Source organism: Bos javanicus, chromosome 29 (genome assembly GCF_032452875.1).
Source record: "Bos javanicus breed banteng chromosome 29, ARS-OSU_banteng_1.0, whole genome shotgun sequence".
In the NCBI taxonomy this organism is placed as follows: Eukaryota; Metazoa; Chordata; class Mammalia; order Artiodactyla; family Bovidae; genus Bos; species Bos javanicus.
The window spans coordinates 38,720,294-38,792,382 of NC_083896.1; the positions used below are offsets into that span (position 1 = coordinate 38,720,294).

Consider the following 72,089-nt stretch of genomic DNA (forward strand, 5'->3'; position numbering starts at 1 on the left):
GGGGTAAATGTCCTATAGATATCAATTAGGTCTAACTGGTATATTGTATCACTTAAAGTTTGTGTTTCGTTGTTATTTACCTGTTTAGTTGATCTATCCATAGGTGTGAGTGGGATATTAACGTTTCCCACAATTCTTGTGTTATTGTTAATTTCTCTCTCTCTCTCTCTCTCTTTCTCTCTCTCTCTCTCTATATATATATATACATACATATAAATTTTGGCTGCACTAAGACTTCATTGCTGCTCAGAACTTCTCTATTTGCAGCGAACTGGGGCTACTCTGTAATTTCAGTACACTGGCTTTTCAATCCTGTGTTTCTCTTGATGCAGATCACAGGCTCTAGGGCACTCAGTCTCAGTAGTTGTGGCCCGCCGGTTTTGTTGCCCTGGGGCATTTGAAATCTTCCCAAGCCATGTCTCAAATGCGTATCTTAAGCACTGGATCAAAAGGGAAAACACTCTGGAAGGAATTTGAAATTCATCACTTTTACATGAAACTGGCACCATGGCCTATTTTTAAGGAGACCAATAGAGGATTGTCCGCTACTTCAAGTAACCTCCTGAGACCAGGACTGATTTAGGTTCCCCTCCCAAGTGTTCCTACAGCATCTTGAAGCTGTCCCCACCATGTCGCTTTGTTCTTGCTTGAGTTTATGAAACCCACAGTAGACCACAGCTTCCAGAGGGCAGGCTGTCACTTGAGTCACTTGGAAGTATATGTCAGTAGATCTTGTCTCATTATACAAGACTCTAATGTCAAGACAAGGCTAACACAAAGATCACTTATTCTATTATGAGTGTTAGGTTACAGGTTCAACTACTGTAATCGAACCTTAAATAACATTGTCTTAGATACAATACAATTTCAATTCTCTTTCATATAATATTAGTGTAGGTCTCTCCACAGAAATGGGGACCTGCTTCTTTCTTCTTACATCTTCCACCTTTGCTACTTACCTCTGGTCTAACATGGCTGCTCCAGCTCCTGTCATTACATCTGCATTCCAGCTAGTGGGAAAGAAAATAATACTTCAATTTGGAAGTGACATATCACCTCTACTCAAATTCCACTGGCCGAAGTATCTTCCATGGTCGTGGAAAACCTGGGGGTGGTGGGTCCACAGAAGGGCAGGGGAATTTGATCCTACTACAGAACATACATGATGAGTAACAGGGGCCACCACCCTTCATTCATGTCCCTCTAATGAATTCTTCTTTGGTTCTCCCCAGACAGCTTTCAGCCTGTTTTGGTCTGCAGATATAGATGTGGATGAGGTTATAAGAGAGGAAATGGCCAAGGCTGTAAAAATATGGAGAAAACAAGAAAGGAAAGAAGATAAGAAAGTATAAAAATGCAAAATCTATAGCAAAGTATGATTATAATCATAATTTTTCAGTTATAAAATTTAGATATACCTGTGGTTGATGAATCAATTTATAAGATAAAAAATAAGAGAAATGTAAAATATAAATATATTCACTAAACCCAAGAAAATAATAAGCCTATATCATATTAAACACATGGTATTATCAGGATTAGTTTGGATGTACATTGCAAAAAACTAAAACAACCATAACTTTAGCAAGATAAACTTGATTTTTCTCTCCCACTGAAACAAAGCTGGAGGCGAGCCAGTGAGAGATTGGGTGGTATCTATCTCCAACGTTACATGATTATCCAACACAACTGCAGGAGTTCCAGCCATCACAACTAAAATCCAGGGAGCAGTTAGGAAGAAGGTAAGGAAGGGAAGAGACTCATCTCTCAGCTAAACCAGCTCTTTTAAAGCAGTTTTCCAAGAAATCCCTCTTACAGGTCTGCTTGCATCTCAGTCACCAGTCATGACCAAGAGCACGGAAGGGTAGGAAATGCAGTCCTGTAGCTACTGGGCTCATGGCTATATAACACACTATTTTCAGTTTTCAAAAATAAGCAGAGAATAGACCATTTTGTAGGCATCCAGCAGTGTCTGCCTTAAATAACAAACCTTTTCTGTATATATTAGTCTGAACAGCTGGGCACAATGTGGGAGCCAGGAGGAAGGAGCTTCAATGAGAGACAGCTGGATGGATCTGAACTGTGCTCAGAAAAAAAAAAAAAAAAGACAGACTGGTCAGTAGAGATCTTCTTAGGACTAAAATGAGGATTATACATACCACATGGCTCAATTTGGTTTGAAAATTGCTTTTCCAACTCAGGTCCCAAATATCTCTCAATTCTTCAGTTTCTAAATACCTTGTTTTTGTTACCTCACATTCTGACCTACCTGTCTCACCTTCCCTACTTCTGTTCACATCACTTCTCCACCTAGTCCACCAGCATTACAATCTCCAGTACTGAGGAGTTAGCAACACTTTATAGAAGTATGTAGAAACACAATGACTATTTATACTTTAATATTAGTTTCTCCTAATCAAGGTCTTTTGAAGGACTGATATGGCTAGAATTATAGAGATCTCACATTTGAGGCCTTTTAAAAAACATTTCTTCTTACATTTGTCTGTTGGTGGTGATGCAGTCTCATAGTTGTACATCTTAGCAAGTATTTTACCTTGTTTTTGATATGTATTTTTCTTCGGTATAAAATTCTGAGTCAATTATATTTCTCTCAGCATTTTAAGATGTGGTGCCAGTGTCTTCTGGCTAACATTGTTTCATATGCCTAATCTGCTGTCATTCCCATTTTTTTGTTCTATTGTGTCTGTTTTTCCTCCTGGTTACATTTCTTTGGTTGATTGTTTTAAACAATGAATTATCATGTACCTTTGAACAGTTGTCCTATTTCTTGTCCTTGAATTAATTGAACTTCTGTGTTGATGAGTTTAAAGCTTTCATCACATCTGGAAAATTTTCAGCCAGTAATTATGAAATTCTTTTCTCTATTCTCCTTCTTTCATTTCCTGTGGGATTCCATTCTCATATATTTCAGTGTTATTAAAGTTGTTTCAAATTTCTGTGATGCACAATTAAAAATTTTTCCCACAGTCTTTTCATTCCTATTTTCCATGTCTCTATTTAACACACTCAATATTCTTCAGCTTCATGACTATAAAGATTATTATTCCAGGAAGCATTTTAATGTCCTCCCCTGCTAATTATGTAATGTATATTTTAACTGTGTTTTTACTAATTGATTTTCCCTCATTATGCATATTTCCTTGCTTCCTTACACATTAGAAATTTTTTTCTTTTTAAATTTATGTATTTATCCTAAGTAGAGGATAATTACTTTACAATATTTGGATTGATTTAGGACAAATATTTTCACAATTCATATGGAAACTTTAAATTGGATATTGGATTAGAAAGATGGTAATGATTATCCTGTATGCGAGACAGCAAAGGAAACACAGATGTAAGGATACGTCAATTTTTACCCTTTGGATGCTGGATATTCTTAATTTTTATAAATTATTCCTGGCACCCTTTGCAAACACTTTTAATTTATTGGAAACAATTGTATTTTTTGAAGGCTTGCTGTTCAGGTTTTTTAGCTGATATAACACCAGCCTTTAGACCAGGTTTACTATTCCCCATTAGTAAGGCAATATTGTCTTCAGGGCCATACTGATGTCATGGGAATTATGAGTAATTTCCATGATGGTGGGTGTGGATACCAATAGACTTGGTGCAATTTGAGACTCAAGGATTGTTCCTTATAATCCTGACCAGTACTATCAACTCTCTGCTGAAAACTGGAAGGGTATCATCTGTACACTCACACAGTTCTCTGTGTGTAGCTCTCTCCTGTGAACTCTAACTATCTAGAGTCTCAAATCTCTCTTCTTGATGAGACCATTTGTCTCTGCCTAGATAGCCCTTCCATGTAAGTGTTGGAAACTATTTCTAGAGTTGGGGCAATTGTAGAACTCACCTTGCTTGCTCCCCGCCTCTGGAATCCATTCTCTGCTGCCTGACATTTGATGTAAAAAACTGCTCTTTTATTTATCTCCTCTACTTTCAAGTTGTTTGAGACAGGAGGATAAATGTGTCATTTACTCCTTTATGTCGACCAAAATGGAGGTTCCCCTGCAATCAGAACTCACGGAATGCCTTGTGAATGCTAGGCAGTGACTTCTGTGCATGGGTGCAGACTAACTAGGGATATGTGTTGGGGCTTTGGGGAGCCCCATACTGCTGGAGAAACATGACAATTACAACTAGCATTTGCTATGGGGTATGTTCAGTTCAGTCGCTCAGTCATGTCCGACTCTTTGCAACCTCATGGACTGCAGCACGCCAGGCTTCTCTGTCCTTCACCAACTCCTGGATCTTGCTCAAACTCATGTCATCGAGTCAGTGATGCCATCCAACTATCTCATCTTCTGTCATCCTCTTCTCCTCCTGCCTTCAATCTTTCCTAGTAATAGGGTCTTTTCTAATCAGTAAGTTCTTCACATCAGTTGGCCAAATTATTGGAGTTTCAGCTTCAGCATCAATCCTTCCAATGAATATTAATGATTGATTTCCTTTAGCATGGATTGTTGGATCTCTTTGTAGTCCAAGGGATTCACAAGAGTCTTGTCCAAAACCACAGTTCAAAACCTTCAATTCTTCATTACTCACCATTCTTTATGCTCCAAATGTGCCATCCATACATGAAAACTGGAAATATCATAGCTTTGCCTGTACTGAACTTTTTCAGGAAAGTAATGTCTCTGCTTTTAAAAATGCTGCTAGACTTGTCATAGCTTTTCTTCAAACAACCAAGCATCTTTTAATTTCATGGGTGCAGTCATCATCTGCAGTGGTTTTGGAGCCCCCCAGAATAAGGTATCTCACTATTTCCATTGTTTCCCCACCTATTTGCCATGAAGTGATGGGACGAAATGCCATGATCTTCATTTTCTGAATGTGGAGTTTAAGCCAGATGTTTCACTCTCCTTTTTCATTTTCATCACGAGGCTCTTTAGTTTCTCTTCAAGTTCTGCCATAAGACTGGTGACTTCTGCATATCTGAGGTTATTGATATTTCTACCAGCAAACGTGATTCCAGCTTGTGCTTTATCCAGTCGGGCATTTCACATGATGTACACAGCATATAATTTAAATAAGCAGGGTGACAATATACAGCCTTTACATACTCCTTTCCTGATTTGGAACCAGTCTGTTGTTGCATGTTCAGTTCTGAATGTTGCTTTTTGACCTGCATACAGATTTCTCAGAAGGCAGGTAAGATGGTCTGGTATTCCAGTCTCCATAAGTTTTCTACAGTTTGTTGTGATCCACACAGTCAAAGGCTTTTGCATGGTCAATAAAGCAGAAGTAGGTATATCCATCCAATGGAGGATGTCAATTTGATGTCTTGTTCTTCTGCCTTTCCTAAATCCAGCTTGAACATGTGGAAATTCACAGTTCATGTATTGTTGAAGACTTGATTGGAGAAATTACTTTTGTAGCATGTGAGATGAGTGCAACTGTGTGGTAGTTGAACATTCTTTGAAATCGCCTTTCTTTGGAATTGCAAAGAAATCGACCTTTCCAGTCCTGTGGCCACTGCTGAGTTTTCCAAATTTGCTAGCCTATTAAGTGCAGCATTTTAACATCATCATGTTTTAGGATTTGAAATAGCTCAACTGCAATTCCATCACCTCCACTAGCTTTACTCGTAGTGATGCTTCTTAAAGCCCTCTTGACTTCACATTTCAGAATGTCCAGCTCTAAGGAAGTGATCACACCATCATGGTTATCTGGGTCATTAATATCCTTTTTGTATAGTTCTTCTAATATTCTTTCAACTTCTTCTTAATACATTCTGCTTCTCTTAAGTCCATGCCATTTCTGTCTTTTATTTGGCCCATCTTTGCATGAAATGATCCTTCCATACCTCTAATTTTGTTGAGCAGATCTCTGGTTTTTCCCATTCTATTTTTTCCTCTATATCTTTGCATTGATCACTTAGCAAGGCTTTTTAAAAATCTCTTCTTGCTATCTTTGGAAATCTGCATTCAGATTGGTATGTGTTTCTTTTCTCTTTTGCCTTTTGTGTCTCTTCTTTTTTAAGTTATTTTTAAGGTATCTTCAGACAACCATTTTGCCTTTTTGCATTTCATTTTCTTGGGGATGGTCTTGATTAGGTATGTACAGATCAAAAAAAGAAGATAACTGCATCTAGTTCCATTATTTTATGGCAGATATTTGGAGAAACAATGAAAGCAGCAACAGACTTTATTTCCCTGGGCTCCAAAATCACAGTAGATAGTGACTACAGCTGTGGAAAAAAAAAAAAAAAGACACTTGGTCCTTGGAGGAAAAGCTATGAAAAACCTTGACAGTATACTAAAAAGCAGAGACATTACTTTACCAGCAAAGGTCTGTATAGTCAAAGCTATGGTTTTTCCAGAAGACTTGAGCAGATGTGAGAGTTGGACCATAAAGAAAGCTGAGTTCCAAAGAATTGATGCTTTTGAACTGTGTGTTGGACAAGACTCTTGAGAGTCCCTTGGACTGCAAGGAGATCCAACCAGTCCATCCTAAAGGAAATCAGTCCTGAATATTCATTGGAAGGACTGATGCTGAAGCTGAACCTCCATCACTTTGGCCAATTGATGGGTAGAAATGACTCATTATAAAAGACCCCATTGCTGGGAAAGATTAAAGGCAGGAGACAAAGTTGAAGACAGAAGACAAAATTTTTGGGTGGCATCATCAAATTGATGAACATGAGTTTGAACAAGCTCTGGGAGTTGGTGATAGACAGGGAAACCTGGCAAGCTGCACCCCATGATATAGCAAAGAGTTGGACTTGACTGAGAGATTGTTCTGAACTGATGTACAGAGGACAATCAGGGAGCAGACAGAATTCTTTAAAGAAGGAGGAAAGAACAGTTTCTGGATAGCTGAAAATTTTAGGTCAGCAGGCCATTTCAAGCTGGAGAAGCTCTAGGGAAGAAATTCTATGCCAGGTGGAGAGAATGGTAAGAGAAAGGCAGGGTGGCAGTGCTGGGATTTCCCAGATGACTAGATCCCACTTCTATTAAACTTTATCAATGGTCAATATTGTTAGGTGATTAGAAACATGAGTTTTGTTTTTAAGAGCAATATTCAGTGGAAGGACTGATGATGAAGATGAAGCTCCAACACTTAGGCCAATGATGTCAAGACCAAGCTCTTTGGAAGAGACCTTGATGCTGGGAAAGATTTTGGACAGAATGAGAGGAAATAAAAGGATGAGATTGTGAGATGGCATCACCTACTCAAAGGACATGAATTTGAGGAAACTACATGAAATAGTGAAAGACAGGGAAGCCTGTTTTGTTGCTGAACATGTAATCACAAAGAGTCATACATGACTTAGCAACTGAATGATACCAATGAGGACACAGGGTCCAGTGAAGGCTCTAGTCTTGGTTGGAGTAGAGAAAGCCTTAGTTGGACGGGGAGGCTTCCCATCCTGTGGTGCAGGTCCTTGAATCCAAGGCAAGGAGCACAAGATTTTGAATGTGTTACCAAGTATTGTTTTCTAAAAAACAACATTTTTTTATGCAGGAAAGAGAGCTTTGACTGAGTTTGTTCTCTAGATTTTACTGAGGGATGTTGAAGGGATCTGGAGTGGGATAAGTCTGAAAAAACCAGGTGACCAGCTGCTGAAGGACGAAGCTTGTGGTAGACATTCTGCACTAGGTGGAAAACTAATCCAGAAAAAGTGTCCCTTCTGGCATGTACATGCCAATCTATCCCATTGTTTCAGCAGATCACTTCCATGTTGTTTTGGGGCAAGCAAGAAATGGATGGGTGGTTTGCTTTTGTAAATTCCTTTGAGTAGTTAGATGACTAAATGTTTGGTTACTTCATTGCATGGTTTGAATCATGCTTGGGAAAGAAAACTAGATCAAATCCACACATATTTGGTGGTTAAACAGCAAGCATAGGAAGGTTTCTAAGGCAACTGTACACAATTTAAACATGAAGGGCCAAATGGTGACAGTTTCATTTAACAGGCTGAGATTGGACTCTACAGGTTGCCATAGTTGTTGCTATGACAAGTAGCCATAACAGCTACTTCTTGCTATGCTGGAGATGTGGGAAATTGAAAAGAGATGAAAAGCCTTAGAACTCTCCTTGCAGTGTGATTTCAGGCTAGAAGTAGTTGACAGGGAAAGGCTGACTGGTAAGGTTGGGAAGGGAGCAATCTGAGCCTGTAATCATTAGCTCTTTTGGGGGCCCAGACAACAGAAGCTTCGGCACAGTCAGAGTTCTAGGTCAGGGTTCAGAGATAGATGTCATTTGGCTTGAATCAGTATTTAGCCTTGGGGATGGTAGCCATAACCTCTAAACAGAAGATTTCCTTCTCCCCAGGTGACAGAATAATTCATATTTGTTCCAGACTTAGGAACCCAGTAGGCCATCTCAGGGCCACCTGTTCTTAGTGGGCACACATGCATCTAGAGGTGGAATTATCATCATTGTGCCCATTGACCAGATGAGAATACTGAGGTTAATGTACTTGATCAAAGTCACACAGCTAAGCACATGAAAAGCCACAAACCCAGGGTAACAGTTCTCATATTGTGTGTTTTTGCTCCACATCCAGTGGGAGTGGTGGGTGGTGATCTGGTAACAATGCTTAGGCAGAAGCAAGCAGTATTCAGGCTTAAATTGAAGTAAGTAAGGAAAAGCAGTAGAACATTCAGCTATGACCTAAATCAAATCCCTGATGATTTGATAGTGGAGATGAAAAATAGATTCAAGGGATTAGGTCTGGAAGCCGGAAAAAACATGGATGGAGGTTTGTAACATTGTACGAGGAGTGGTCACCAAAATCATCCCCAAGAAAAACAAATGTGAGAAGGAAAAGGGGTTGCCTGAGGAGGCCTTAAAAACAGCTGAAAAAAAAGAGACGTGAAAGGCAAAGGAGAAAGGGAAAGATATACCCAATGGAATAGCAAGGGGATATAAGAAAGTCTTCATAAGTGAACACTGAAAGAATTAGAGGAAAATAATAGAATTGTAAAGTGTATAGATCACTTCAGGAAAATTGGAGCTACCAGAGGAACACTTCATGCAAAGATGGGCACAATAAAGGACAGAAAAGTCAAAGACCTAACAGAAGGAGATGAGATTAAGAAGACATGGCAAGAATGCACAGAAGAACTGTACAAAAATGGTCATAAAGACCTGGATAGTGATGATGCTTGGGTCACTCATGTAAAACTTGATATAGTAGAGTATGAAGTCAAGTGGGCCTTAGGAAGCATCACTACAAACAATGATAGGAAAGGTGATGGAATTCCAGCTGAGCTACTTAAAAATCCTGAAGAATGAGGCTGTAAAAGTGCTGCATTCAATATGTCATCAAATTTGGAAAACTCATCAGTGGCCACAGTGCTGGCAAAGGGCAGTTTTAATTCCAATCCAAAAGAAAGGCAAATCTAAAGAATGTTCAACCTATCATGCAATTGCGCTCATCTCACTTGCTAGCAAGGTAATGCTCAAAATCCTTCAAGCTAAGCTTCAACACTACATACACTGAAAACTTCCAGATGTACAAACTGGTTTGAGGAACCAGAGATCAAATTGCCAACATCCATTGGATCATAGAAAAAGCAAGGGAATCCCAGAAAACATTTTCATCTGCTTCACTGACTATGATAAAGCCTTTCACTGTGTGGACCACAACAAACTGTGGAAAATTCTTAAGGAAATGTGAGTACCAGATCACCTTACATGTCTCCTGAAAAGTCTGTATGCAGCTCAAAATGCGGCACTTAGAATCAGACACAAAACACCTGAAAGATTTACAAGGGGGAAAGAAGCATGACAAGGTGTACATTCTCACTCTGGTTATTTAATTTCTATATAGGAGAAATCATTCTATATGCTGGAATGCATAAATCCCAAGCTGAAATAAAGATTGCTGGGAGAAATATCAACATCGACAGATATGAAGATGACATTGCCCTAATAGCAGAAAGCAAAGAATAACTAAAGAGCCTCTTGGTGAGGAGAGGAGATGCAAAAACTGGCTTAAAACTCAAAGTTCAAACAACTATTCACAAAAATATACTCAACATTCATGGCATCCGATCCCACCACATCATGGCATATAAATAAGGGAAAAGTGGAAACAGTGTCAGATTTTATTTTCTTGGACTCCAAAACCACTATGGACCTTGACAGCAGCCACAAAATTAAGACACTTGCTCCTTGGAAAGAAGAAAGGCTATGTAAAACCTGCACTGTGTATTAAAAAGCAGAGACTCACTTTGCTACAGAGGTCTCTAGTGTCAAAACTATGATTTTTCCAGTAATCATGCACAGATGTGCAATCTGGACCATAAGAAAGGGTGAATGCCAAAGAATTGAGGATTTGAACTGTGGTGCTTGAGAAGATTCTTGAGAGTCCCTTATCCAACAAGAAGATCAAACCAGTCAATATGAAAGGAAATCAACCTCTGACACCTGCTGTCTCAGCTGAGGCATCTACTGAGGGCCTCCAGGTGGAAAGAACAGATGCTTCCACTTCAAAAGTGCCTAACCATGGCAGCTCCAAGCAAATAGTTTGTAGCTCCACCCCTGGAGGAAGGTCAGAAAGGCTGAAGGCTCTGTGTGACCTGAGTCCCCCGATACATGTGTTGCATTCTCCCCAGCAGCATTGGAGGCAAGAAAGGGGCATTCTGGACCCTGGAGTGGGGGGGGATGGCTCAGGGGTCCACTGTGGCCACCAATTGCCAAGTGAGACTATAAAGGCAGAGCAGGCGTATGTGGCAGAGAGCTGGTGACTGGGGTGTGGGAACAAGAGGGAACCAGCTCTGCATGAAGTACCTTACCTAAACTCCCCTGGAGGTGAAGCACAGTGATAAGATCATCTGAGATGGGATAAAGAGAGTCTGTTTCATTATCCCTTATAATTCCTCCGAATGAGGAGGTGGTGGAGTTGGTGGGTCATCACAAACTCTTCCATGGCCTAGACCATCTGCCAGTCGCTATCCTTGGGGCTGCCTCTCCCCCGCTTCAGTCGTGTAGTTTTGGAGGAAATTGACAATCATGTGTGCTGCTAAGTCAGGACCAAGACCGTGTAAAGCCAGACATAAGACCCCATGTCTCTGCCAGGATGACTGATCTAGGGGTGTACATGTGATCTGAGGTGAGTCATTCAGAGAACACCCTTGAACTCTGATGTCTGCAATTTCTTTCCTTACTAGGTGATGCTTTCGGGATTTAAAACCCTAGGGCAGGTAGCTTGGATTCCCTCACTAGATGTAGAAGCCTTAAGGAAAAAAGTTGCCAGGCTAAGACCATCAAAGTAAACTGAAGGGAAAGAGTGAAGGTGAAAGAATTGATGACTTCTGCTTTCTTGGGACTAGTCACTGAGATCTTTGTATTTGCTCTGATTCTTGTATCTTAGATTCCCAGAATAATTTCAGTGAGTCTCCGTTTTTCTTGAAGCCAGTTGGAGTAAGGCTTCTCTCAATTTTGATTCAGACTTGGTTCTAGATCCTTCATTCCCAGACACAGAGGCAGCCATTTGTTTCAGCACCATTAAGAGTGAAACCCTTTATTCTTTACTGAGAATAGGGTGTACAGACCACCAAATACAGTTTACCAGCATCCTGGGCAGGAGTGCCTAAAGTGTGAGTGAATGTGTGTTAGGAGTGCTTTACTGATTCCTGAACCACTCCAAGCATTTACACTGCTGGTGCCAGGCCAATCCTGTCATTTCCTTGATCAAAGACTGAGAAATACAGCCTTAGGAAGACAGCACCCAGGATCCAGGTCTCTGTAGATGAACTGAATCGGTGCTCTCTAAAGGTGGTATAGCAGCGGCCTCTAGAATCCTGGGGGAGTCAGAGACACACACCAATCAGCATGAGCCCTTAGGAGTGACTTCCCCCAATATCCAGACCCAGCACAATTCTTTGTTTTATTTCCCTCTTTTGGTAAGTATCAAGGGGTTTTCTCAGCAGCAGGGGATGTGAGAGTTAATCCAAAAGCAAAGAGCGCCAAGACATGAGGTTGTCATGAGGAAGGGTGTGGTGAATGGAGGACTGGGAGTTGGGGAAACAAAGGAAGAAAAACAACAAAGTCCTACTGTAGACCATAAGGAACTATATTCAATATTCAGTGATAAGCCACATGAAAAAGAATAAGAAAAATATATTTTTTATGTGTATAACTGAGTCACATTGTTGTGCAGCAGAACTTAATGCAACACTGAAGATTAGCCACACTTCAATATAATTAGAAAAGAACAAGTGTGTCCATAGTTCCCCTCACTCCCTGTTTCTTTTCTTTTGACTCCTGCTCCTTGTTTTCTCTGCAGAGAATGCTGGTTCTCCTCCTGCATCCCCACAATCCATACTTTATTTAAAAAGTTTTTTGTATTGGAGTATAACTCATTAACAATATTCTGAGTTTCAGGTGGACAGTACGGACTCAACCATGTGTATCCAGGTATCCTGGTCCCAAGGACACCCCTCCTATCCAGGCTGTCATATAACTGAGGGGAGTTCCCTGTGCTACAAAATAACTCATTGTTGGTTATCCATGTTAAATAGAGCAGTGCCCACAACAGTTCTTGAAGACTTAACTCAGGAACTCTGAGAAGCCTCCTTCGGCCCACACTCATCCTCTTTGGCCACTCCAGGCTTGGGTGGGTAATGTACTCTGGTTCCCCATCCCCACTGGTCAGTCTATAGCCCTCATTACCCCGAGTAAGTCCCCAGTGACCCAGTGCAGACCACCTTGAGATGCCATTTGCATGGAATCCAGTACAGTTTTGCTTAGAACCAAGCAAAACTCCCTAGGCTTAATGAGTTTGTGGTTTTAGAATTCCTGAAATTCCCTCTTCCTCAAAGCCTTCTTTGAGCCCTTCAGCCTGCTCTGAACTGTCGTAGGGAGCTGACATGAAGCCTCCACCCTGTGCCGGGGCTGAGCAGTCACTGTGCACCATTTATTCAACTTAGGGCCCAACCTCCCCACAGAGGGAATAGGTACCCCAACTCACAAAGGAGGCACCTGGCCAGAGCAATGGGAAGATGCAGCCAAGAGCTAGGCTGACCATGCAATTTATCATCCAAACCAGGAGAAGTTTGAGAAGGGAAGGGACACTGTTAACTTATGCTGGGACATCACACTGGGACTGTCCCCAGCCATTCTCCTTGTAACATGGCCTATTTCAGGGACTGCTAGAGCTGACTTTCATGTTCATGCACCTATGTGTTCAGATTGAATTGAAGCTCTTTGAGGACTGACAACCTTAGTGTTCCCCTCTCCTTGTGACTCCCACCATGCCATATGGTATGGCATCTCCACATTTATTTCAGGAATATCAGTGTCCCACACAGCCCTTACTTCTCAAGTTACCGGTTTTGTGGGAGGTACTGGCCCAGGCACAGGGCTCAGCAGCATCTGCAATGGTGTGACATGGCCTCCAGAGGGCGCCCTCCTCCCAGCAGCGGCCCATGGGTTCCTGCAAATTCCAGTTTGAGAACCAACCCTCAGTATTGTCCCCTCACCTTGAGGATGTAGGCTCGAGCTGGCACTGGGTAGTTGATGCCATTGATGGTGAAGATAATAGAGGGCAGGGTATTGACAGCAGAACATGAAATGTAGTACTGTTAGAGAGAGAGGGTGAGAGGTTGGCCCTGGAGATCCTTGTTGTGTGTGGAGACTGGGAGTGACCCTGGGGCATGACCCTTCACCTCGGAACCCCGTGGTGTGTCACCGATGAGCTTCTGTATGTTATTGACCAGTCTTCTTGGGCCTGCGATATCTGATGTCCCAGTGTCCACAAGGGCCTTGCAGCCGTCAGAGCAAGCAATAATCTTTCTTTCCATGGAGATGCTGAGAGACAATGGAAGAAAGTGGGCATCAAGGTCACTGTGAGTCTCTCCAGAGTTGTCCCCTTCCCTACTGTCTCATAAATAGAGAGATAAATCCCCTTCATCTCTTGCCCTCTTTTCCTTTAATCTTGACACAGCACCTTTCTTGACATCCTCGAATGCAGTACTTGAACACACCAGGATCTTTTGTACCTTGACACAAGCTGATCTTCCTTCCTAGAAGACTCCACTCCCCTTTGACTAGCAAATTTCTTCTCCTCTTCCAGATTACACTTTAATTGTATTATTTTCGTGAAGTCTTTCCCTCGGTGTTTATTAGTCTTGTATCTTGGTTGCTCTCTGTAGAACCCTCCTCATGTGTGCTACTGCTGCTGCTAACTGACTTCAGTCATGTCCAACTCTGTGGGACCTCATAGAGGGCAGCCCACCAGGCTCAGCTGTCCCTGGGATTTTCCAGGCAAAGTACTGGAGTGGGTTGCCATTGCCTTCTCCTCCTCGTGTCTAACATGTACCAAAGTCACAATTCAGTATGTGGGCGAGTCACTTCATGTACATCTGCCTTCTTAGATGTGAGAATGAGTTTTATTCTCCTTGGTTCCCTAAAGTGCCTGACACACAGTGGACGCCCAGTGCTTGTCTGTTCATTGAGTTAATGAAGACTGAGAAAACAATAAGAAATATCCAGAGAGCTGTATCTGATGGGGAACAAATAACAGGTCGCACACAGAGTGAAGATGGAAATTCATAGGGGCGTGAGATTCTCATAGTAGTGGGAGAGAGGGGCTCCTCTGGGAGAGGGTGTCTCCCAGCACTGCTCCTACAACCAGCTCACGCCCTGAGACCCTGGCAAGGAAATACATGACTAGGCCACAGAAACTCCAAAGGATAGTTCAGCTTTTGTCTGAGGGTATCACACAGAATCCTATCAATTATGCCTCTTGTCCTCAGGTCGCTCCTGGATCCCACCTTCCTGATTCTCTGTTATAGACCCTGTCCCACTGTGTGCCCAAGAATGTGGGGTGTCCTTTTTATTATTTGCTTTCACATCTTAAGACTGCAGCCCACCTCTCTCCACTGATGGGTAGCTGCTCCCTAAGAAGACCAGTTTTCCCCATTTTCTCACTGTCCCTGTTTTTAAACTGACATTTATCTGTACTGAGAACTTCCTATGTCCTAGGTAGCCCTGGACAGTCGGTCATCTTATCATAACTCTGTTCAGGCTGGTGAAATTCTCCCTGATTCTCTGTTCAACACACTGTAGAGTCCTCTAACCATGCTCCCCACCTCAAAGGGCAGTGGGTGCAGCCCTCTCCTAGCTGCACAGACCTCTCTGGACCCTTTTAGGACCCTGGTCAGAACCTTTCTCAGAAGGCCTGGGGATTATGAACCCATGGGTTGTTTGTGTATCTATGGGCTTGTGTGTTTGTTTGTATGTGTGTTTGTATGTGTCTCTGTGTGTGCTTGTGTGTCTCTGACTAGCTATGCATGTTTTTATGTGTCTCTGTGTATGTTTATATGTGTCTGCTTGTGTGTTTCCATATGTCTGTGTGTCTGTGTTGTTGAAGGTGGTGTATATGTCTGTGTGACTGTGTGTCTGAGAATGCATTTGTGTGTCTGCCTGTGTCCATGTACAGTAGTGGGAGCATCACTTGGGCTGACCCTCAGATGGAGAGGCTTACCGGTCCATGTGTACACTCCAGTCACCTGCTTTGATCAATGGTACCCAGTTGAGCTCTCCATCATAGTAGCGGTGGTCCACCCCACCAAACATCACCACACTGCCCTCCTGTTTGTCTCTGTAGAGAGAAGTGAGGGGGGGCGGCGATCCTTGGAGGACAGTAACAGCAGCACTGTCTGAGAGCTGCGCTTGTCCACCCATCAAGGCTCTAATAAGGTCTCCATGTACAGATGCAGAAATAGCATCTAGGAGAGAGTGAGATCCAGACAGAGGTCTGTTACTGGCTAGTAAGTGACACAGAGGAGGTTAGAAGCTGAATCACTTGGCTGGGCTCCATCTACTATGTCTTCTGAAGACTCCCTGGACCTCCAGTGACATGAGTGCTCAGACACCGTCAGAGGACACGGTGCTGAAGTGTTTTGGTTTCCCCTTGTCCACCTTGTCATTTTTCAGGAAAATCAAGGCCTGGGGTTTCTAAGGGTGTGGGTTCAGTTCACCCAGAGTTGGCTCCACTGGCCTGTGACCTCTACTGTCCAAAGGGCCCCACACTCAGAAGGGACCCCACCTCTGCTCTCCCTGTCTTGAAATGCCTAATATTTCTTGAACAATGGGTCCCACACTTTTGTGTCCCACACTTTCACTTCTCACTTGCTCCTACAAATTGGGTAGCTGGTCCTGGGCTCCCAGTGTAATTCTAATGAAGAAATAAAGATATCCACCATCCTTCTCCTTCCTTCCTTATCAAATTCATAGGCAAATAATACCTTTTCCTTCAACTTATTTCCTGTTTCCTTCCATTAGCCTTCCTCCTCACTCACTCCCCTAGACCATGTTACTGGTCTTGAGCCCAGGAGTAGGGTTGTGTTCCAATAAAATTTTATTTATTAAAGCCACGGTGAAGCCAGTTGGGGCCTGGGGCCATAGTTATCCTGGGTTAGATTATCTCTCAGGATATTTCTTTATCAAGTATTCTATAATTTTCATGCACCTGAAAGCATTTACAGCTAATTTGGAGAAAGGGATTGCCCATCTCAGACTTACTTGCTCAAGTAGAAGGCAAAAACAGGCTCAGAAATGGCACCTTCATTCTTCAGCTTGTAAAAGATGGGGATGACTCCAGAGAAGGATATGTTGCGGTAGCTCAAGCCCAAGATGCCATCAAAACTTACGCCCTCAAAACCAGATTCTTCCATGCATAGACCTAATGGCTGGTCAGTACTTACAAGATCCCCAATCTGTGGGAGAGAAGAGTGTTCCCACTTACAGATACATCAAGTGGGGCTAAGACTGGGCTGGGGTGCATTGTCATTAGATCCTCAAAGAAGAACTGAGGCTGGCATCTGTGTTCCGTGTCCCAGAGATGGTAGATCAAGTTGGGAGGGGAATTTGGGTTCCATTTTAGAGAGGTTGTGAATTTTAAAACATCTGCCCCTCTGAAAAACACCACCTAGGTGAGTCAAGTCCGTCCAGGTGAGGCAACCAAGAGTCAGGCCATGTCTCATTGGTACCACCTTAGAGACAAAGCAATCAGGAGCAAGATAGCCTTCTCTTTGGCATCACTGTGACCTAATGACAGGAATGGACTGCATTCTCTGTAATGTACTGTGGATTCTGCATCTGTCGAGGAAGGCAGAAGCCAAAAACACAATCTTGCTTGCACGGTTCTGTGAAATTACTGCCTGGGGAATTCACTTTTGGAGATATGTGTATATTTCTTGAGTGTGTATGACAAAGAAAGAGAAAGAGGGGAACTACTCAGTATTTTGGGGGAGGCAAGCCATAGGTTTCTTAGACTCTCAAGGGTCGTCTGGAGTGAGAACTCATTTATCAGGCCCCTTGACTTCTCAGAGCCTCATTTCCCACTCTGGATACATGAAGCCCTTGACTGCCCCCAGGATCCCCAGATTAGTTTTATCCTGTCCCCAAACACCCAACAGCAACTTCAGTCCTGAAATGGCAGCCTAACTCCACCACTTACCACATGTGTGCCCTCAGCAAGACCCTTGCTGTCTGCACCTCAGTTTCCTCATATGTCTCATGAGCTAATCAGAGTAACTGCTGTGTGGGGTTATTGCAGGATTAAACCAGTTATCACCTGAAAGTGCCTGTAATATTCAGTGAATATAAAAGTGGGTGCTTTTATCCCTTCTTCTCGCTCCTCGCAAAATGAACCTTGAACTGCTCATGGGCAGAGGAGCTGCAAGTCCACACCTCAAGCCACTCTCTGGGTTAGCTAATTTGTTTGCTCCTGTGTCAACAGGGGCACTACCTCCCCAGAGACATGATCCTGTGGATAAGATGGACAATATCTATGGGAGTTAGGCTAGGAAGGGTCCTGCCAGATGGTCCTGCATCTGTTTTTCAAGCAGTGACCACTCCATAGCCAGTCCTGACTCAGCATTTGTTACATTCTTACCTGAACTGTGTCATGAACAACAACTCCTTTAATTCTCCCAGATCCGTAGATGATGCTGAAGGTCTTATTGATAAGCTGGAAGGTGGAAGACTGAAGATGTCTGAACCTAATGTGTGTAGCTGCAGACACAAGAGATGAGTGTCATCAGGTGCCAAGGGTGGAAACAGGGTGGCATGGCAAGTGAAAGATGGTCCGGGTATGGGGGTGTCTGTACTCACAACAGGTTGAACTGTTGCAAAAGATGGAGGGCACCCACAAGAAAAATGAGCCTGTATCAAAGATAACCTGGAATTTCTGAGGGGGTGTTCCAATGGTGATGTTACCCACATAGAACAACTACAGGGAGAAGGAAGGAGTGGGTTAGTGCAGAACTGGCTACCTTTTATTCCCAAACTGATGCCTCCCTCTGGGTGTCTAATCTCTCTCTCTCTCTTTTTTTTTAATTTAATTTTATTTTTAAACTTTACAATATTGTATTGGTTCTGCCTTATATTGAAATGAATCTGCCACATACATGTGTTCCCCATACTGAACCCTCCTCTCCTCCCTTCACATACCATCCCTCTAGGTTGTCCCAGTGCACCAGCCCCAAGCATCCAGTATCGTGCATTGAATCTGGACTGGCAACTCATTTCATATATGATATTATACATATTTAAATGCCATTCTCCCAAATCATCCCACTCTCTTCCTCTCCCACAGAGTCCAAAAGACTGTTCTATACATCAGTGTCTCTTTTGATGTCTCATATACAGGGTTATCATTACCATCTTTCTAAATTCCATATATATGCGTTAGTATACTGTATTGGTGTTTTTCTTTCTGGCTTACTTCAGTCTGTATAATAGGCTCCAGTTTCATCCACCTCATTAGAACTGATTCAAATGTTCTTTTTAATGGCTGAGTAATACTCCATTGTGTATATGTACCACAGCTTTCTTAGCCGTTCATCTGCTGATGGACATCTAGGTTGCTTCCATGTTCTGGCTATTATAAACAGTGCTTCAATGAACATTGGGGTACACATGTCTCTTTCAATTCTGGTTTCCTCAGTGTGTATGCCCAGCAGTGGGATTGCTGGATCATAAGGCAGTTCTATTTCCAGTTTTTTAAGGAATCTCCGCACTATTCTCCACAGTGGCTGTACTAGTTTGCATTCCCACCAACAGTGTAAGAGGGTTCCCTTTTCTCCACATCCTCTCCAGCATTTATTACTTGTAGACTTTTGGATCACAGCCATTCTGACTGGCATGAAATGGTACCTCATAGTGGTTTTGATTTGCATTTCTCTCTTTTCTGACCACAATGCAGTAAGATTAGATCTCAATTACAGGAGAAAAACTATTAAAAATTCCAACATATGGAGGCTGAACAACACGCTGCTGAATAACCAACAAATCACAGAAGAAATCAAAAAAGAAATCAAAATCTGCGTAGAAACGAATGATAATGAAAACACAACAACCCAAAACCTGTGGGACACTGTAAAAGCAGTCCTAAGGGGAAAGTTCATAGCAATACAGGCGTAACTCAAGAAACAAGAAAAAAGTCACATAAATAACCTAATTCTACATCTAAAGCAACTAGAAAAGGAAGAAATGAAGAACACCAGGGTTAGTAGAAGGAAAGAAATCTTAAAAATTAGGGCAGAAATAAATGCAAAGAAACAAAAGAGATCATAGCAAAAATCAACAAATCCAAAAGCTGGTTCTTTGAAAGGATAAATAAAATTGACAAACCATTAGACAGACTCATCAAGAAACAAAGGGAGAAAAATCAAATCAATAAAATTAGAAATGAAAATGGAGAGATCACAACAGACAACACAGAAATACAAAGGATCATAAGAGACTACTATCAGCAATTATATGCTAATAAAATGGACAGTGTAGAAGAAATGGACAAATTCTTAGAAAAGTACAACTTTCCAAAACTGAACAAGGAAGAAATAGAAAATCTTGGCAGACCCATCACAAGCACATATCTCTTGAGATGACTTTCTAACCACCGTGCAGCTCACAGACTTTGGTCACAGAGGTATCTGCATTTGATATATTTTTCCTGTGCTACACTGTATGCAGGATATTGACTCTATGAACAGGCTTTGAAGTGGTACCTCCTGCATGGGAAGCCCAGAGACATAACCACGGGGCATCCAGGACCGCTGGACACCCAAGGAACTCCTGGTGCCTTCATTTGAGAAGCTCTGTAGTCTCTTCAAATTCAGCCTTAGCACTCGCTTCTTTAGCAGGTCCTTGACCAATGCCAGCCACTCCCTCTAAACTCAGACCACATCCAATCAACAGCACACAGTTGACCCTCTAATTTGACATGTGTTTACTCTTTCCTTATGTCTCAGGCTAGCCTGGGCATTTTTTAAGACATCCTGAAGAAAAAGTAAGCCCTTTTTCTAATCTAAAAACAGAAACCACAGGGATTCTTATGGCCGTACTCAGAATACAGGTTCAGTAACTTTTTACTGCTGTGGTTCTTGCATCTGTGGAAACTGAATTACTCTACCTGGAGATTCACAATTGCTTTGCAGTTGGTTCTGCCTTTTGATAAATGATGGTTCACTCTTTATCTGTAACTGAGTGGCTCACTTAGTTCAGAAGGAACAATCACCCGCAAACTAATGACACATCTTTGACACATAAATGGATGTTTACCTGCCACCTGGTAATTGCGAGGCCCAATCACAAAGACCAACAGTTGAGGATGAGAGTGCCTTCTCCTCTGGGTGGGGTCTCTGTTTTCCAGTGTCTTTGCCTCCTGCAGGTACCCCAACCCCAACATCCCACCTGACACCTCCAGATGAGCCTCAGTGCTAAGCTAGAGCACCAGGGGGCGCTGTGGGGCACCATCCTCCCAAAATACTCACATCCCTGATGTTTCTCAGCGGGTGACTAGTTAGATTTGAGCCACGAAAAGAAATATGGGACAGTCTGTAAGCATGCTCCTTCAGGAAATTGTTCAGCATGTTTTTTCCACTGATGGTATTTCTCATGGTCTTCACTCTCCTTAGAGGTATTCTTTCACAGAGCATTTGACAAAGAAAACAAAGAAGATGCTACAATTAGCTGTCAGTGTTAAGGTATAACTGTTATTGTAATTTCCCTGTGTATTTTCTAATCATTTTTATGAAGTGCATTATTATCGGAATTTTATGCATATACCATGGCAAAGACATATATTTGAATACAGGTTCTGTTCTGTAGTCTTGGGTAAGCCATATGACCATGTGGTGTCTCAGTCACCCCTTCGGTAAAATGGTGGAATGTAATGATACAAACCCTCCAAATAAAATATCTAGGGGATAAGTGAAGTGATGGATATAAGGTATCTGATAAATATGAAGTCTCAACAATGACAGCCATTAACATTGCTGTTGCCATCTCACTCATTCCTTCTCATAGAACCTCAAGGAAAGATGTAGAAGGGGGACTTTTATCCTCTTTTACAAGGGAGCAATTTGAAATGCAAGAGTTTTCTGAGTTGACTGTGTTCACACTGCTTGTCCAATATAAAGTGTAAAAGAGTGTTTTTCTCCAAGTTGAAAGAGAAGAGAGAGTTGAAAGATAAATCCAAGATATAGGGAATAAGTAAGGGAAATTCTGAGGCTTGAAAAGGAAGTAAGAGTCAAATGAAAAATTAAAAGAAAACCACACAAAGAGAAATACACTCCCAGTGACTTCCAAAGAGATGGAGAGATAAATGATAGTTATACCGAGATGCAGACATGGGCATATACACACTGAAATAGACAGGGAAAAAAGAGGACATATTGAATAAAATGTAGAAAAGTGCTATTCCACAGGACCACATTGACATCTGCATAGACTATGCACTGAACAATTGCAAGGAGTTGCATTTTCAATAGGTCACGACATGACTGGACCCCAAGAGCTGTGCGACCCAAATCTACACCAAGACCTTGGGATCCACAGTTCCTCTAGCAAGTTACTTATCAATAAGAAAGAGTTGAACTTTAAGACTCTTAGGGAAATATTCCATTCCCTTCTAAACCTGATGGCTGGAAGAATAATCAGATGAAAACAAAAATCCGAGAAAGGAATATGATGTGACTTACAGTCCCCATACATACTTGACTATGCATTCTGAGAAGGCCACCAGCCCAAGGAGCACAAGCCAATTCATGTTTCTTTCCTGGCTCCAAGTACTCAGGGAAGTTTGGGTTTTTAGCATGTAGTGGTGACCAGGAGCCCCTAGTTATATATGCTCTGACTTACCCTAGTTTTCCCCTTTAGGCCACTAAAAGATCTGAGAAAAACACAAAGGTCTCGATAAAATCTTTACCTTCATCAGTGTCCTTGGCGAGTGACCTTTGAAGCTTTTCAGAATACAGAGAATTGAAGTGTAATCTCTTCTTTGAAGCTTTGCTGGAAAATCAAACTGATCTGCGTGTACATCTAAGAAGACAGAGAACCTTGCCTACTTGGAGAAAAACTGCTAAGAACATCATGAAAATGGATACTAGGGGCCATGCTAGACACTTGTGGTTTCATGTCACCTTCTAGCCACTTCATGAGATATGCATTGCTGTTTTTATTGGAGAGGAGAAAAGCTGGAGGTGGACCAGCCAGAGCTTGGGTGCTATCCATCTCCAAGGTTACATGATTGTCCAGTACAACTGCAGGAGTTCCAGCCATCACAACAAAAATCCAGACAACATTTAGGAAGTAGGTGGGGAAGGGAAGAGTCTCATCTCTCAGCTGAATCAGCTCCTTGAAAGCAGTCTTCCAAGAAGTCCCTCTTACAGATCTGCTTGCATCTCTAAGTCACCAGTCATGACTAAGAGCATGGGTGGGTAGGCAGTGCAATCCTGTGGCTACTGGGCTTATATTTATATAACAAACTATTTTCAGTTTTGAAAGAGAACTAGAGAATACATCATTGTGTAGGTAGCCTGCAGCGCTTGCCTTAAAGAACAAAAACAAACAAACAAAAAAGGATGGAATAGCCTGAACAGCTGGGCAAAGTCTGGGAGCCAGGGGGAAGGAGCAGCAATGAGAAACAGCTAGATGGATATGAACTGTGCTCCAGAAAATAGAGGCAGATTGGTCAGTACAGATCTTCTAAGGACTGAAGTGAGGATTACACATACCACATGACCCAATTTGGTTTGAAACTTACTTTTCCAACACAGGTCCAAATTTCTCTCAATTCTTCAGCTTCTGAATACCTTGTCTTTGTTACCTTATATTCTGACCTACCTGTCTCACCTTCTTTATTTCTGTTCACATCACTTATCCATCTAGTCCACCAGCATTACAAGATCCAGTATTGAGAACTTAGCAACATTTTCTAGAAGTGGGTAGAAACACAATGACTATTTCTACTTTAGTATTTGTTTGTCCTGATCAAGTTCTTTTGAAAAGACTGAAATGGCTAGAATTATGGAGATCTCACGTTTCCTCTGAATTCCCAAACAACAATGTGACTTCCTTGGACCTGGAGGGGATGCGTTCACTTTTGGATCTACAGATCTTAGCAGAACAGTAAGTCCCCTGTATACTAACAAGTTGCATTTGAAAAGGGTGTTCAAAAATCCCCATTTCTTCATAAATCCAGCAAAGGTACTTAGGTAGCCAATTAAGACAATTGGCTATATATTACTATAGTTTAATAGCTTTATGATGCTTTTCACATAAATAATACATAAAAAAACAAACACAATAAAAGAAACATTTTTAATCTTGCAGTACCTGGAAAGGGCATGACAACCCACTCCAGTATTCTTGTCTGGAGAATCCCCATGGCAAGAGAAGTCTGGTGGACTGCAGTCCATATGTTGAAAATTCAGACACAGCTGAGCAACTAAGCACACCTTTAAAAATAGAATAGTAGTACCATCTACATTACCACTGTATTTATGCTTCCTTGCAGACAGTGTAGGCTTGAAATAAAAGTCCTGCACTATTGTACTCCATACATTTCTGTACAGTAAAGTACACAAACACACATCAACTTGTCTTGGATGTGCCCATGACAATGTGTGTCAGATCTGTGAACTAACTGATGTGATTGCACATGCAAATGCACTTTTACATGTTTGAAAGTTTTCAACCTGAACGTTTGTATGTAATAAACTTGCTACACAGGTTTTCAGTGAATGTATGTAGTGAAGGATAAAGAGAGGAAAGTAAGGAGCTGCCTGTTCTTTCCCTTTTTGTGTGTATTATGACCACTCTGAATAGGAATTTCATTGGGTGTAATTTAGGCCCAGTGTATTTGAACATGCCTACCAATGACAGAGTACCAGAATCCCAGGAGGTAGGACAAGAGCCATGGTTGGTTGAAAAGAGCCAAGAGTGCAAAATAGGAGGAAACAAGTTTTCACTGGTTTATGTGAAAGACTCGGCAAATATCATCCGGATTTGTGTTTAGTGATTGAGCTGTGGTTTAGAGGAGCAGTCTCTGTTACCCAAGATGAGCATAAGAGGAGAAGAGAGAATACGCTGAACCTTGAAAATCAAACATGAATGTCTAGTATTGTCTATGTATGTCAAGTATATCTAGTATTGAAGAGATGTAAGCCTTGTCAATTTACCTGCTCCCTCCTGAGAAGAATTAGAGTTGTAAAAGAGGGCAGGTCTGCACTATGCTAGCACCTTCTTCTTCTGTCCAGTGAACATTGATTTCTAATGTCATTTCTTTATAAATAGAGGATGTACTTTGTATAATTGAAGTCTTCTGATTTACTGTTCCATAAAAACTTTTGATGCTGTTCTGTGCGCAGGGACATGGGGCTCTGAGGCCTGGAAGCCTCTGTTTCAGCTGCACAGTGCAGTATATGGGGATCTGCTGTCGTCTGGGCCCTGGGTTATATCTTCAGTCTGGGTTCACATCTGAGGGGTTAACTCTGCTACTGCTACTGCTACTGCTAAGTTGCTTCAGTCGTGTCCGATTCTGCGGCTCCCCCGTCCCTGAGATTCTCCAGGCAAGAACACTGGAGTGGGTTGCCATTTCCTTCTCCAATGCATGAAAGTGAAAAGTGAAAGGGAATTTGCTCAGTCATATCCGACTCTTTGCGACCCCATGGACTGCAGCCTACCAGGCTCCTCTGTCCATGGGATTTTCCAGGTAAGAGTACTGGAGTGGGGTACCATTGCCTTCTCCAGTTGTGTTTAATTCAATCATCTTGCTCTTTATCTTCAGTTTGTCCCGTGTTCTGTCTTTCCATGTCTCTTTTTATCCCTGACTTCTCTGTGACTGAGTAGTTTTTCTGATTCCCTTTTATATCCTTTGACACTTTATTAACTGTAATTTTTTTTAGTAGTTTTAAGATCCATGGTATGCATCTTTAACTTGCTAGTCTATCATTATTAATTAAGATAATTATTAAATTATTTATTCATTTATGATTTCTTTGTCTGTATTGGGTCTTAGTGTGGCATGCAGGATCTTTCTTGTGGTAGGGACTCTCTATTTGAGGAGGAAAAGTTCAGTACTCGCAGCATGTAAACTCTATTTGAGACATGCAGGTTTAGTTTCTCAGTGGCATGTGGGATCTTAGTTCTCTGCTAAAGGAACAAAGCTTTGCCATTTGCAAATACTTTGCATTGCAAAGCAGATCCTTAACCACTTGACCACCAAGGAAGTCCCTATATTACATTTTGAGTACTGTTCATTCCCCCTGTAGATCCAGATTTTCACTTGGATTTAAATCCCTTCTGACGTGAAAACTTAAAAAAAAAAAAAAACATTAATTTCATTGGTCCGTTGCTGGTGATGCAGTCTTGCAGTTGTTGTATGTCTGAAAAAGTATTTTATCTTGTTTTTGATATGTATTTTTCTTGGGTATAGAATTATGAGTCAATTATGTTTCTCTCAGAATTTAAGATGTGGTGCCAGTGTCCTCTGGCTAACATTGTTTCTTTTGCCTAATCAGTTGTCATCCCCATTTTTTGTTCTACTGTGTCTGTTTTTCCTTCTGGTTACATTTCTTTGGTTGATTCTTAAACCATGAATTATGATGTGCCTTTGTATAGTTGTCATATTTCTTATCCTTGACTTAATTGAGCTTCTGTGTTAAGGGGTTTAAAGCTTTCATCATTCCTGGAAATTTTTCAGCCAGTAATTATGCAGTTCTTTGCACTCTTCTTCTGTCTTTAACTTCCTGTCGGATTCCATTTACATATATTTTAGCACTCTTAAAGTTACTTCAAAGCTCTCTGATACACAATTAAGTTTTTTTTTCCCCACAGTCTTTGCATTTTTATTTTACATGTCTCTATTTAACATACTCAATGTTCTTCAGCTTCATGTATATAGGATTATTGATTATCACTCACCCAGAGCCAGATATCCTAGAATGTACAGTCAGTAGGCCTTAGAAAGCATCACTATGAACAAAGCTAGTGGAGGTGAGGAATTTCAGTTGAGCTATTTCAAGTCCTGAAAGATGATGCTGTGCAAGTGCTGTGCTCAATATGCAGGCAAATTTGGAAAACTCAGCAATGGCCACAGTATGTAAAAAGGTCAGTTTTCATTCCAATCCCAAAGAAAGGCAGTGCCAAAGAATGCACAAACTACTACACCATTGCACTCATCTCACACACTAGTAAAGTAATACTCAAAATTCTCCAAGCCAGGCTTCAGCAATATGTGAACCGTGAAATTCCAGATGTTCAAGCTGATTTTAGAAGAGGCAGAGGAACCAGAGATCAAATTGCCAACATCTGCTGAATCATCAAAAAAACAAGAGAGTTCCAGAAAAACATCTATTTCTGTTTTATTGTCTATGCCAAAGCCTTTGACTGTGTGGATCACAATGAACTGTGGAAAATTCTGAAAGAGATGGGAATACCAGACCACCAGACCTGCCTCTTGAGAAACCTATATATAGGTCAGGAAGCAACAGTTAGAACTGGACATGGAACAACAGACTGATTCCAAATAGGAAAAGGAGTACATCAAGGCTATATTGTTACCGTGCTTATTTAACTTATATGCAGAGTACATTATGAGAAATGCTGGGCTGGAAGAAGAACAAGCTGGAATCAAGATTGCCAGGAGAAATATCAATAACCTCAGATATGCAGATGACACCAGCCTTATGGCAGAAAGTGAAGAGGAACTAAAAAGCCTTTGATGAAAGTGAAAGAGGAGAGTGAAAATGTTGGCTTAAAGATCAACATTCAGAAAACGAAGATCATGGCATTCAGTCCCATCATTTCATGGGAAATAGATGGGGAAACAGTGGAAGCAGTGTCAGACTTTATTTTTCTGGGCTCCAAAATCACTGCAGATGGTGACTGCAGCCATGAAATTAAAAGACACTTACTCCTTGGAAGGAAATTTATGACCAACCTAGATAGCGTATTCAAAAGCAGAGACATTACTTTTCCAAAAGAAGTCCATCTAGTCAAGGCTATGGTTTTTCCAGTGGTCATGAATGGATGTGAGATTCGGACTGTGAAGAAAGCTGAGCGCCGAAGATTGATGCTTTTGAACTGTGGTGTTGGAGAAGACTCTTGAGAGTCCCTTGGACTGCAAGGAGATCCAACCAGTCCATTCTAAAGGAGATTAGCCCTGGGTGTTCTTTGGAAGGAATGACATAGAGGCTGAAACTCCAGTACTTTGGCCACTTCATGTGAAGTGTTGACTCATTGAAAAAGACTCTGATGCTGGGAGGGATTGGGGGCAGGAGGAGTAGGGGACGACAGAGGATGAGATGGCTAGATGACATCATCGACTTGATGGATGTGAGTTTGAGTGAATTCCGGGAGTTGGTGATGGACATGGATGCCTGGCATGCTGTAATTCATGTGATCGCAAAGAGTCGGACATGACTGAGCAACTGAAGTGAACTGAACTGATACATTTTAATGTCCTTCCCTGCTAATTATGTAATATATATTTTACTTGTGTTTTTGCTAATTGATTTTTCCCTCGTTATGGATTTTTTTTGCTACTTTACACATCTGGATTTTTTTTTAATTATTTATTTTTCTTATTCTGAGGATAATTACCTTACAATATTGAGATGAAACTAAGACAAATACTTGTCCTAGTTTTAAATTGTATTATGGATGTCCTAGATTGTTGATGTGCTCACTTTACCTTTGGATGCTGGATTTTTTTTTTAATTTTTATAAATGATTCCTTTCACTGTTTGCAAACGCTGTTAATTTCTTGGAAACAATTGCATATTTTGAAGGCTTGCTGTAAAGTTTTTTAAGCTGAGGTGAAACCAGCCTTTAGACCAGGTTTACTATTCCCCACTAGCAAAGCAATTTTGTCTTCAGAGCCCTATTGATCTCATAGGAATTATGAGTAATTTCAGGGGCAGTCCTAAGATGGCGGAGGAATAGGATGGAGAGACCACTTTCTCCCCAACAAATTCATCAAAAGAACATTTGAACACTGAGTAAATTCCACAAAACAATTTCTGATGCAGGCAGAGGACATCAGGCACCAAGAAAAGCAGCCCATTGTTTTCAAAAGGAGGTAGGAAAAAATGTAACAGATAAAAAGAGAGGCAAAAGAGGTAGGGACAGAGATCCGTCCTGGGAAGCGAGTCTTAAAAAAGAAAGAAGTTACCAAACACCAGGAAACACTCTAACTGGTGAGTCTATGGAGAGCCTTGGAACCTCAGAGGGCAACATAACTGGGAGGAAAAATAAGTAAAAAATTTAAATGCACAGATTACATGCCCAATGGTAACTCCCAGTGGAGAAGCTGCACAGACACCTGCATCTGCCACTAGCAACAGGGGGCTGGGCAGGGAGGTGTGGGCTGCATTGCTTAGAGTAAGGACCCGGCCTGAACACCCCGAGGGCAATCTGAGGGAACTAACTTGAGACAGCAAACCAGACCCTGGGATAGCTACCCCAGGGAAAAACCCTAAACTAAGATACTGCCAGACCTGCTCACAGAACAAAGGACTGAGCAGAGATAGGCGCTGCGGACCAACCCATCCTCTGCCAGAGACAGGGGATCGAGGGCAGCCAGAGCCAGAAGGGGGCAATCGTGGCCGCAGAGAGGCATCATCTACCAAACTGCAAGCAGGCTTTGTTGCTAACCAAGATTTCTTTGCTAACCAAGATTTCTTGGGATTCTGGACGGTCAATATCCGTCTGAGAAGGTGTGCTGATTGTACACCCAGAAAACTGAGCGGCATGGATGGGAGAGGTGATAAGTCGCAGCAACCGCGCTTGCCAAACACCTGATCTGCTGAGCGGCTCGGACCTGGGAAGGGCACAAAACGCAGGCCCAATTGAGTCTGCACCTTTGAGGAGTACCAGAGTACCTGGACCTGAGTGGCTTAGACCTGGGAAGTACATGCAACCCAGGGCCTGCCTCAGATAGTTCCTGGCAGAGCAACCTAGAGCCTGAGCAGTGTAGACAGGGAAAGCATACATGCCGTGAGCGGGGGCAAACCCAATGTGACCGAATTACTGCGAGCACATGCCAGTGTTATCTGTTGGCAGTGACCCTCCTTCCCCACAGCACAACTGAACAAGTGAGCCTAAAAAATTGTCCACGACCACCCCTTTGCATCAGGGCAGAAATTAGATACTGAAGAGACCAGCAAACAGAAGAAGCTAAAACAGAGGGAACCACCCTGGAAGTGACAGGTGCAATAGATTAAAACCCTGCAGTTATCTCTGACTACATAAGAAGGGGCCTATAGATCTTTAGAAGTATAAGCTGGATGAAGGAACTAACTGAAAGTGAACTGACCCCACACTGTCCACAACAACACCAGAAAAAGTCCTAAATATATTTTTACTATTTTCATTCTTTAAATTTATTTTTTAAATTTTTAAGTCCTCTACTACTCCTTTAATTTCATTTTTATAAGCTACTATTAGTTTGAAAAAAGACCTTATTTCTTAAAACAAAATTCATATATAAATATAAATATATATATATATATAAAATAAATTTTGTGACTTTGTTTTTTCCTTTAATATTGTATTTTTGAGAATCCAACCTCCACTCTAGATTTTTAATCTTTGCTTTTTGGTATTTGTTATCAATTTTGTACCTTTAAGAACCCAATCTTCAGCAACGATTTTTACTTGGGAGTGAGATCAGTGGCCTGATTGCTCTCTCCCCCTTTGGATCTCCTTTTTCTCCACCAGGTCACCTGTATCTCCTCCCTACCCCTTCTCTTATCTACCCAACCCTGTGAATCTCTTTGTGTGTTCCGGACTGTGGAGAACATTTAGGGAACTGATTACTGGCTGAAACTGTCTCTCTCCTTTTGATTCCCCCCTTTATCCCCTTGGCCACCTCTGTCTCCTTCCTCCCTCTTCTCTTCTCTGTGTAACTCTGTGAACATCTCTGAGGGATCCAGAATATGGAGAACACATAGGTAAGTGATTACTGGCTAGCTTGCTCTCTCCCTTTTTAACTTCCCCTCTTCTCCCCCTGGTCACCTCTATCTCCATCCTCCCTCTTCTCTTCTCTGTGTAACTCTGTGAACAACTCTGAGGGATCCAGACTGTGGAAAGCACATAAGGAGTGATTACTGGATAGTTTGCTCTGGCCTCTTTTGATTCCCCCCTTCTACTCCTGGTCACTTCTATCTCCCACCTCCTTCTTCTCTTTCTCATGTAACTCTGTGAACTTTTAGGGGGTATCCCTCACTGTGGAGAAATTTTTCATCTTTAACCTAGATGTTTTATCATTGGTGGTGCTGTATAGATGGAGAAGTCTTGAGGCTACTGTAAGAGTAAGACTGAAAACCAGAAGCAGGAGGCTTAAGTGCAAATCCTGAGAACACCAGAGAACCCCTGACTGAACCAGGGAACATTAATTGACAGGAGCTCATCAAAAACCTCCATACCTACACTGAAACCAAACACCACCCAAGAGCCAACAAGTTCCAGGCAAGACATACCACGCAAATTCTCCAGCAACACAGGAACATACCCTTAAGCTTCAATACAGAGGCTGCCCAAAGTCACTCCAAACTATTGACATCTCAAAACTCATTGCTGGACACTTATTGCACTTCAGTGAGAAGAAATCCAGCTCTACCCCCCAGAACACCGACACAAGCTTCCCTAACCAAGAAACCTTGACAAGCCACCTGTCGAACCCCACGCACAGGGAGGAAATTCCACGATAAAGAGAACTCCACAAACTGCCAGAATACGGAAAGGCAACCACAAACACAGCAATATAAACAAGATGAAGAGGCAGAGGGATACCCAGCAGGTAAAGGAACAGAATAAATGTCCACCAAACCAAACAAGGGAGGAAGAGATAGGGAATATACCTGATAAAGAATTCTGAATAATGATAGTAAAAATGACCCAAAATCTTGAAAACAATAAGGAATTACAGATAAATAGCCTGGAGACAAGGATTGAGAAGATGCAAGAAAGGTTTAACAAGGACCTAGAAGAAATAAAAAGAGTCAATATATAATGAATAATGCAATAAATAAGACCAAAAACATTCTGGAAGGAACCAAGAGTAGAATAACAGAGGTAGAAGATAGGATCAGTGAGGTAGAATATAGAATGGTAGAAATCAATGAAACAGAGAGGAAAAAAGAAAAACGAATTAAAAGAAATGAGAACAATGTAAATGGGTTGAATGTCCCAAACAAAAGACAAAGACTGGCTGAATAGATACAAAAACAAGACCCCTATATATGTTGTCTACAAGAGAACCACCTCGAAACAAAGGACACATTCAGACTGAAAGTGAAGGGCTGGAAAAAGATATTCCATGCAAATAGAGACCAAAAGAAAGGAGTAGCAATACTCATATCAGATAAAATAGACTTTAAAACAAAGGCTGTGAAAAGAGACAAATAAGGACAATACATAGTGATCTAACTATCAACCCAAGAAGAGGATATAACTACTATAAATATAAATGGACCCAACATAGGAACACCACAATGTGTAAGACAAATACTAACAAGTATGAAAGGGGAAAATAACAATACCACAATAATAATGTGAGAGTTTAATACCCCACTCACACCTATGGACAGATCAACTAAACGGAAAATTAACAAGGAAACACAAACTTAAATGATTCAATAGACCTGTTATACCTAACTAATATCTATAGGACATTTCACCCCAAAACAATGAATTTCATCTTTTTCTCAAGTGCACACAGAACCTTCTCCAAGATAGATCACATCCTGGGCCATAAATCTAGACTTGGTAAATTAAAAAAAAAAAAATTGAAATTATTCCAAGCATCTTTTCTTTTTCTTTTTAAATTTACATTCTTATTTATTTTATTTTTTAACTTTACAATATGGGTAGGGAGGAGGGAGGAGGGTTCAGGATGGGGAACACATGTATACCTGTGGCAGATTCATTTTGATATATGGCAAAACCAAGCATCTTTTTCTGACCACAATGCAGTAAGATTAGATCTCAATTACAGGAGAAAAAAACTATTAAAAATTCCAACATATGGAGGGTGAAAAACACGCTGATGAATAACCAACAAATCACAGAAGAAATCAAAAGAGGAATCAAAATATGCATAGAAATGAATGAAAATGAAAACAAAACAACCCAAATCCTGTGTGACACTGTAAAGGCAGTGATAAGGGGAAGGTTCATAGCAATACAGGCTTAACTCAAGAAACAAGAAAAAAGTAAAAAAAATGACCTAACTCTACATCTAAAGCAACTAGAAAAGGAAGAAATGAAGAACGCCAGTGTTAGTAGAAGGAAAAAAATCTACAAAATTTGAGCAGGAATAAATGCAAAAGAAATAAAAGAGATCATAGCAAAAATCAACAAAGCCAAAAGCTGGTTCTTTAAGAGGATAAATAAAGTTGACAAACCATTAGCCAGACTCATTAAGAAACAAAGGGAGAAAAATCAAATCCATAAAATTAGAAATGAAAATGGAGAGATCACAACAGACAACACAGAAATACAAAGGATCATAAGAGACTACTATCAGCAATTATATGCCAATAAAATGGACAACTTGGAAGAAATGGACAAATTCTTAGAAAAGTACAACTTTCCAAAACTGAACCAGGAATAAATAGAAAATCTTAACAGACATATCACAAGCATGGAAATTGAAACTGTAATCAGAAATCTTCCAGCAAACAAAAGCTCAGGAACAGACGGCTTCATAGCTGAATTCTACCAAAAATTTAGAGACGAGCTAACACCTATCCTACTCAAACTCTTCCAGAAAATTGCAGAGGAAGGTAAACTTACGAATTCATTCTATGAGGCCACCGTCACCCTAATACCAACACCTGACAAAGATGCCACAAAAAAAGAAAACTATAGGCCAATATCACTGATGAATATAGATGCAAAAATCGTTAACATAATTCTAGCAATCAGAATCCAACAACACATTAAAAAGATCATACATCATGACCAAGTGGGCTTTATCCCAGGGATGCAAGGATTCTTCAATATCCACAAATCAATCAATGGAATACACCACATTAACAATTTGAAAAATAAAAGCTACATGATAATCTCAACAGATGCAGAGAAAGCCTTTGACAAAATTCAACATCCATTTATGATAAAACCCTCCAGGAATAGAAGGAACATACCTTAACATAGGAGAAGCTGTATATGACAGTCCCATAGCAAACATTATCGTCACTGGTAAAAAATTGAAAGCATTTCCCCTAAAGTCAGGAACAAGACAAGGGTTCTCACTCTCACCACTACTATTCAACATAGTTTTGGAAGTATTGGCAACAGCAATCGGAACAGAAAAAGAAATAAAAGGAATCTAAATTGGAAAAGAAGAAGTAACACTCTCACTGTTTGCAGATGACATGATCCTCTACATAGAAAACCCTAAAGACTCCACCAGAAAATTACTAGAGCTGATCAATGAATATAGTAAAGTTGCAGGATATAAAGTTAACACACATAAATCCCTTTCATTCCTATACACTAATAATGAGAAAATAGAAAAAGAAATTAAGAAAACAATTCCACCCACCATTGCAATTAAAAGAATAAAATACTTAGGACTATATCTATGTAAAAAAAACGAAAGACTTATATATAGAAAACTACAAAACACTGGTGAAAGAAATCAAAGAGGACACTAACAGATGGAGAAATATACCGTGTTCATGGATTGGAAGAATCAATATAGTGAAAATGAGGATATTACCCCAAACAATCTATATATTCAATGCAATCCCTATGAAGCGACCAATGGTACTTTTCACCGAGCTAGAACAAATAATTTCAGAATTTCTATGGAAATACAAAAAGCCTTGAATAACCAAAGGAATCTTGAGAAAGAAGAATCGAACTGGAGGAATCAACCTGCCTGACTTAAGGCTCTACTACAAAGCCACAGTCATGAAGACAGTATGGTACTGGCACAAAGACAGAAGTATAGATCAATGAACAAAATAGAAAGCCCAGAGATAAATCCATGCACCTATGGACACCTTATCTTTGACAAAGGAGGCAAGAACATACAATGGAGAAAAGACAATCTCTTTAACAAGTGGTGCTGGGAAAACTGGTCAACCAATTGTAAAAGAATGAAACAAGAACACTTTCTAACGTCATGCTGCTGCTGCTGCTGCTAAGTCACTTCAGTTGTGTCCAACTCTGTGCGACCCCATAGATGGCAGCCTACAAGACTCCCCTGTCCCTGGGATTCTCCAGGCAAGAACACTGGAGTGGGTTGCCATTTCCTTCTCCAATGCATGAAAGTGAAAAGTGAGAGTGAAGTCACTCAGTCGTGCCCAACTCTTAGCGACCCCATGGACTGCAGCCTACCAGGCTACTCCACCTATGGGATTCTCCAGGCAAGAGTACTGGAGTGGGTTGCCAGTGCCTTCTCCATTCTAACATCATACACAAAAATAAACTCAAAATAGATTAAATATCTAAACGTACAACCAGAAACTATAAAACTCCTAGAGGAGAACATAGGCAAACACTCACGGACATAAATCACAGCAGGATTCGCTATGATCCACCGCCCAGTATATTGGAAATAAAAGCAAAAAGAAAACATATGGGACATAATTAAAATTAAAAGCTTCTGCACAACAAAGGAAACTATAAGCAAGGTGAAAAGACAGCCTTCAGATTGGGAGAAAATAATAGCAAATGAAGCAACTAACAAAGAATTAATCTTAAAAATATACAAGCAACTCCTGCAGCTCAATTCCAGAAAAATAAACGACCCAATCAAAAAATGGGCCAAAGAACTAAACAGACATTCTCCAAAAAAGATATACAGATGGATAACAAACACATGAAAAGATGCTCAACATCACTCATTATCAGAGAAATGCAAATCAAAACCACAATGAGGTACCATTTCACGCCAGTCAGAATGGCTGCAATCCAAAAGTCTACAAGCAGTAAATGCTGGAGAAGGTGTGGAGAAAAGGGAACCCTCTTACACTGTTGGTGGGAATGCAAACTAGTACAGCCACTCTGGAGAACAGTGTGGAGATTCCTTAAAAACTGGAAATTGAACTGCCATATGACCCAGCAATCCCACTGCTGGGCATACACACCAAGGTAACAAGAATCGAAAGAGACACGTGTACCCCAATGTTCATCACAGCACTGTTTATAATAGCCAGGACATGGAAGCAACCTAGATGTCCATCAGCAGACAAATGGATAAGAAAGCTTTGCTACATATGCACAATGGAATATTACTTAGCCATTAAAAAGAATACATTTGAATCAGTTCTAATGAGGTGGATGAAACTGGAGCCTATTAACCAGAGTGAAGTAAGCCAGAGAGAAAAACACTAATACAGTACACTAACAGCAAGAAGAAATTTTAAAAAGCCTTCCTCAGTGATCAATGCAAAGAAATAGAGGAAAACAACAGAATGGGAAAGCCTATAGATCTCTTCAAGAAAATTAGAGATACCAAGGGAAGATTTCATGAAAAGATGGGCTCGACAAAGGACAGAAATGGCATGGACCTCACAGAAGCAGAAGATATTAAGAAGAGATGGCAAGAATACACAGAAGAAATGTACAAAAAGATCTTCCCAACCAAGATAATCATGATGCTGTGATCACTCACCTAGAGCCAGATATCCTGGAATGTAAAGTCAAGTGGGCCTTAGAAAGCATCACTACGAACAAAGCTAGTGGAGGTGATGGAATTCCAGTTTGAGCTATTTCAAATCCTGAAAGATGATGCTGTGAAAGTGCAACACTCAATATGTCAGCAAATTTGGAAAACTCAGCAGTGGCCACAGGACTGGAAAAGGTCAGTTTTCATTCCAATCCCAAAGAAAGGCAGTGCCAAAGAATGCTCAAACTACAGCACAATTGCACTCATCTCACACGCTAGTAAAGTAATGCTCAAAATTCTCCAAGCCAGCCCTCAGCAATATTTGAACCGTGAAATTCCAGATGTTCAAGCTGGTTTTAGAAAAGGCAGAGGAATCAGAGATCAAATTGCCAACATCCGATGGATCATCAAACAAACAAGAGAATTCCAGAAAAACATCTATTTCTGCTTTATTGACTACGCCAAAGCCTTTGACTGTGTGGATCACAATAAACTGTGGAAAATCCTGAAAGAGATTGGAATACCAGACCACCTAATCTGCCTCTTGAGAAATTTGTATGCAGTTCAAGAAGCAACAGTTAGAACTGGACATGGAACAACAGACTGGCTCCAAATAGGAAAAGGAGTACATCAAGGCTGTATATTGTCACCCTGCTTATGTAACTTATATGCAGAGTACATCATGAGAAACGCTGGACTGGAAGAAGCACAAGCTGGAATCAAGATTGCCGGGAGAAATATCAAGAACCTCAGATATGCAGATGACACCAGCCTTATGGCAGAAAGTGAAGAGGAACTAAAAAGCCTTTGATGAAAATGAAAGAGGAGAGTGAAAAATTTGGCTTAAAGCTCAACATTCAGAAAACGAAGATCATGGCATCTGGTCCCATCACTTCATGGGAAATAGGTGGGGAAACAGTGGAAACAGTGTCAGACTTTATTTTTTGGGGCTCCAAAATTACTGCAGATGGTGACTGCAGCCATGAAATTAAAAGACGCTTACTCCTTGGAAGAAAACTTATGACTAACCTAGATAGCATATTGAAAAGCAGAGACAGTACTTTGCCAACAAAAGTCCGTTTAGTCAAGGCTATGGTTTTTCCAGTGGTCATGTATGGATGTGAGAGTGGGACTATGAAGAAAGCTGAGCGCTGAAGAATTGATGCTTTTGAACTGTGGTGTTGGAGAAGACTCTTGAGAGTCCCTTGGACTGCAAGCAGATCCAACCAGTCCATTCTATGATACTGGTTGCTTGGGGCTGGTGAACTGGGATGACCCAGAGGGATGGTATGGGGAGGGAGGAGGGAGGGGGCTTCGGAATGGGGAATGCGTGTATACCTGTGGTGGATTCATGTTGATGTATGGCAAAATCAATACGATATTGTAAAGTAATTAACCTCCAATTAAAATAAATAAATTCATATTAAAAAATAAAATAAAGGAGATCAGCCCTGGGAGTTCTTTGAAAGGAATGATACTGAAGCTGCAACTCCAATACTTTGGCCACCTCATGGGAAGATTTGACTCATTGGAAAGGACTCTGATGCTGGGAGGGATTGGGAGCAGGAGGAGAAGGGGACGACAGAGGATGAGATGGCTGGATGTCATCACCGACATGATGGACGTGAGTTTGAGAGAACTCCGGAAGTTGGTGATGGACAGGGAGGCCTGGAGTGCTGTGATTCATGGGGTCACAAAGATTCGGACACGACTGAGCATCTGAACTGAACTGAATGCACATATATGGAATTTAGAAAGATGGTAATAACCCTGTATGTGAGACATCAAAATAGACACAGATGTATAGAACAGTCTTCTGGACTCTGTGGGAGAGGGCGAGGGTGGGATGATTTGGGAGGATGGCATTGAAACATGTATATTATCATATGTGAAACGAATCACCAGTCCAGGTTCGATGCATGATACAGGATGCTCGGGGCTGGTGCATTGGGATGACCCAGATGGATGGTATGGGAAGGGAGGTGGGAGGGGGAACAGGATGAGGAACACGTGTACATGCGTGGCAGATCATGTCAATGTATGGCAAAACCAATACAATATTGTAAAGTAATTAGCCTCCAATAAAAATAAATAAGTTTATATTTAAAAAAAAGAGTAATTTCCACACTGGTGGGTGGGGACACAATTAGACTTGGTGCAATTTGAGACTCAAGGATTGTTCCCTATAATTCAGACCAGTACTATCAACTCTGCTGAAACCTGGAAGGATATCACCTGTACCTTCCCACAGTTCTATGTATGTAGCTCTTTCCTGTGAACTCTAACTATACAGAGTCATAAATCTCTCTTCTTGGGGACACTGTTTGTCTCTGCCTAGGTACACCTTCCATGCATGTGTTGGAAACTATTTCTAGAGTTGGGGCAATTGCAGAACTCTCCTTGCTTGCTCCCCACCTCAGGAATCCATTCTCTGCTGCCAGATGTTTGATGTAAAACAATGCTCTTTCATTTGCCTTTTCTATTTTGGAGTTATATGAGACAGGAGGATAAATGTGTCCTTAACTCCTTTATGTCGACTAAAATGGAGGTCCCCCTGCAACCAGAACTCACTTAATGCCTTGTGAATGCTAGGCACTGACTTCTGTGCATGGGTGCAAACTTGACTGGGGATATGTGTTGGGGCCTTAGGGAGCCTCAGTCTTGCTGGAGAAACATGCCGATTACAAATAGTATTTGCTATGTGGTATGTTTAGTTCGGTTCAGTTCCTCAGTCATGTCTGACTCTTTGAAACCCCATGGACTTCAGCACGCCAGGGCTCGCTGTTCCTCACCAACTCTTGGAGCTTGGGCAAACTCATGTCCATCGAGTTGGTGATTCCATCCAACCATCTCATCCTCTGTGATCCTCTTCTCTTGCCTTCAGTCTTTCCCAGTAACAGGGTCTTTTCTAATGAGTCAGTTCTTTACATCAGTTGGCCAAAGTATTGGAAGTTCAATTTCAGCATCGGTCCTTCCAATGAATATTCAGGATTCATTTCCTTTAGGATGACTGGGTGTATTTCTGTGCAGTCCAAGGGACTCTCAAGAGTCTTATCCAATGCCACAGTTCAAAACCATCAATTCTTCATCACTCACCATTCTTTATGGTGCAACTGTCACATCCATACATGACAACTAGAAAAATCATAGCTTTGATTATAATGAAATTTTCAGCAAAATAATGTCTCTACTTTTAAAAAATTTGTATAGGTTTGTCATAGTTTTTCTTCAAATGAGCAAGCATCTTTTAATTTCATGGTTGCAGTCATCATCTGCAGTGATTTTGGAGCCTCCAAAAATAAAGTCTCTGTTTCCATTGTTTCCCCATCTATTTGCCATGAAGTGATGGGGCCAAATGCCATGATCTTCATTAGCTGAGTGTGAAGTTTAAACCAGATGTTTCGCTCTCTTATTTCATTTTATCAAGAGGCTATTTAATTTTGCTTCAATTGCTGCCATGAGGGTGGTGTCTTCTGCCTATCTGAGGGTATTGATATTTCTCCCAGCAATCTTGATTCCAGCTTGTGCTTCATCCAGTTGGGCATTTCACATGACGTACTTTACATATAAGTTAAATAACCCAGGTGACAATACACAGCCTTTATGTACTCCATTCCCGATTTGGAACCACTCTGCTCTTCCATGTTCAGTTCTAACTGTTGCATCTTGATCTGCATACAGATTTCTCAGAAGGCAGGTAAGATGGTCTGATATTCCCATCTCTGTAAGTTTTCCACAGTTTGTTGTGATCAACACAGTCAAAGGTTTTTTCATGGTCAATAAAGCAGAAGTAGGTGTTTTTCTCAAGTTCTATTCCTTTTTCTACGATCCAACAAATGTTGACACTTGGATCTCTGGTTCCTCTGCCTTTTCTAAATCCAGCTTGAACATATGGAATTTCACAGTTTATGTACTTACTGTTGAAGACTTGCTTGGATAAATTACATTTGTAGCATGTGAGATGAGTGGAACTCTGTGGTAGTTGAACATTCTTTGAAATCACCTTTTTGGGAGATTGCAATGAAAACGACCTTTCCAGTCCTGTGGCCAATGCTGACTTTTCCACATTTGCTGGCATATTGAGTGCAGCACTTTAACAGCATCATCTTTTAGGATCTGATATAGCTCAACTGCAATGTCATCACCTCCACTAGCTTTGCTCTTAGTGATGCTTCTGAAGATCCATTTGACTTCGCATATCAGGACTGTCTAGCTCTAGGTGAGTGATCACACCATCGTGGTCATATGGGTCATTAATATCTTTTTTGTGCAGTTCTTCTATGTAGACATTACTATGTAGACATACTTCTAAGAGACATTACTTTACCAACAAAGGTCTGTATAGTCAAAACTATGGTTTTACCAGAAATTGTGAGTAGATGTGAGAGTTGGACCATAAAGAAAGCTGAGTACCAAAGAACTGATGCTTTTAAACTGTGGTGTTGGACAAGACTCTTGAGAGTCCCTTGGACTACAAGGAGATCCAACCAGTCCATGTTAAAAGAAATAATTCCTGAATATTCATTGGAAGGACTAATGCTGAAGCTGAACCTCCAATACATTGGCCACCTGATGGGAAGAACTGACTCATTAGAAAAGACCCTGATGCAGGGAAATATTAAAGGAATAAGGCAAAGGGGAAGACAGAAGATGAAATTGTTGGGTGGCATCACCGACCTGATGAAGATGAGTTTGAGCAAGCTCCAGGAGTTAGTGATGAACAGGGAAACCTGGCATGCTGCACCCCACGATATAGCAAAGAGTTGGACATGACAGAGAGTAAACTGAACTGATGTACAGAGGATATCAGGGAGCAGGCAGAAGTCTTTCAGATCCAGTAAAGCCTGTGGCCCTGGTGGAAGTGGTGAAAATTTAGGTGGAAGGGGAGACTTCCCATCCTCTGGTGTAGGTCCTTGAATCCAAGGCAAGGAGCACAAGATTTTGAATGTATTACCAAATATTGTTTTCTAAAAATACAAAAAACAAACAAACAAACAAAAAACTGTTTTCTGCAGGAGTGAGAACTTTGACTGAGCCTGTTCTCTAGATTTTACTGAGAGATGTGGAAGGGATATGGAGTAGGCTGAGTCTGCAAAAAGTAGGTGACCAGCTGCTGGAGGGCCAGGCTTATGGTAGACATTCTGCACTAGATGGAAAACAAATCCAGAGAAAAAGTGTCCCTTCTGGAGTGTACATGGCAATGTATCACATTGTTTCAGCAGATCACTTCAATGGTGTTTTCGGGAAAGCAACAAATGCATGATGGGTGGTTTGCTTTTGTCAATTCCTGTGGGTAGTTAGATAACTAAATGTTTGGTTACTTAATTGCCAAGTGGAATGATTGGAATTATGCTTAATGGTTGGAATTATGCTTTGGAAAGCAAACTAGATGAGGTCCACACATATTTCGACATTAAACAACAAGCATAGGAAGATTATTAAAGCAACTATAGGTAATTTAAACATGAGGGGCCAAATAAGGAAAGATTAATTTAACAGGCTGAGATTGGACTGTACAGGTTGCCATAGTTGTTGCTATGATAAGTACCCATAACAGCTACTTGTTGCTATGCTGGAGATGTGGGAAACTGACATGAGACCAAGAGCCTTTATGACTTTCCTTGCAGTGTGATTTCAGGGGAGAAGTAGTTGACAAGGAAAGGCTGACTGGTAAGGATGAGGAAGGGAGTAATCTGAGCCAATAATCATTAGCTCTTGTGGGAGCCCAGAAAACAGAAAGAAGTACCAGCTCAGTCAGAGTTCTGGGTCAGGGTTCAGAAATAGATGTCATTTGGCTTGAATCAATATTTAGCCTTGGGGATGGCAGCCATAACCTCTAAACAGAAGATTTCCATCTCCCCAGGTGGCAAAATAATTCATACTTTTTCCAGACTCAGGAACCAAGTAAGCCCTCTCAGGGCCACTTCTTCTTAGCAGGCACACATGCATCTAGAGGTGGAATTATCATCATCGTGCCCATTGACCAGATGAGAAAACTGAGCTTAAGGGACTTGATCAAGGTCCCACAGCCAAGCACGTGAAAAGCCAAGCACAAACCCAGGGTAACAGTCCCCAAATTGTGTGTTTTTGCTCCACACCCACTGGGAGTGGTGGGTGGTGATCTGGCAACAATGCTTAGGCAGAAGCAAGCAGTAGTCAGGCTTTAATTGAAGTAAGTAAGGAAAACCAGTAGAATATTCAGCTATGACTTAAATCAAATCCCTTATGATTTTATAATGGAGATGAAAAATAGATTCAAGGGATTTGGTCTGGAAGCCTGAAGATCTATGGATGGAGGTTTGTAACATTGTACGGGAGGTGGTCACCAAAACCATCGCCAAGAAAACCAAATGTGAGAAGGAAAAGGGGTTACCTGAGGAAGCCTTAAAATAGCTGAGAAAAAAAGAGAAGTGAAAGGCAAAAGAGAAAGGGAAAGATATATTAAATGGAATGCAGATTTCCAGAGACTAGCAAGGGGATATAAGTCTTCATAAGTGAACACTGCAAGAATTAGAGGAAAATAATAGAATTGTAAAGAATATAGATCACTTCAGGAAAATTGGAGCTACCAGAGGAGCACTTCATGCAAGAATGGGCACAATAAAGGTCAGAAAAGTCAGAGACTTAACAGAAGCAGATGAGATTAAGAAGAGGTGGCAAGAACACACAGAAGAACTGTACAAAAACAGCCATAAACACTGGGATAGGGATGATGCTTGCATCACTCGTGTAAAGCCAGATATACTGGAGTATGAAGTCAAGTGGGCCTTAGGAAGCATCACTACAAACAATGATAGGAGAGGTGATGGAATTCCAGCTGAGCTATTTAAAAATCCTAAAGAATGAGGCTGTAAAAGTGCTGCTTTCAATATGTCAGCAAATTTGGAAAACTCAGCAGTGGCCACAGTGCTGGGAAAAGTCAATTTTCATTCCAATCAAAAAGAAAGGCAATTCCAAAGAATGTTCAACCTATCATGCAATTGTGCTCATCTTACTTGCTTGCAAGGTAATGCTCAAAATCCTTCAAGCTAAGCTTCAACACTGCATGAACTGAAAAATTCCTGATGTACAAACTGGTTTGAGGAACAAGAGATCAAATTGGCAACATCCATTGGATCATAGAGAAAGCAAGGGAATCCCAGAAAGCATTTCCGTCTGCTTCACTGATTATGCTAAAGCCTTTCACATAAAGGACCACAACAAACTGTGGAAGATTCTTAAGGAAATGGAAGTACCAGATCACCTTACCTGTCTCCTGAAAAGTCTGTATGTAGGTAAAAAAGCCGCAGTTAGAATCAGACACAGAACAACTGACAGATGTAAAACTGGGAAAGAAGCGTGACAAGGTGTACATTCTCACTCTGGTTATTTAACTTCTATATAGGATACATCATTAAATATGTTGGACTGCATAAATCCCAAGATGCAATAAAGATTGCTGGGAGAAATATCAACATCCACAGATATGAAGATGACACTGCCCTAATGGCAGAAAGTAGAGAGGAACTAAAGAGCCTCTTGATGAGGAGAGGAGATGCAAAAACTGGCTTAAAACTCATTCAAAACACTCTTCACAAAAATATACTCAACATTCATGGCATCCGGTCCCACCACATCATGGTATATAGATGAGGGAAACGTGGAAACAGTGGCAGATTTTATTTTCTTGGGCTCGCAAACCACAATGGACCTTGACTGCAGCCCAAAAATAAAAGACACTTGCTTCTTGGAAGGAAGAAAGGTTATGAAAAACCTGCACAGTGTATTAAAAAGCATAGACTCACTTTGCTACAGAGGTCTGTAGTGTCAAAGCTATGATTTTTCCAGTAATCATGTACAGATGAGCGATCTGAACCATGAGAAAGGGTAAAGGCCAAAGAATTGAGCTTTTGAACTGCGGTGCTTGAGAAGATTCTTGAGAGTCCCTTATAAACCAAGGAGATCAAACCAGTCAATCTGAAAGCAAATCAACCTCTGACCATTGCTGTCTTAGCTGAGGAATGTACTGAGCGGTACAGATGGAAAGAAAGGACGCTTCCACTGAAAGGTGCCTAACCATAGCAGCTCCAAGCAAATAGTTTGTAGCTCCACCCCTGGAGGAAGCTCAGAAAGGCTGAAGGCTCTGTGTACCCTGGGTCCCCCGATACATGCATTGCATTCTCCCCAGCAGCATTGGAGGCCAAGGAAGTGGCATTCTGGGCCCTGGAGGAGAGATATGGCTCAGGGATCCACTGGGGCCACCACCACTTACCAAGTGGGACTGGAAAGGACAGATCAGGAATATGTGGCAGAGAGCTGGTGACTGGGGGATGGGAAAAAGAGGGAACCAACTCTTCATAAAGCACCTCACCCAAAAGTCCCCTGGAGGAGAAGCCCAGTGAGAAGTTTGTCTGAGATTGGATGATAAGAGTCTATTTCATTACAACTTATAATTCCTCTGAATGAGGAGGTGGTGGAGTTGGTGGGTCATCACAAACTTTTCTATGGCCTAGACCATCTGCCAGTTGTTATCCTTGTGGCTGCCTCTCCCCAGCTTCAGTCATGTAGTTCTGGAGGAAATTGACAATCATGTGTGTGGCTGGGTCAGGAACAAAGACCATGTAAAGCCAGTCATAAGACCCCATGTCCCTGCCAGGATGGCTGATCTAGGGCTGTACATGTGAACTGAGGTGGGTGATTCAGAGAACACCCTTGAACTCTGATGTCTGCAAACTTTTTTCCTTACTAGGTGATGCCTTCAGGATTTAAAACCCTAGGGCATGTAGCTTGAACTCCCTCACTAGGTGTAGAAGCCTTAAGGAAAAAAGTTGCCAGGCTAAGACCATCAAAGTAGACCGAAGGGAAATAGTGAGGCTGAGGGAGAATTGATGCCTGCAGATTTCTTGGATCCAGTCACTGAGATCTTTGTATTTGCTCTGATTTTTGTATCCTGGATTCCCAGAATCATTTGCATGAATCTCCCTGTTCCTTGAAGCCAGTTGGAGTAGGGCTCCTCTCAATTTTGATTCAGACTTGGTTCTAGATCCTTCACACCCAGACACAAACAGAGGCAACATTTGTTTCAGCACCAATAAGAGTGAAACCCTTTATTCTTTACTGAGAATAGGGTGTACAAACCACCAAATACAGTTCACCAGCATCCTGGGCAGGAGTGCCCGAAGTGTGAGTGACTGTGTGTTAGGAGCGGCCTTACTGATTCCTGAACCACTCCAAGCATTTACACTGCTGGTGCCAGGCCAATCCTGTCATTTCCTCGATCAAAGACTGAGAAATACAGCCTCAGGAAGACATCACCCAGTAACCAGCTCTCTGTAGATCTCCTCACTCTTTGCTTTTTAAAGGTGGTATAGCAGTAGCCTCTAGAATCCTGGGGAAGTCAGAAACAGACACCAGTCAGCATGAGCCCTTGCCGGTGACTCCCCCCCAATATCCAGACCCAGCAAAATTCTTTATTTCCCTCTTTTAGTAAGTATGAAGGGGTTTTCTCAGCAGCAGGGGATATGAGAGTTCATCCAAAACCAAAGAGGGCCAAGACATGAGGTTGTCATGTGGAAGGGTGTGGTGAGTGGAGGACTGGGAGTTGGTGAAACAGAGGAATGAAAAACAACAAAGTCCTATTGTAGAGCGTCAGGAATTATATTCAATATTCAGTGGTAAACCACATGAAAAACAATAAGAAAATAATATATTTCTATGTGTATAACTGAGTCACATTGTTGTGCAGCAGAATTTAATGCAACACTGAAGATTAGCCACACTTCAAAATAATTATTTAGAAAAGAACAAGTGTGTCCATAGTTCCCCTCACTCCCTGATTCTTTCATTCTGATTCCTGCTCCTTGTTTTCTCTCCAGAGAATGCTGGTTCTCCTCGTGCATCCCCACAATCCATACTTTATTAAAAAACTTTATTTTGTATTGGAGTATAGCTGATTAACAATATTATGAGTTTCAGGTGGACAGTAAAGGGACTCAGCCATATGTATCGAGGTATCCTTGTCCCAAAGATACTCCTTCCATCCAGGCTGTCATATAACTGAGTGGAGTTCCTTGTGCTACAAAGTAACTCGATGTTGGTTATCCATCTTAAATAGAGCAGTGCCCACAACATGTTCTTGAAGACTTAACTCAGGAACTCTGAGAAGCCTCCTTCGGCCCACACTCACCATCTTTGGCCACTCCATGCTTGGGTGGATAATGTACTCTGGCTCCCCATCTCCACTGGTCAGTCTGTAGCCCTCATCACCCCTAGTAATTCCCCAGTCCCTTAGTGCAGACCACCTTGAGATGCCATTTGCATAGAATCCAGTGCACCTTTGCCTAAACCAAGCAACCCTCAAAATGGCTCAATGAGTTTGTCATTTTAGAATTCCTGAAATTTCCTCTCTTCCTCAAAGCCTTCTTTGAGTCCATCAGCCTGCTCTGAACTCTCACAGGGAGCTGACATGAAGCCTCCACCCTGTTCCAGGGCTGAGCAGTCACTATGCACCCTTTATTCACCTTATTATCCAACCTCCCCACAGAGGGGTCGGGGATCCCAACTAACAAAGGAGGTACCTGTCCAGAGTAAGGGGAAGATGCAGGCGAGGACTAGGTTGAGCATGTAATTTATCATTTAAACCAGAAAAATCTTGAGAAGGGAAGGCAGACTGTTAAATTATGCTGGGATATCACACTGGGATTGTCCCCAGCCATTCTCCTTGTAACATGGCCTATTTCAGGGACTGCTAGAGCTGAATTTCATGTTCTTGCACCTACGGGTTCAGATTGAATTGAAGCTCTTTGAGGACTGAGGACCTTACTGTTTCCCTCTCCCTGACTCCCACCATGCCATATGATGTGGCCTCTCCACATTTATTTCAGGAAGATCAATGTCCCACACAGTGATTGGTATTGTGGGAGGCACTGGCCCAGCCACAGGGCTCAGCAGCATCTGCAATGGTGTGACGTGGCCTCCAAAGGGCACCCTCCTTCCAGCAGCAGCCCAAGGGTTCCTGCAAGCTCCAGTTTGAGAACCAACCATAAGTATTTTCCCCTCACCTTGAGGATGTAGGCTGGAGCTGGCACTGGGTAGTTGATGCCATTGATGGTGAAGATAATAGAGGGCAGAGTATTGACCACAGAACATGAAACGTAATGCTGTTAGAGAGAGAGGGTGAGAGGTTGGCCATGGTGATCCTTGTCGTGTGTGAAGACTGGGAGTGACCCTGGGGCATGACCCTTCACCTTGGAACCCCGTGGCGTGGCACCAATGAGCTTGTGTATGTTATCGATCACTCTTCCTGGGCCTTGGATAAGTGATGTCCCAGTGTCCACAAGGGCTGCGCAGCCATCAGAACAAGCAATAACCTCTCTTTTCATGGTGATGCTGAGAGACAATGGAAGAAAGCAGACATCAAGGTCACTCTGAGTCTCCTTAGCGTTGCCCCCTTCCTGATTGTCTCGTAAACAGCCCTTTGTCTCTTGCCCTCTTTTCCTTTGCTCTCAACATAGCACCTTTCCTACCATCCTCAAATGTAGTACTTGAATACACCAGGATCTTTTTTACCTTGACACAAGCTGGTCTTCCTTCCTAGAAGACTGCACTCCCCTTTGACTAGCAAATTTCTTCTTATCTTCCAGATTCCAGCTTAATTGTATTGTTTTCTGGAAGTCTTTCCCCTGGTGTTTATCAGTCTCCTGTCTTTGTCACTCTCTGTAGACCCTTCCTCATGACTGCTCCTGCTGCTGCTGCTAATTCACTTCAGTCGTGCCCGACTCTGTGTGACCTCATAAAGAGCAGCCCACCTGGCTCTGCCGTCCATGGGATTTTCTAGGCAAAGTACTTTAGTGGGTTTTCATTGCCTTCTCCTCCTCATGTCTAGCATGTACCAAAGTCACAATTCACTATGTAGGCGAGTCACTTCATGTACATCTGCCTTCTTAGATGTGAGGGAGAGTTTTATTCTCCTTACTGAGAGGGTAACAGGCAGGAAGGCCAGGGGTCTGCAAACTGAGGAAATAGCCTGCAAGTGTCAGACATTTTTATCTCTCTTAAGCTGCAGGAGGAAACAAACTAGTGATATTTTTTCCTTCTCTATATAAATTTAAAAGGAGGTGTCTCTTAAAATACTGTGTTGCCATAATGACACCGGGTTTCACCTGAAGTTAACTATGCTCAAACCTAGAGATAACCAATGCCTTTTTCTTATGGAAATGTTTATCTTAAGCTATGCTAATGTACTATACATTTACCCCAAAGTCTGTCTTCAAGTCTGTTCCTCCTTTCCCAGAACCTGCTTGACAAACCAGTACGTTATACTCAGATATTGTTCCCCTAATCTATGTAAATGAAACTATTTGTATGGTGATCTACCCTTCTTCAAGATTCACGTTAATCATTTTATGGCCCAGGATGAACCATTTGGTGCCAAGATTATCCCAGAATGCATCTTATGGGTAAGGGGCCTAGTGCCATTCTGAGTTTTAAGACATTCCTTTCTTTCACTAACAGACTGCTAGTGACTATGTAACATCCAGCTGAAGACTAGCAGGGGGGCACTCTTTCTGCCCCCTTCTGATGCCTATGTCAGAAGCTTTCTCTATCTCCTTTATACTTTAATAAAACTTTATTACACAAGAGCTCTGGGTGATCAAGGCTCATCTCTGGCCCGGGATTGAATTGTTCTCCTTTGGGGCCAAGAATCCCCACATCTTTGCGTGATTCAACAACAACCTTTCATTGCCTCCCTAAAGTGCCTGACACACAGTGGATGCCCAATGCTTATCTGTTCAATGAGTGAATGAAGACTGAGAAAATAATAAGAACCCTCCAGAGAGCTGTATCTGGTGGGGAACAAATAACGGGTCACACACAGAGTGAAGATGGAGATTTGCAGGGGCAGCAGATTCTCATAGTAGGGGGAGAGAGGGGCTCCTCTGGGTGAGGGTGTCTCCCAGCACTGCTCCTGCAACCAGCTCAGACCCTGAGACCTTGGCCAGTAAATACATGACTAGCCCACAGAAACTCCAAAGGAGAGGACAGATTTTGTCTGAGGGTATTACACAGAATCCTATCAATTATGCCTCTTGTCCTCAGGTCACTCCTGGATCCCACCTTCTTGATTCTTTGTTATAGACCCTGCACCACTGTGTGCCCATGAACATGAGGTGTCTTTTTTATTAGTTGCTTTCATGTCTTAATACTGCAGCCAACCTCTCTCCACTGCTGGGTAGCTGCTCCCTAAAAAGACCAGTTTTCCCCATTTTCTCAGGACTGTCCCTGTTTTTAAATTGATATTTATCTGTACTGAGAACTTCCTATGTCCTAGGTAGCCTTGGACAGTCGGTCATCTTATCATAACTCTGTTCAGGCTGGTGAAATTCTCCTTGATCCTCTGTTCACCACACTGTAGAGTCCTCTAACCATGCTCCCCACCTCAAAGGGCAGTGGGTGCAGCCCTATCCCAGCTGCACAGACCTATCTGGACCCTTTTAGGACCCTGGTCAGAGCCTTGCTCAGAAGACCGGGGATTATGAACCCATGGGTTGTTTGTGTATTTATGTGCTTGTGTGTTAATTTGTATGTGTGTTTCTATGTGTCTCTGACTAGCTATGCATGTTTTTATGTGTCTCTGTGTAGGTTTATATGTGTCTGCTTGTATGTTTCCAAGTGTCTGTGTGTCTGTCTGTGTCATTTTGGGTGGTGTATATGTCTGTGTGACTGTGTATCTGAGAATGAATTTATGTGTGTCTTCCTGTGTCCATGTACATTAGCGGGAGCATCACTTGGGCTGACCCTCAGAGGGAGAGGCTTACCGGTCTACGTGTACAATCCAGTCACCTGCTCGAATCAGTGGTACCCAGTTGAGCTCTCCCTTGTAGTAGCGGTGGTCCACCCCACCAAACATCACCACACTGCCCTCTCGCTTGTCTCTGTAGAGAGAAAAAAGTGGGGGGAGGTCCTTGGAAGACAGTAACAGCAGCACTGTCTGAGAGCTGTGCTTATCCAACTATGAACACCCTAATAAGGTCCCCATGTACAGATGCAGAAATAGCGTCTAGGAGAGATTGAGATCCAGACTGAAGTCTGTTAATGTCTCATGAGTGGCACAGAGGAGGTTAGAATCTGAATCACTTGTCTGAGCTCCATCCCCTATGTCTTCTGAAGACACCCTGGACCTCCGGCGACCTGAGTGCTCAGACACCCCCATAGGACATGGTGCTGAAGTGTTTTGGCTTTCCTCGTGTCTACCTTGTCATTTTTCAGGAAAATCAAGGCCTGGGAATTCTAAGGGTGTGGGTTCAGGTCACCCAGAGTTGGCTACACTGGCCTGTGACCTACACTGTCCAAAGGGCTCCACACTCAGAAGGGACCCCACCTCTGCTCTCCCTGTCTTGAAATGCCTAATATTTCTTGAACAAGGGGTCCCACACTTTTGTGTCCCACACTTTCATTACTCACTGGCTCCACAAATTGTGTAGCTGGTCCTGCCAGTAAAGCACTAATGAGGAAGGAAAGATATCCACCATCCTTCTCCTTCCTTCCTTATAAAATTCATAAGCAAATCGTATTGCTTTTTCCTCCAACTTGTTTCCGGTTGCCTTCCATTAGCCTCCCTCATAATTCACCCCGCTAGACCAAGTTATTGGTCTTGAGCCCAGGAGTAGGGTTGTTTTCCAAAAATATTTAACTTATAAAAGCCAGTGCTGAAGGCAGGGAGGGCCCTGGGGCCATAGTTATCCTTGGTTATATTATCTCAGGATACTTCTTTATCAAGTGTTCTGTAATTTTTGTGCAACTGAAATCATCTTACAGATAATGTGTAGAAAGCAATTGTCCATCTCAGACTTACTTGCTCAAGTAGAAGGCAAAAACAGGATCAGAAATGGCACCTTGATTCTTCAGCTTATCAAAGATGGGAATGGCCCCAGAGCAGGATAGATTGGGGTAGTTCAAGCCCAAGATGCCATCAAATCTTTTGCTCTCCAACCCGTATTCCGCCATGCTTAGGCCGAACGGCTGGTCAGTACTTACAAGGTTCCCAATCTGTGGGAGAGAAGCGTGTTCCCACTTACAGATATGTAAAGTGGGGCTAGGACTGGGCTGGAGTGCATTGCCATTAGATCCTCAGGGAAGAACTGAGGCTGGGCTCTGTCTTTGTTTGCCCGCAGACAGTTAGAGCAAGGTGGAAGGGGAATTTGGGTTCCATTTGAGAGACACTGTGAATTTTAAAACATCTTCCCCTCTGAAAAACACCACCTGAGTGAGTCAAATTGGCCTCGTGGCTTCTGTACAGGAGGGGCAACCAAGAGTAACACCAGGTCCTATTGGTGCCACCTTATGGACAACACAATCTAGAATAAGATAGCCTGCTCTTTGCCATCACTGTGACCTAATGACAGAAATGGACTGCATTCTCTGTAAGGTACTGTGAATTCTACATCTGTCCAGGAAGACAGAAGCCAAAAACACAATCTTGCTTGCAGGGTTCTATGAAATTACTCCTGGGGAATTCACTTTGGGGAATATGTGTATTTGTGTGAGTGAGTATGAGAGAGAAAGAGAGAGAGGGGAACTACTCAAGAATTTTGGGGGAGGCAAGCCATAGATTTATTAGATTCTCAAGGGTCCTCTAGAGTGAGAACTCATTTATCAGACCCCCTGACTTCTTAGGTCTCCAGTTTCCCACTTTGGATACCTGAAGCCCTTGACTGCACCCAGGGTCCCCAGATCAGTTTTATCCTGTCCCCAAACACCCCACAGCAACTTCAGTCCTGAAAAGCCAGCCTAACTCCACCTTTTATCACATGTGTGCTCTCAACAAGGCCCTTGCTGTCTGGACCTCAGTTTCCTCATAAATCGTGTGAGCTAATCAGAGTAACTGCTTTGTGGGGTTATTGCAGAATTAAACCAGTTATCACTGGAAAGTGGTGGGAACGGTCTGTTAATATAAAAGTGGGTGCTTTTATCCCTTCTCGCTCCCAGCGAAATGAATCTTGAACTGCTCATGGGCAGAGGAACTGCAAGTCCACACCTCAATCCACTCTCTGGGTTAGCTAGTTTGTTTGCTCGTGTGTCACCATGGGCACTTCAGCCCCAGAGACATGATCCTATGGATAAGATTACCAATATCTATGGAAGTTAAGCTAGGAAGGGTCCTGCCAGATGGTCCTGCATCTGTTTTGCAAGCAGTGGTCACCTCATATCCAGTCCTGACTCAGCATTTGTTACACTGTTACCCGAACTGTGTCATGCGCAACAACTCCTTTCATTCTCCCAGATCCATAGATGATCCTGAAGGTCTTAGTGGTAGGCCGGAAGGTGGAAGACTGAAAATGTCTGAACCTAACGTGTGTAGCTGCAGACACAAGAGATGAGCGTCATCAGGTGCCAAGGGTGAAAAACAGGGCGGCAGGGCAAGTGAAGGATGGTCCAGGTATGGGGTGTCTGTACTCACAACAGGCTGGACTGGTGCAAAAGTCAGAGGGCACCCACAAGTCAGATGAACCTGTGTCAAAGACAACCTGGAATTCTTGAGGGGGTGTTCCAATGGTGATGTTACCCACGTAGAGCATCTACAGGGAGAAGGAGGGAGTGGGTTAGTGCAGAACTGGCTACCCTCTATCCCCACACTGATGCCTCCCTCTGGGTGTCACATATCTCTTGAGACCACTTTCTAACCATTGTGCAGCTCACAGACTTTGGTCACAGAGGTATCTGCATTTGATATATTTTTCCTGTGCTATATTGTATGCAGGATATTGACTCTATGACCAAGCGTTGGAGTGGTATCTCCTGCATGGGAAGCCCAGAGGCATAACCACTGGGCTCCCAGGACTGCTGGACCCCCAGGGAAGTACTGGTGCCTTCATTTGAGAAGCTCTGTAGTCTCTTCAAACCAAGCCTTAGCACCCCCTTCTCCAGGAGGTCCTACTTGATCAACCCCAGCCACTCCCTCTAAACTCAGACCACATCCAATCAACACCACAGAGGTGACCCTTTCATTTGACATGTATTTACTCATTGCCTATCTCTCAGGCTGGCATGGGCATTTTTGAAGACAAAATAAGCCCTTTTTTAATCTAAAAACAGTAAGCACTGTGTTAGATTCTTATGGCCATATACAGAATACAGGTTTAGTAACTTTTTCCTACTGTCATTCTTGCATCTGTGGAAACTGAATTCCACTACCTGGGGATTCACAATTGTTTTGCAGTTGGTTCTACCTTTTGATCAGTGATGATTCACTCTTCATCTATAACTGAGGCGCTCACTTAGTTCAGAAGGAACAATCACCCTCAAACTAATGACACATGTTTGACACAGAAATGGATATTTACCTGCCACCTGGTAATTGCCAGGCCCAGTCACAAAGACCAACAGCTGAGGATGAGAGCACCTTCTCTGGGTGGGGTCCCTGTTTTCCAGTGTCTCAGCCTCCTGCAGGAACCCCAACCCCAACATCCCACCTGGCACCTCCAGATGAGCCCCATGCTAAGCTAGAGCACCAGTGGGTGCTGTGGAGCACCATCCTCCCAAAATACTCACATCTCTGATGTTTCTCAGCGGCAGAGTAGTTAGATTTGAGCCACGAAAAGAAATATGGGACAGTCTGTAAGGATGCTCCTTCAAGAAATTGTTCAGCGTGTTTTTTCCACTGAGGGTTTTTCTCATGGTCTTCACTCTCCTTAGAGGTATTCTTTCACCGAGCATTTGACAAAGAAAACAAAGAAGATGCTACAATTAGCTGTCAGTGTTAAGGTATAACTGTCATTGTAATGGCCCTGTGTGTTTTCTAATCATTTTTATGAGGCACATTATTATCAGAATTTTATGCATATACCATGGCAAAGACATAGATTTGAATACAGGTTCTTTTCTGCAATATTGGGTAAGCCATATGACCACGTGGTGTCTCAGTGTCCCCTTCGGCAAAATGGTGGAATGTAACAATACAAACCCTCCAAATAGAATATCTTGGGGATAAGTGAAGTGATGGATATAAGGTACTTGATAAATAAGAAGTCTCAACAATGACAGCCATTAGCATTGCTGTTGCCATCCCACTCATTCCTTCCCAAAGGACCTCAAGGAAGGAAGACTCTTGTTCTCTTTTACAAGGGAGAAAATTGAAATGCAAGAGGTTTCTGAGTTGGCTGTGGTCACACTGCTTTTCAGATATAAAACAGTGTATCTTTCTTCAAGTTGAAATAGAAGAGAGAGTTTGAAAGAAGAATCCAAGATATAGGGAACAAGTACGGGAAATTCAGAGGCTTGACAAGGAAGTAAGAGTCAAATGAAAAATTAAAAGCAAACAACACAAAGAGAAATAGACTCCCAGTGGAGATGGAGAGATAAATGACAGTGATACATAGATGTAGATGTAGGCATATACACACTGAAACACTCAGGGTAAAAAGAGGGCAGTTGAACAAAATGTAGAAAAGTGCTATTCCACAGGACCACATCAACATCTGCATAGACTGTGCAATGAACAGTTTCAAGGAGTTGCATTTTCAACAGGTCATGACATGACTGGACCCCAAGTGTTGTGCAACCCAAATCTACACGAAGACCTTGGGATCCAATAGCAGTTGGATAGAAGTTCCTATAGCAAGTTACTTATCAATAAGTAAGAGTTGAACTTTAAGACTCTCAGGGAAATATTCCATTCCCTTCTAAACATGATGGGTGGAAGAATAACCAGATGAAAAGAAAAATCCGAGAAAGGAATATGATGTGACATACAGTCCCCATACTTACTTGACTATGCACTCTGAGAAGGCCACCAGCCCGAGGAGCACAAGCCATTTCATGCTTCTTTCCTTGCTCCAAATACTCAGGAAAGTTTGGGATCTTAGCATGTAGTGGTGACCGGGAGCCCTTAGTTATATATGCTCTGACCTGCCCTAGTTTTCCCCTTCAGGCCACTAAAAGATCTGGAAAAAAAAAAAATACAAAGGTCTCGATAAAAACTTTACCTTCATCAGTGTCCTTGATGAATGGACTTTGAAGCTTTTCAGAATACAGAGAATTGAACTGTAATCTCTTCCTTGAATCTTGGCTGGAAAATCAAACTGATCTGCATGGACATCTAAGAAGACAGAAAACCTTGCCTACTTGGAGAAAAAACTGCTAAGAACGTCATGAAAATGGATACTAGGGGTCATGCTTAACATGCGTGGTTTCATGTCATTTTCCTAGGCACTTTGTGAGATATGCATTGCTGTCTTCATTGGCAAGGACATTGCTAGGATGATAAGTTGTCAAATGGTAAAGTGAAGACTTCAGGGACAGCCCAGGGATATACAACTTGGTTTAGGTAGTAGATATAATGGCAGACATAGGGGCACCTATGATGGCAGGCTGCATCAAAGATTTAGGGCAGAGCAGTACTTCAGTTTCATGATTTCTGTTTTGGAAGAAATGTCACATGCATTCGCAAGATATTTTATATCATCCAACAACTATACAAGGAAGAACTGTGTTCTAGGTTTTGGGTTAAAGGCTTCAAAGTCAAAGTTGATCAAGACAAAAGTAGTCTTTATCTTAACAGAGCTAGAAGTCTAGTTCTCACAAACTCATGGCCCCAGGAGGCAGTAGATATGATACTAGGAGTAGGTGATCATGTTGGAATCTGGGCAGCACAGGCCTTACCGCTGGGAGCAGCCTTTCCTCCACTTCACCCATGCTGGAAAGCAGGCCAGTTGGCCATGTTTTCAAGAGAATCAGAAGTTTGGATATTTATGTACAATCTACTGATTTTAATGTTAGCAACTAATCTTATTTCCACCCCCCCCCCCAAAAAAAATAGTGGGAACAAAATCTCCACAGCAATGTGCTGGAATCAGCCTTCAGTCTCTGGAGTTTTTTGTTTCTGGCCTAGAGTTAGGAGTGCAGTGGGGACAGAGAGGAATTTAATTCTTGTTGGTTGATTTTAAAAGAGACTGAATGCATACTAAACATGTTGACTCATTGGAAAAGACATTGATATTAGGAAAGACTGAAGGCAAGAGGAGAAGCAGAAGACAGATGATGAGGTGGCTGGATAGCATCACCAAGTCGATAGACATGAGCTTGAGAAATCTCTGGGAGTTGGTGATGAAAGGGAAGCCTGGCATGTTGCAGTCTATGGCATTGCAAAGAGATGGACACAACTGAAGGACTGAACAATATACAGCCTTGACATACTCCTTTTCCTATTTGGAACCAGTCTGTTGTTCCTTGCCCGGTTCTAACTGTTGTTTCCTAACCTGCATCCAGGTTTCTCAAGAGGCAGATCAGGTGGTCTGGTATCCCCATTTCTTTCAGAATTTCCCACAGTTTATTGTGATCCACACAGTCAAAGGCTTTGGCATAGTCAATAAAGCAGAAATAGATGCTTTTCTGGAACTCTCTTGCTTTTTTGATGATCCAGTGGATGTTGGCAATTTGATCTCTGGTTCCTCTGCCTTTTCTAAAACCAGCTTGAACATCAGGAAGTTCACAGTTCACATATTGCTGAAGCCTGGCTTGGAGATTTTTGAGCATTATTTTACTAGTGCGTGAGGTGAGTGCAATTGTGTGGTAGTTTGAGCATTCTTTGGCATTACCTTTCTTTGGGATTGGAATTAAAACTGATCTTTTCCAGTCCTGTGGCCACTGCTGAGTTTCCAAATTTGCTGGCATATAGAGTTCAGCACTTTGACAGCATCATCTTTCAGGATTTGAAATAGTTCAACTGGAATTCCATCACCTCCACTAGCTTTGTTCGTACTTTCTAAGGCCCACTTGAGTTCACATTCCAGGATGTGTGGCTGTAGGTGAGTGATCACACCTTCATGTTTATCTGGGTCGTGAAGCTCTTTTTTGTACAGTTCTATGTATTCTTGCCACCTCTTCTTAATATCTTCTGCTTCTGTTAGGTCCATACCATTTCTGCCCTTCATCGAGCCCATCTTTCCATGACATGTTCCCTTGGTATCTCTAATTTTCTTGAAGAGATCTGTAGTCTTTCCCATTCTGCTGTTTTCCTCTATTATTTGCATTGATTGTGGAGGAAGGCTTTCTTATCTCTCCTTGCTATTCTTTGGAACTCTGCATTCAGATGCTTATATCTTTCCTTTTCTCCTTTGCTTTTAGGTTCTCTTATTTTCACAGGTATTCGTAAGTTCTCCTCAGACAGCCATTTTTCTTATTTGCATTTCTTTTCCATGGGGATGGTCTTGATCCCTGTTTCCTGTACAATGTCATGAACCTCCATTCATAGTTCATCCGGCACCCTGTCTATCAGATCTAGTCCCTTAAATCTATTTCTCACTTCCACTGTATAGTCCTCAAATTGTGTTTTTGCTCTATACCCACTGGGAGTGGTGGGTGGTCATCTGGCACTATTGCTTAGGCAGAAGCAAGCAATATTCAGACTTCAATTGAAGAAAGTAAGGAAAACCACTAGACCATTAAGCTATGATCTAAGCCAAATCCCTTATGATTATACAGTGGAGATGAAACATACATTCACGGGATTTGGTCTGGTAGCCTGAAGAACTATGGATGGAGGTTTGTAACATTGTACAGGAAATGGTGACCAAAACCATCCTCAAGAAAAACAAATGTGAGAAGGCAAAGTGGTTGCCTGAGGAGGCCTTGAAAACAGTTGAGAAAATAAGAGAAGTGAACAGCAAACAAGAAAGGGAAAGATATACCCAATGAAATGCAGACTTCCAGAGAATAGCAAGGAGAGATAAGAAAGTTTTGTAAGTGAAAAGTGCAAGAATTAGAGGAAAATAATACATTGTAAAGTGTATAGATCTCTTCAGGAAAATTGGAGATACCATAGGTATACTTCATGGAAAGATGGGCACAATAAAGGACAGAAAAGTCAAAGACCTAACAGAAGCAGATGAGATTAAATAGAGGTATCAAGAATGCACAGAACTATACAAAAATGGACATAATGATCTGGATAGAGATGATTTTGGGGTCACTTATGTAAAGCCAGATAAACTAGAACATGAAGTTAAGTGGGCCTTAGGAAGCATCACTACAAGCAAAGCTAGTGGAGGTGATGGAATTCCAGCTGAGCTGTTTAAAACATCCTAAAGAATGAGGCTGTAACAGTTGCTGCATTCAATATGTCAGCAAATTTGGAAAACTCAGCAGTGGCCACAGTGCTGGAAAAGGTCAGTTTTCAGTCCAATCCAAAAGAAAGGCAATTCAAATGAATGTTCACCATATCATGCAATTGTGCTCATCTCACTTGCTAGCAGGGTAATGCTCAAAATCCTTCAAGCTAAGCTTCACAGTACATGAACTGAGAACTTTCAGATGTACAAACTGGTTTGAGGAACCAGAGATCAAATTGCCAACATCCATTGGACCATAGAGAAAGCAAGCGGATCCCAGAAAAACATCTGCATCTGCTTCACTGACTATGCTAAAGCCTTTCACATAAAGGACCACAACAAACTGAGGAAAATTCTTAAGAGAATGGGAGTATCAGATCACCTTACCTGTCTCTTGAAAGTCTGTATGTAGGCCAAAAAGTGGCAGTTAGAATCAGACACAGAACAACTAAAATATTTAAAATTGGGAAAGGAGCAAGACAAGATATACATTGTCACTCTGCTTATTGAACTTTTATGTAGGAAAGATCATTTGATCTGCTGGACTGCATAAATCCCAAGATGGAATCAAGATTGCTGGGAGAAATATCAACATCCACAGATATGAAGATGACACCACACTAATAGCAGAAAGCAAAGAACTAAAGACCAATCGATAAGGATAGGAGATGAAAAAAGCTGGCTTAAAACTTGACATTTAAAATATTATTCACAAAAAAATACTCATAATTTATGGCATCCAGTCCCACCACTTCATGGTATATAGATGAGGGAGAAGTGGAAACAGTGGCAGATTTTATTTTCTTGGGCTCCAAAATCATTATGGACCTTGACTGCAGCCACAAAATTAAAAGACACTTGCTCCTTGGAAGGAAGAAAGGCTATGAAAAACCTGGACAGTGTATTAAAAAGCAGAGACTCACTTTGGTACAGAGGTTTGTAGTGTCAAAGCTATGATTTTTCCAATAATCATGTACAGATGTGAGATCTGGACCATAAGAAAGGGTGAATGCCACAGAATAGACCTTTTCAACTGCAGTGCTTGCGAAAATTCTTCAGAGTCCCTTATAAAGCAAGGAGATCAAACCAGTCAATGTGAAAGGAAATCAACCTCTGACCCCTGCTGTCTTAGCTGAGACATGCACTGAGGTGTCCAGGTGGAAAGAACTGATGCTTCCACTGCAAAATTGCCTAACCATGGCAGCTCCAAGCAAATAGTTTGTAGCTCCACCCCTGGAGGAAGCTCAGAAAGGCTGAAGGCTCTGTGTACCCTGGGTTCCCCGATACATGCGTTGCATTCTCCCCAGCAGCATTGGAGGCCAAGGAAGTGGCATTCTGCACCCTGGAGGAGGGAGATGGCTCAGGGATCCACTGGGGCCACCACTTACCAAGTAGGACTGGAAAGGACAGAGCAGGCATATGTGGCAGAGAGCTGGTGACTAGGATGTGGGAACAAGAGGGAACCAGCTCTGCATGAAGTACCTCACCCAAAAGTCCCCTGGAGGAGAAGTCCAGCGATAAGACCATCTGAGATGGGATGAAGAGAGTCTATTTCATTACCCCTTATAATTCCTCTGAATGAGGAGGGGGTGGAGTTGGTGGGTCCTCACGAACTCTTCCATGGCCTAGACAATCCCCCAGTCACTATCCTTGTGGCTGCCTTTCCCCAGCTTCAGTCAAGTAGTTCTGGAGGAAACTGACAATCATGTGTCCTGCTGGGTCAGTTTCAATGACCATGTAAAGCCAATCATAGGACCCCATGGCCCTGCCAGGATGGCTGATTTACGGCTGTACATGTGAACTGAGGTGGGTCATTCAGGGAACACCCTTGAACTCTAATGGCTCCAAGCTTCTTTCCTTACTAGGAGATGCCTTCAGGATATAAAACCCTAGGGCAGGTAGCTTGGGCTGCCTCACTAGGTGTGGAAGCCTTAAGGAAGAAAGTTGTCAGGCTAAGAACATCAAAGAAGAGGGAAGGGAAACACTGAGGGTGAGAAAGAGAACTGATGACTTACAATTTCTTGGGTCCAGTCACTGAGATCTTTGTATTTGCTCTGAGTCTTGTGTCCTACATTCCCAGAATCATTGCAATGAGTCTCCCTTTTCCTTGAAGCCAGCTGGAGTAGGGCTCCTCTCAATTTTGATTTAGACTTGGTTCTAGATATTGCACTCGCAGACACAAACAGAGGCAACCATTTGTTTCAGCACCATTAAGAGTGAAACCCTTTATTCTTTACTGAGAATAAGGTGTGCAGACCACCAAACACAGTTCACCAGCATCCTGGGCAACAGTGCCCTAAGTGTGAGTGAGTGTGTGTTACTAATACCTGAATCTCTCCAAGCATTTACACTGCCAGTGCCAAGCCAATCCTGTCATTTCCTTGATCAAAGACAGAAATACAGCCTCAGGAAGACGTCACCCAGGACCCAGGTCTCTGTAGATGGACTCACCTTGTTCTCTTCAAAGGTGGTATAGCAGCGGCCTCTAGAATCTTGGGGGAGTCAGAGACATGCACCAGTCAGCATGAGCCCTTACCAGTGACTTCCCCCAATATCCAGACCCAGCACAATTATTTGTTTTATTTCCCTCTTTTGGTAAGTAACAAGGGGTTTTATCAGCAGCAGGGGATATGAGAGTTCATCCAAAACCAGAGGGCCAAGACATGAGGTTGCCATGAGGAAGGGTGTGGTGAGTGGAGGACTGGGAGTTGGGAAAACAGAGGAATGAAAAACAACAAAATCCTACTGTAGAGCATAAGAAACTCTATTCAATATTCATTGATAAATTACATGGAAAAGAATAAGAAAAAAATATTTTTATGTGTATAACTGAGTCACATTTTTGTGCAGGATAACTTAAAGCAACACTGAAGATTAGCCACACTTCAATATAATTTTTTTGAAAAGAACAAGTGTGTCCATAGCTCTCCTCAGTCCCTGTTTCTTTCCTTTTGACTCCTGCTCCTTGTTTTCTCTGCAGAGAATGCTGGTTCTCCTCCTGCATCCCCACAATCCGTACTTTATTAAAAAACTTTATTTTGTATTGGAGCATAGCTAATTAAAAATATTCTGAGTTTCAGGTGGATAGTAAAGTGACTCAACCATATGTATCTGCGTATCCTGGTCCCAAAGACAACCTTCTTATCCAGACTGTCATATAACTGAGCGGAGTTTGCTGTGCACCTCATTGTTGGTTATCCATCTTAAATAGAGCAGTGCCTACAGCATTTTCTTGAAGACTTAACTTAGGAACTCTGCAAAGCCTCCTTCAGCCCACACTCATCCTCTTTGGCCACTCCAGGCTTGGTTGGATAATGCACTCTTGTTCCCCATCCACACTGGTCAGTTTTTAGCCCTCATCACTGCTAGTAAGTCCCCAGTGCCCCAGTGCAGACCACCTTGAGATGCCATTTACATGGATTCCAGTGCAGTTTTGCCTAGAACCACGCACCTCCCCCCATATGCCTCAATGAGTTTGTAGTTTTAGAATTCCTGAAATTCCCTCTCTTCCTCAAAGCCTTCTTTGAGCCCATCAGCCTGCGCTGAACTCCCACTGGGAGCTGACATGAAGCCTCTACCCTGTGCAGGGGCTGAGCAGTCACTGGGCACCCTTTATTCAACTTAGGATCCAACCTCCCCACAGAGGGGTCGGGTATCCCAACTCACAAAGGAGGCACCTGGCTGGAGCAAGGTGAAGATGTAGCCTAGAACTAGAATGACCATGTAATTTATCATCCAAACCAGGAAAACTGTGAGAAGGGAAGGGAGACTGTTAACTTATGCTGGGAAATCACACTGGGACTGTCCCCAGCCATTCTCCTTGTAACATGGCCTATTTCAGGGACTGCTAGTGCTGAATTTCATGCTCATGCACCTCTGAGTTCAGATTGAATTGAAGCTCTTTGAGGACTGAGGACCTTAGTGTTCCCCTCTCTCTGACTCCCACCATGCCATATGGTGTGGCCTCTCTACATTTATTTCAGGAATATCAGTGTCCCACATGGCCCTTTACTCTCAAGTGTTTGGGTTTGTGGGAGGCACTGGCTCAGCCACAAGGCTCAGCAGCATCTGCAATGGTGTGACATGGCCTCCAGAGGTCGTGCTCCTCCCAGCAGCAGCCTAAGGGTTCCTGCAAACTCCAGTTTGAGAACCAACCCTCAGTATTGTCCCTTCACCTTGAGAATGTAGGCTTGACCTGGCATGGGGTAGTTGATGCTGTTGATGGTGAAGATAATAGAGGGCAGGGTATTGACCACAGAACATGAAATGTAGTGCTGTTAGAGAGAGAGAAAAAGAGGTTGGCCCTGGTGATCCTTGTTGTGTGTGAAGACTGGGAGTGACCCTGAGGCATGAGCCTTCACCTTGGAACCCTGAGGCGTGGCGCTGATGAACTTCTGTATGTTATGGATCAGTGTTCCTGGGCCTTCGATGAATGCTGCCCCAGTGTCAACAATGGCCTTGCAGCGTCCAGAACAAGCAATAACCTTTCTTTCAATGGAGACGGTGAGAGACAAAGGAAGAAAGTGGGCATCAAGGTCACTCTAAGTCTCCCCAGAGTTGCCCCCTTCCCGACTGTCTCCTAAACAGCCCTTCGTCTCTTGCCCTCTTTTCCTTTGCTCTCGACACAGCACCTTTCTTGACACCCTTGAATGCAGTACTTGAATATACCAGGATCTTTTGTACTTTGACACAAGCTGGTCTTCCTTCCTAGAAGACTCCACTTCACTTTGACTAGCAAATTTCTTCTCATCTTTCAGATTCCAGCTTAATTGTATTGTTTTTGGGAAGTCTTTCCCCTGGTGTTTATCAGTCTCCTGTGTTAGTCACTCTCTGTAGATCCTTCCTCATGTCTGCAGCTGCTAACTCACTTTAGTCATGTCTGACTCAGTGCGACCTCATAGAGGGCAGCCCACCAGGCTCCACTGTCCCTGGGATTTTCCAGGCAAGAGTCGTGGAGTGAGTTGCCATTGCCTTCTCCTCCTCATGTCTAGCATGTACCAAAGTCACAATTCACTATGTGGGCAAGTCACTTCCTGTACATCCGCCTTCTTAGATGTGAGGGAGAGTTTTATTCTCCTTGCCTCCCTAAAGTGCCTGACACACAGGGGATGCCCAATGCTTATCTGTTAAATGAGTGAATGAAGACTGAGAAAACAATAAGAAACATCAAGAGAACTGTATCTGATGGGGAACAAATAATGGGTCACACACAGAGTGAATATAGAGATTTGCAGGGGCAGCAAATTCTCATAGTAGGGGGAGAGAGGGGCTCCTTTGGGAGAGGGTGTCTCCCAGCACTGCTCCTACAACCAGCTCAGACCCTGAGACCCTGGTCAGGAAATACATGACTAGCTCTCAGAAATTCCAAAGGACAAGTCAGCTTTTGTCTGAGGGTATCACACAGAATCCTATCAATTATGCCTCTTGTCCTCAGGTCACTCCTGGATTCCACCTTCCTGATTCTCTGTAATAGCCCCTGTCCCACTGTGTGTCCAAGAACTTGGCGTGTCTTTTTTTTAGTTGCTTTCACCTCTTAAGATTGCAGGAAACCTCTCTCCACTGCTTGGGTAGCTGCTCCTTAAGAAGACCAGTTTTCCCCATTTTCTCAGGACTGTCCCTGTTTTTTTAACTGACATTTATCTGTACTGAGAACTTCCTATGTCCTAGGTAGCCCTGGACAGTCGGTCATCTTATCATAACTCTGTTCAGGCTTGAGATATTCTCCCTGATCCTCTGTTCACCACACTGTAGAGTCCAGTAGCCATGCTCCCCACTTCCAAGGGCACTGGGTGTAGCCTTTTCCTAGCTATACAGACCTCTCTGGTGCCTCTTAGGACCGTGGTCAGAGCCATGCTCAGAAGGCCTGGGGATTATGAATCCATGGGTTGTTTGTGTATCTATGTGCTTGTGTGCTTTTTTGTATGTGTGTTTGCATGTGTTTCTGTGTGTGCTTGTGTGTCTGGGAATAGCTATGCATGTTTTTATGTGTTGCTGTGTCTGTTTATATGTGTCTGCTTGTGTGTTCCCATGTGTCTGTGTGTCTGTTTTTGTCGTTGAAAGTGGTGTACATGTCTGTGTGAGAATGCATTTGTGTGTGTTTGCCTGTGTCTGTGTTCAGTAGTGGGAGCGTCACTTGGGCTGACCCTCAGAGGGAGAGGCTTACCAGTCCATGTGTACAATCCAGTCTCCTGCTTGGATCAATGGTACCCAGTTGAGCTCTCCATTGTAGTAGTGGTGGTCCACCCCACCAAACATCACCACACTGCCATCTCACTCATCTCTGTAGACAGAAGTGAAGGGGGTGGTGATCCTTGGAGGACAGTAACAACAACACTGTCTGAGAGCTGTGCTGGTCCACCCATCAAGGCCCTAATGAGGTCCCCATGTACAGATGCAGAAATAGCGTCTAGGAGAGATAGAGATACAGACTGAGGCATGTTACTGTCTCATGAGTGGCACAGAGGAGGTTAGAAGCTGAATCACTTGTCTGAGCTCCACCCACTATGTCTTCTGAAGACACCCTGGACCTTCAGCGACCTGAGTGCTCAGACACCCTGAGACCACAGGGTGCTGAAGTGTTTTGGCTTTCCCTGTGTCCACCTTGTCATTTTTCAGGAAAATCAAGGCCTGTGAGTTATAAGGGTGTGGATTCAGGTCACCCAGAGTTGGCTCCACTGGCCTGTGACCTACACTGTCCAAAGGGCCCCACACTCAGAAGAGACCCCACCTCTGCTCTCCCTGTCTTGAAATGACTAATATTTCTAGAACAAGGGGTCCCACATGTTTGTTTTGTGTCCCACACTCTCATTTTTCACTGGCTGCTGCAAATTGTGTAGCTGGTCTTGGGCTTCCATTGAAATGCTAACGAGGAAGGAAAGATATCCACCATCTTTCTCCTTCCTTCCTTATCAAATTCATAAGAAATCGTATTGTTTTTTCCTCCAACTTGTTTCCTGTTGCCTTCCATTAACCTCCCTCATAACTCACCCCACCCCCCACCCCAGACCAAGTTACTGGTCTTGAGCCCAGGATCTGGGTTGTGTTCCAATAAAATTTTATTTATAAAAGCCAGTGGTGAAGCCAGGTAGGGCCCTGGGGCCATAGTTATCCTTGGTTATATTATCTCAGGATACTTCTTTATCAAGTGTTCTATAATTTTTGTACAACTGAAAGCATCTTACAGCTAATTTGGAGAAAGGAATTGTCCCATCTCAGACTTACTTGCTCAAGTAGAAGGCAAAAACAGGCTCAGAAATGGCACCTTCATTCTTCAGCTTGTCAAAGGTGGGGCTGGTTCCAGAGAAGGATATGTTGGGGTAGTTCAAGCCCAAGACACCATCAAATCTTCTGCCTTCAAACCCATATTCCACCATGCTTAGACCAAACGGCTGGTCAGTACTTACAAGATCCCCAATCTGTGGGAGAGAAGAGTGTTACCACTTACAGATACGTGAAGTGGGGCTAGGACTGGGCTGGGGTGCATTGCCATTAGATCCTCAGAGAAGAATTGAGGCTGGGCTCTGTCTTTGGTTGACCACAGATGGTTAGAGCAAGGGGGAAAGGGAATTTGGGTTCCATTTGAGAGAGGCTGTGAATTTTAAAACATCTACCCCTCTGAAAAACACCACCTGAATGAGTCAAATTGGCCTCGTGGCTTCTGTACAGGTGGGGCAGTCAAGAGTCAGGCCAGGTCCCATTGGTGCCACCTTATGGACAAATCAATTGAGAGCAAGATAGCTTTCTCTTTGGCATTACTGTGACCTAATGACAGGAATGGACCGCATTCTCTGTAATGTACTGTGGATTCTGCATCTGTCCGGTAAGACAGAAGCCAAAAACAATCTTGCTTGCAGGGTTCTATGAAATTACTGCCTGGAGTATTCACTTTTGGGGATATGTGTATATTTCTGTGAGTGTATATGAGAGAGAAAGAGAAAGAGGGGAACTACGTGAGTATTTTGGGGGAGGCAGGCCATATGTTTAGTAGACTCTCAAGGGTCCTCTAGAGTGAGAACTCATTTATCAGGCTCCTTGACTTCTCAGGCCTCCAGTTTCCCACTCTGGATACCTGAAGCCCTTGACTGCCCCTAGGGTCCCCAGATCAGTTTTATCCAGTCCCCAAACACCCCACAGCAACTTCAGTCCTGAAAAGCCAGCCTAACTCCACCTTTTACCACATGTGTGCCCTCAGCAAGGCCCTTGCTGTCTGCACCTCAGTTTCCTCATAAGTCTCATGAGCTAATCAGAGTAACTGCTTTGGGGGTTGTTGCAGAATTAAACCAGTTATCACCTGAAAGTGGCTGGAACAGTCTGTGAATATAAAAGTGGGTGCTTTTTTCCCCATCTTCTTGCTCCCAGCAAAATGAATCTTGAACTGCTCATGGGCAGAGGAGCTGCAAGTCCACACCTCAAGCCACTCTCTGGGTTAGCTAATCCATTTGCTTATGTGTCACCATGGGCATTGCCTCCCCAGGCACAGGATCCTGTGGGTAAGATGACCAATGTCTATGGGAGTTAGGCCAGGAAGGGCCCTGCCAAATGATCCTGCATCTGTTTTGCAAGCAGGGGTCACTCCATAGCCAGTCCTGACTCAGCTTCTCTTTGCACGTTACCCGAATGGTGTCATAAATGGGAAATCCCTTCATGCTCCCAGATCCATAGGCTATCCAGAAGGTCTTTTGGGTAGGCCAGAAGGTGGAAGACTTGTAATGTCTGAACCTAAGTTGTGTAGCTGCAGAACCAAGAGATGAGTGTCACCAGGTGCCAAGGGTGGAAACAGTGTGGCAGGGCAAGTGAATGATGGTCCGGGTATGGGGAGTCTGTACTCACAACAGGAGCAAAGAGGGAGGGCACCCACAGGTCAGACGATCCTGTGTCAAAGTTAACATGGAATTCCTAAGGGGGTGTTCCAATGGTAATTTTACCCATGTAGAGCATCTACATGGAGAAGGAGGGAGTGGGTTAGAGCAGAACTGGCTACCCTCTGTTCCCACACTGATGTCTCCCTCTGGGTGTCATATATCTCTTGAGATCACTTCCAACCACGGTGAAGCTCACAGCCTTTGATCACAGAGGTGCTTGCATTTGATTTTTTTTTTTCCTGTGCTACATTGTATGCAGGATATTGATTCTATGACCAGGCATTGAAACGGTACCTCTTGCATTGGAAGCGCAGAGGCATAACCACTGGACCTCCAGGAATGTTGGACACCCAGGGAAGTCCTGGTGCCTTCATTTGAGAAACTCTATAGTCTCTTCAAACGCAGCCTTAGCACCCCCTTCTCCATGCTGATGCTGCTGTTGCTAAGTCGCTTCAGTCGTGTCCGACTATATGTGACCCCAGAGACGGCAGCCCACCAGGCTCCGCCGTCCCTGGGATTCTCCAGGCAAGAACACAGGAGTGGGTTGCCATTTCCTTCTCCAATGCATGAAAGTGAAAAGTGAAAGTGAAGTCGCTCAGTCATGTCTGACTCTTAGCGACCCCATGGATTGCAGCCTACCAGGCTCCTCCATCCATAGGATTTTCCAGGCAAGAGTACTGGAGTGGGTTGCCATTGCCTTCTCCACTTCTCCAGGAGGTCCTTCTTAATCAACCCCAGGTTCTAACTCTAAACTCTGACCACATTCAATCAATGCCACAAAAGTGACCCTTTAATTTGACATGTATTTACTGTTTGCCTATTTCTCAGGCTGACATGGGCATTCTTGAAGACAAATAAGCCCTTTTTCTAATCTAAAAACAGTAAGCACTGTGTTAGATTCTTATCGCCTTACATGGAATACGGGTTCAGTAACTTTTTCCTGCTGTGGTTCTTGCATCTGTGGAAACTGAATTACTCTGCCTGGGGATTCACAATTGCTTTGCAGTTGGTTCTACCTTCTGATCAGAGATGGTTCACTCTTCATCTGTAACTAGTTGACTCCCTTAGTTCAGAAGGAGCTGCTGCTGCTGCTGCTGCTGTTAAGTCGCTTCAGTGGTATCTGATTCTGTGCAACCCCATAGCCAGCAACCCACCATGCTTCACCGTCCCTGGAATTCTCCAGGCAAGAACACTTGAGTGGGTTGCCATTTCCACTTCAATTCAGGAAAGTGAAAAGTGAAAGTGAAGTCACTTAGTGGTGTTCGACTCTTAGCGACCCCATCGACTGCAGCCTACCAAGCCTCTCCGTCCTTGGGTTATTCCGGGCAAGAGTACTGTAGCTGGTTGTCATTGCCTTCTTCTCAGAAGGAACAATCTCCCTCAAACTAATGACACATCTTTGACACAGAAATGGATGTTCATGGGGAGGAGCCAAGATGGTGGAGGAGTAGGACGGGGAGAACACTTTCTCCCCCACAAATTCATCAAAAGAGCATTTAAACGTTGAGTAAATTCCACAAAACAACTTCTGAATGCCGGCAGAGGACATCAGGCACCCAGAAAAGCAACCCAACTCTTCAAAAGGAGGTAGGAAAAAATATAAAAGACAAAAAAAGAGACAAAAGAGGGAGGGACAGAGTTCCGTCCCGGGAAGGGAGTCTTAAAAGAGAGAAGTTTCCAAACACCAGGAAACCTTCTCACTGCCAAATCTGTGCTGAGCTTTGGAAGCACAGAGGGCAACATAACAGGAAGAAAAAATAAATAAACAATTAAAACTCGCAGATTGCGAGCCCTACGGTAACTCCCCCAGCGGAGAAGCAGCGCAGACGCCTGCACACGCCATTAGCAAGCGGGGGCTGCACAGGAAGGCGCAGCGCGTGCTGCATCGCTTAGAGTAAGAATCTGGCCTGAATACCCTGAGCACTATCGGAGCGAAATAATTTGGGCTAGCAAACCAGACTGTGGGATAACTACCACGCGAAAAGCCAGCCCTAACCTAAGACACCGCCAGGCCCGCGCATGGAACAAAGAACTGAACAGAGATAGCCGGCTGCAGACCTTCCCCCTCCAGTGACAGGCAGCCAGAGCCAGAAGGGGGCGATCGCAGCCCCAGAGAGACATTATCTATAAAACTGTAAGCAGGCTTCTTTGCTAACTAAAACTGCTTGGGGGTCTGGACGGTTAACATCTGCCTGAGAAGGTGCGCCGGTTTTACACCCAGATAACCGAGTGTCAGGGAGGCGATAAGTCGCAGTATTGGCACTTGCCAAACACCTCATCACCTGAGCTGCTCGGACCTGGGAAGAGCACAAAATGCAGGCCCAACTGAGTCTGCGCCTCTGAGGACTACCCGAGTGCCTGAACCTGAGCGGCTTGGACCTGGGAGGTACATGCAGCTCAGGGCTGGCCTCGGATTGTTCCCGGTGGAATAACCTAGAGCCCGAGCAGTGTGGGCAGGGAGGCTACACGCGCCGTGAGCAGGGGCAGACCCAGTGTGGCTGAGGCACTGCGAGCGCACGCCAGTGTTATTTGTTTGCAGCATCCCTCCCTCCCTCCCCACAGCACAACTGAACAAGTGAGCTTAAAAAAAAAAAGTTTCCTCCACTGTCCCCTTTGTGTCAGTGTGGAAGCCAGACACTGAAGAGACCAGCAAACAGAAGAAGCTATAACAGAGGGAAACGCCCTGGAAGCTACAGGCAATAGATGAAAACCCTGTGATTACTACAGACTACATAGGAAGGGGCCTATAGATCTTGAGAAATATAAGTCGGACCAAGGAACTAGCCAAAAATGAACTGAACCCACAATACTCACAACAAAACCAGAAAAAGTCCTAGATATATTTTTACTATTTTTACGATCATTCTCTCTTTTTTTTAAATTAAAAAAAAATTAAGTCCTCTATTCTTCCTTTAATTTTCACTTTTATAACCTATTACTTTGCAAAAAAAAAAAAAAAAGAGAGACCCTATTTTATTCTTCTTCAGCAAACTTCATATATATATATTTTATAATTTTTTGACCTTGTTTTTTTTTTTTTTCTTTTCTTTAACATTGAATTTTTGAAATTTCAAACTCTACTCTAGTTTTTAAATTTTAGCTTTTTGGTATATGTTATCAATTTTGTACCTATAGTTTTTTTTTTTTATAATTTCTGTGACTTTTTTTTTCTCTCTGTTTCTTTCTCTTCTTCTTTTATATAACATTGTATATCTGAAATTCCAAACTCTACTTTAGATTTTTAATTTATGCCTTTTGGTATTTGATATCAATTTTGTACCTGTATTTTCTTTATGATTTTTGTGACATTGTTTGCTTTTGTTTGTTTGTTTGTTTTCTCTCTTTATGGTTCTTCTTCCTTTTTTTTTAACACTGTATTTTTGAAATTCCAAACTCTACTCTAGATTTTTAATTTTTGCTTTTTGGTATTAGTTATCAATTTTGTACCTATATTTTCTTTATAATTTTCGCGACCTTGTTTGTTTTTCTTTGTTAGTTTTTTCTCTCTTTCTTTTCCTTCTTCTTTTCTTTAACATCGTATTTTTGAAATTCCAAACTCTACTCTAGATTTAAAATTTTTGCTTTATGTATTTGTTACCAATTTTGTACCTTTAAGAACCCAATTTTCAGGACCCATTTTTAACTAGGGAGCGAGATTACTGGCTTGACTGCTTTCTCTCCCTTTGGACTCTCCTTTTTCTCCACCAGGTCGCCTGTGTCTCCTCCCTAACCCCTCTCTACTCTACCCAACTCTGTGAATTTCTGTGTGTTCCAGACGGTGGAGAACACTTAGGGAACTGATTACTGGCTGGATCTGTCTCCCTCCTTTTCATTCCCCCCTGTTATCCTTCTGGCCACCTCTGTCTCCTTCCTCCTTCTTCTCTTCTCTGTATAACTCCATGAACATCTCTGAGTGGTCCAGTTGTGGAGTGCACATAAGGAAGTGACTACTGCTACCCCACTCTCTCCACTATTGATTCTACCTCATCTCATTTGGGTCACCTCTAACTCCCTCCTCACACTTCTCTTCTCCATGTAACGCTGTGAACCTCTCTGAGTGACCCTCACAGTAGAGAAACTTTTCATCTTTAACACAGATGTTTTATCAATGGTGCTGTATAGAAGGAGAAGTTTTGAAACTTCTGTAAAAATAAGACCGATAACCGGAAGCAGGGGGCTTAAGTCCAAACCCTGACTCCAGGGAACTCCTGACCTCAAGGAACATTAATTGACAGGAGCTCAACAAACGCCTCCATACCGACACTGAAACCAAGCACCACACAAGGGCCAACGAGTTCCAGGGCAAGACATACCAAGAAAATTCTCCAGCAACAAAGGAACACAGCCCTGAGCTTCAAAATACAAGCTGCCCAAAGTCACCCCAATACCATAGACATCTCATAACTCATTACTGGACATTTCATTGCACTCCAGAGAGAAGAAATACAGCTCCACCCAACAGAACACCGACACAAGCTTCCCTAACCAGGAAACCTTGACAAGCCACCTGTACAAACCCACACACAGCGAGGAAAAGCCACAATAAAGAAAACTCCACAAACTGCCAGAATACAGAAAGGACACCCCAAACTCAGCAATTTAAACAAGATGAAGAGACAGAGGAATACCCAGCAGATAAAGGAACAGGATAAATGCCCACCAAAACAAACAAAAGAGGAAGATACAGGGAATCTACCTGATAAAGAATTCCGAATAATGATAGTGAAATTGATCCAAAATCTTGAAATTAAAATGGAATCACAGATAAATAGCCTGGAGACAAGGATTGAGAAGATGCAAGAAAGGTTTAATAAGGACCTAGAAGAAATAAAAAAGAGTCAATATAAAATGAATAATGCAATAAATGAAATTAAAAACACTCTGGAGGCAACAAATAATAGAATAACAGAGGCAGAAGATAGGATTAGTGAATTAGAAGATAGAATGGTAGAAATAAATGAATCAGAGAGGATAAAAGAAAAACGAATTAAAAGAAATGAGGACAATCTCAGAGACCTCCAGGAAAATATTAAACGCTACAACATTCGAATCATAGGGGTTCCAGAAGAAGACAAAAAGAAAGACCATGAGAAAATACTTGAGGAGATAATAGTTGAAAACTTCCCTAAAATGGGGATGGAAATAATCACCCAAGTCCAAGAAACCCAGAGAGTCCCAAACAGGATAAACCCAAGGCGAAACACCCCAAGACACATATTAATCAAATTAACAAAGATCAAACAC

The 72,089-nt window shown here is 42.6% G+C and overlaps 2 protein-coding genes across 2 annotated transcripts; both read right to left on the reverse strand.

Moving 5' to 3' along the window:
* Positions 1-11,597: 11,597 nt before the first annotated feature.
* LOC133241855 (pregnancy-associated glycoprotein 1-like) lies at positions 11,598-22,087 on the reverse strand. Its single transcript, XM_061407770.1, has 9 exons — positions 21,987-22,087; positions 20,763-20,913; positions 18,100-18,217; positions 17,882-18,000; positions 16,507-16,700; positions 15,467-15,583; positions 13,647-13,788; positions 13,461-13,559; positions 11,598-11,780 (listed from the first exon to the last, which is right to left on the reverse strand). The coding sequence occupies exons 1-9, from the start codon at positions 22,085-22,087 to the stop codon at positions 11,631-11,633; spliced, it is 1,191 nt and encodes a 396-aa protein (XP_061263754.1). The 3' UTR covers positions 11,598-11,630.
* Positions 22,088-44,954: 22,867 nt separating this feature from the next.
* Positions 44,955-54,784, reverse strand: LOC133241268 (pregnancy-associated glycoprotein 1-like). Its single transcript, XM_061406531.1, has 9 exons — positions 54,644-54,784; positions 53,429-53,579; positions 52,338-52,455; positions 52,120-52,238; positions 50,733-50,926; positions 49,696-49,812; positions 47,125-47,266; positions 46,939-47,037; positions 44,955-45,266 (listed from the first exon to the last, which is right to left on the reverse strand). The coding sequence occupies exons 1-9, from the start codon at positions 54,742-54,744 to the stop codon at positions 45,117-45,119; spliced, it is 1,191 nt and encodes a 396-aa protein (XP_061262515.1). The 5' UTR covers positions 54,745-54,784; the 3' UTR covers positions 44,955-45,116.
* Between the last annotated feature and the right edge of the window lie 17,305 nt (positions 54,785-72,089).

Coding starts and splice junctions, on each gene's coding strand:
- LOC133241268 (XM_061406531.1), bottom strand. CDS start 54,744: ATGCTAAGATCCCAAACTTTCCTGAGTATTTGGAGCAAGGAAAGAAGC. Junction 47,267..49,695: donor TGGATTGTACACGTAGACCG/GTAAGCCTCTCC, acceptor ATTGTCTCTCAG/CATCACCATGAAAAGAGAGG. Junction 45,267..46,938: donor CTCCAGCCTACATCCTCAAG/GTGAGGGGAAAA, acceptor TGACTTCCCCAG/GATTCTAGAGGCTACTGCTA.
- LOC133241855 (XM_061407770.1), bottom strand. CDS start 22,087: ATGCTAAAAACCCAAACTTCCCTGAGTACTTGGAGCCAGGAAAGAAAC. Junction 20,914..21,986: donor TTCTCAGAATGCATAGTCAA/GTATGTATGGGG, acceptor GCTCTGTGAAAG/AATACCTCTAAGGAGAGTGA. Junction 18,218..20,762: donor CGCTGAGAAACATCAGGGAT/GTGAGTATTTTG, acceptor TTCTCCCTGTAG/TTGTTCTATGTGGGTAACAT.